The sequence below is a fragment of the Silene latifolia genome, chromosome 1 (assembly GCF_048544455.1).
Source record: "Silene latifolia isolate original U9 population chromosome 1, ASM4854445v1, whole genome shotgun sequence".
NCBI classification, from domain to species: domain Eukaryota; kingdom Viridiplantae; phylum Streptophyta; class Magnoliopsida; order Caryophyllales; family Caryophyllaceae; genus Silene; species Silene latifolia.
The window spans coordinates 778,696-850,784 of record NC_133526.1 but is presented as its reverse complement, the minus strand read 5'-3'; the positions used below and the strand labels follow the sequence as shown (position 1 = coordinate 850,784).

The window sequence follows — 72,089 nt, the reverse complement described above, 5'->3', positions numbered from 1 at the left end:
TTATTAAATTTTCATATTTTTCATATACCTAATCGAATTTCGATATGAGAAAAAAATGAACTATGAACTAATCAAGAGAATTTAGTAAAGTTATAAAATATGTTTAATGATTTTTTTCTTTAACATAAAACTAATGATTACAAATAATAAATTTTCTCAAATTATGTTAATGATTTTTTATTTTTTTGTGATGAAGCTAATTATATCAGTTTAATATTTGTTTTATACAAAATGTGTCAAGTCATTCTCTCATATATAATAATAGATAACAAAAATTTAGAAATTTACAGTTTATAAAATTTTAGTGAATTTAGCTTCTTTAATTAAAATATTATAATTTATATTTTCAAAGAAAATATTATTATTTGATTAAAAGGTTATATTTTGATGAAATGATAATAATTTAAAGAAAGAAGTATTTTTGTTTCTTATTTAGCTTGATACCTTTTTGGACGAAAACTTTGGAGAATTTTATTCTCTTAGTATATAGGAGGATTCATTCCAAATTTTATACCTTCAAATTTTTATATTTCACCTAATTGTATTTTAATATGAGAAAAAAAAAGTAGTATTTCATGATATTTTTTTTAACATAAAGTTAATGATTTTATTTTATAACTTTGCTTAAATTATCTTAATGAGTTTTTTTTCACGTAGCTAATAATATTATTTTATTGTTTTATATAGTTTAAGTAGGCATTAAGTCATTTTCGAAGAAAAATTAACGATTTTGTATTTTATAATTTTATACTCCTTTTATTTTATTTTGATTAAAACATTATATAATTATAATTTAGAATTTAATAAAAAAAAGCCATGTTTTAAGAAAAAGATTATAGTTTAATGGGAAAAATTTATTTCTTTCCTTATATAAGTAGGTGGAGTTTGGAGGGAAAACTTTTGAGAATTTTTATTCTCTTAGTAGTAGGGGGGATTCTCAAAAAAAAAAAAATTCCATGACAAAATTATCAATGAAATAACTCATCTCCATGCATTCTATTATTTTCACCATTTCTAAAAATCTAAAATCATTCTCACCTTTTATTTTACAATGTATAAAATGTAGGGTTAATCTATTTTACCTTAATTCTTACCTTCCTAATTTGTTTATTTATGATTTTCTTATTAGTTATTACCTGATTGAGTATTATAGTCATCATCTGAATTTTGCATGTAGTTTTTCGTATTTCAAATCCCTAACCCTTAAAAAAGAGAGAACTTGCAACACTGTAGCGATGAATAGTGTTAGAGCAAGTTACACCCCAACCGTTGGATTTCCCTTAGAGATCTCCTCCCTCCATTTCACCTTTAACTCACAACCACAAACTTAACCTGCCATTTCTCTTGACCATTTATTCTATCCGTCTGTCGTTTCTCGCATAAATCTGGAACTCCCACAGTAAGCCCTAGGTATTTGCTTTGAATATCACATTATTTAACATATTTGGCTTGCTTTTACTGTTGTAGTTTATTGTTATGTTGTTAATGTGTTGTTGCGTTTGGTATATTGTGATTTCCGTCTTCAGTTTTTGTTTTAGGGTTTACGATTTGTGATTTTATCGTTTCATATGCAGTTAGGAATTGTTAATTCATCATTCCGTGTGCCATCTGCTTGTTGTACTTCCGATTTTACATCCTGTGGGTTTAATTATTGTTGTTATTATTGTGGTTGTTATTAGTTTAGGTGATTCAGATTTAATAAGATTAGAAATTAGGAATTGTGATCTGTTCGTTTCGTGTGCAGTTAGGAATCGTTAATTAATCATTTCGTGTGCGTGCAACGCTTGTTGGAATTCCTGTTCTAGATTACTGTGGGTTTTAACACTGTTGTTGTTATTGTGTTTATTATGATTTAAGCTGCTTCAAAATTTTTATTATAAGTTACGAATTAGGAATTCATCATCTCATGTGTAGTTAGGATCTATGAATTCCCCATTTTATGTGAAATATGTTGTTTGTGTTCCCTGGAACGGCGTATCCCGAATAAATTAGTGCTGTTGTGAATGTGGTTATTAGTAGTTTGTCTGTTGCGACCATTTATTTTTTTTGCCGTCTGCGTTTGTTATTATTACTGCCTTTAATTCTTACGATTGCTGTTGTTAATATATACGTTCAGTTTTCGTTAGATATTAGAACACTGCGTTGTTGACCGGGGGTGGACAACGTTTTTTTCCCTGCTAATTTATGTCTAACTGGTCTGTTTGTTTGGTTGTGTATTCAGTGAAATTGGGATCCGCCTGTAACGTTGCGGTGGCTCAACATTTGATGGTGAGTTTGTCTTTGCCTTATCAGTTTTAAACTTAGTACAGTGCAACTTGGGGTTTAATTATGCGTGATTGCTGAAAAGGTTGTTTGTAACTATTCAGTTGTCGTTGTGGATTACGTGAATATTTCGTTCCGTTATGATTAGGCATAAACTAGGGTGTTCCTTTGTCCTTTTAAGATTCGCTATTCGTGATGCTCTGTTCCCTTTTAGGGATTTTTGGAAAAACTATTTTTAGAAATTGTTTGCTGTTTATAAATGCGTGCGTTGTGTTTGTTACCACGCGCGGGGTTATTAAACTGCAGGTTTTGGGGGGTGCACTGTGAACCGAGGACCACGGTTGTAGTTGCTTAGGCCTACTCTGAAAGGTTAATAGCGGTTGTGCCAACGATTTCGTTGGTATTTGGTAATACATGCTTTGATTTAGGTTTAATCTATGTTTTGTTATTGTTGGCTGCTTTCAGGCTTTCGCCCATTGAACTGGTGGTCCTGATGCTGTCTCTCCTTGGAGGCGCCTTCCTTATTGAATGTTTACCAGGGTTACAAAAGGTATATCTTCTAATGATGTTCCTAATCGCTTTGGCTAAAGCACTAAGTGTAAATTGGGTACTTCTGAGTCTTTTTTTTTTGAAATTGTAGGTTGTTTCAAGGTTCTAGACCTGGGCTTGGTGTTCTCATGATACTCTTCTTTGGAGGTACCTTCTGATTCTTGTTTATGCTCAAGGCTTACGAACAGTTTTTGGTGTGTTTACTCGAAAAAAATGCCTTCTAATATGTTGTAGGATGTTGCACTTCTGAATCGTGAAACGGTTTACCGTTACAGATAACTATCTATATTGGATTGTTCGCTTAATTCATTGTTTACGTGACCTGGTATTATTTCTAATATGTCTAGATTGTGTGTTCTTTTAACTGTGGCCATCCTGCTTTCTGGGGATGATAGTTGCGTCATAGACTACATCCTCTGATAGGTTGACCGTCTGCCGCTGCTTAGCGGTGACTATTACATTTGGTCATTTGGTTGTGTGGTGGAAGATCAGATACTGTTGATTCTTTACTATACGATTTGGGTTCTCACAATAATATTAGCTGAGGTCAGGGCTGTGATCATGGTTTATCGTTTTGTTTTACTTGGTTTTCCGTTTAGAAGTCATTAATAGTCCTGGCAGCGGCACACCACGCCAAACCACCTAATATAAGTGCAAGATAGATTAACTAATGTATACACATCGATACGCTGTGGGACAATGCCGTTATTACTGGATTGAATTACAAGTTGTTCACACCTGCTGGGGCGAATACAAAAAAATGGTTGGATTCTTATAGATTCCCTCCTATTCTTTTGAGTTTACCCCATTTGTTCAAATTCCCCTAACAAATTTTGTAAATTGGGGGAATTTTAAATAATCAGGGAGTATAATTTGTAACTAAAGATTTTTGGATGGCTGAAAAGTTTGTTGCATATTTCAATTGTAAAGGTTATGGTGATTGTCAAACTCAAATGTAAAGTTTGATTTGTTCTTCATGGTTGTCAATTAACATGTCCGAGTTGGTAATTTTTTGACAGATTTTTACTGCCGTTAATCTTGTTTAAGTATAAAAGCCTTAAACTTTCATTGTTAATTTGGGGTGTATGCATTGTTCCAGTTTCTATGTGATGGAAAGGTTGAATTTTTGGTGTGTTTTGTGAATTTGAGTTTTTACAATTGTTTTGGGGAAGATTAGCAATCCTTGTTTTTCCTTTTTGTTACACTGAAGTTTAGAGGAATATGTAGTTGGGTTAGATCATGCTAGCATCAAACTATATGTTTGATTTCACGCTTTCTTTTGTTGTGTTTAGCTGTTTGAGGCTATATATAATTTTTTGTTTGAGTTTTTTCAAATTTACTACTTGTTAATAGAGCTTGGGGGTTTTTCTTAAGGAATTTCTCCTTTGTTTTTCATCGTGTGTCTAGGTTATTCGAAAATCACTGTAAGACTTGTTAAAATGACTTTGTTGGATCAACTTTTGATGCTTTACTACTATGGGATAACTTGAAATGTGAGTTAAACTAATAGCTGTTCCAGGTGACATAATGAGGAGATACAGCCCTGGATACGAGAGACCTTCACGAAGGGGATACGGAGGTTGAGGAAGAAGCCCACCTAGAGGTGGATATAGATCTCCGAGAAGGGGTTATAGTCCTCCCAGGAGAGGATGTGGCGTTGGAGGTGGAGGTGGAGGTGGTGGGGGCGGCGGCGGTGGCGGTGGATATGGCAGACGAAAAGAGCGACATCATGGAAGCTTGTTAGTCCGTAATATTCCTATGGATTGCAGGTAACAGCGTGACTAAACTCTCTGGTTTAAAGATTACATGCCTGTATGCCTGTACTCTTTCATGCCTTTATTGTCAAATCACTACTTGATATCTTTGCGGGCTTATCTCCTTGTTTTATTGCTGCTGTTGATTAATACTTGTATTTATTTCTATAGGACTGAAGGACTCCGCATTCCGTTTGAAAGGTTTGGGCTTGTTCGGGATGTTTACATACCAAAGGACTATTATACAGGGTGAGGTTTTGTTGTTTGTTTTCACTTTGTCATTTTTTACAATGATGAACCTAGGGTCCTGACAGGTGTTACTTTTGACTTATAAATCAAATTATAATTGAAACTTTTTGGCAGTGAATGTAGTCTCCTTAATCGTCATTTTTATGCCTGGCTAAATCCCATCGCTGCTTAATCTATTTTCTTAAACATCCATGTTTTGCAAGGGTTATTTGCTTTTGACTTCGACTGGTGCTCGGGATTTGTTATCATTTACATTTTAATTTGGAGGGCGGTAGAACCTAACTTTACATAGGAAGAGAGTTTGTCTTAATATTCTTTCTTGATTGGGTTTGCTTGCTAGGAAGATATTTAGCTACTACTTAGTTCCAGTAGATGGACTGATATTCTTAAAAATTGCGAGTCTTCTTTCTTTGATTCTCAACGAGATGTTTTTTGAACTGGTTTGTCGGGGGGTATATTGGTTTGAAGTTAACAAGCCCAAACCCCACTTTTGATGAAGACCGACTGTATATCATTGCTTTAGATATTGCCTCCCAAGGCTTAAGGGGTAATGTAATAGAGAAGGTCCGTCCTGTATATGAAGAGAATGTTTGTTAACACTGTCAATAGAAACTTGACGATCAAGGTTGATTTTTGATGGAAAGAAGACAACATAGACAGATATTTAGTTACATACATGGTCGATTACAAGTGTTTCATTTATATACGTGCATGTGAAGATTTTCAAGTTTTGACCTTTTCGAGTTGCTATTTTCACTTTGAATGCGAATGGAAATGTCAGTTCCCAAAGTTATGGACTTGGTATTGTTTTTGTCTAAAGCTGGTCTGGCCTTCTTCATTCTAAGACGGTGCTTTAGTAGGCTGAGAAAGAGATATAATCAATGACATTATGGGTTTGAGTCGCTACTTTATGGATCTTGACCTTCAAGTGTTTTGAAATTATTGTTTTACTTTGCTAATTTTGTTTGCCTGTCTTCAGGGAGCCTCGAGGCTTTGCTTTTGTGCAGTTTGTAGACTCCCATGAAGCTTCAGAGGTCCAATATCACATGAACGGGCATTTTTTTCCTGGAAGGGAAATTACTGTGGTTTCTGCTGCCGAGTCCTGGAAAAAAAAAGATGAAATGCGTTGGAAAACAAGACAAAGGTAGTGGGGCGTATTCTTTTCTCTCTGAGCCTTCTTTTCCGTGTTTTACTATCTCATATACATAGATTTATGGTGTTTAAGGGCTAATCCCTAAGTTTCTACTATTGCTCTTTCCTTCGTCTCAGAAATGGTGGTCCAAGATATGGTGGTGGAAGGAGGTCACCGTACAGTAAGAGTTTACATTCAAGCAACATACTAACTTCTTTGTTGGCAGCCAACCACTTAGCGTGGTCACTTTTCTAATGTAATATATATTTCAGGAAACGCTCGTTCACGTTCAGTTTCCCGCTCGCGGTCACCCTGCTCCCGTTCTGGTTCTAGAGGCGGTTCTAAAGTTGGTCGCCGTTTTAGGTATGTTCTCATATTAAACAACGCAAATTTGTACTGAAGTTAAAGTAAGAGTGTGCATTTAGGTATTTTATATTATGAACCTATTACCTTTGTCAGGTCTTACTCTGGTCCTCTTAGGAGACGGGAGGAGTATTCTTCTACTTCCAGTCGAAAGGAAGGGAGCGGGAAACAAAGGTCAGGTCTTAGATCATCGTGGCCGTTGCATGGAATAAGCGTTCTGGTTCTACTTTGGCATAAACATAAACCCGACCTATTGAGTTAATTGGAAAGGGAGGCGCCTCCAAGTTGAGTCTTCTCTGACCTGAAAATGACTGCATTGGTCGATTCATATGCTTCAATGATCCTATAACTTACCGTAAATAGTTCATTGACTTCTGTTATGCTTGTGATGTTTAGGTATACATGGCCCGTTTCTGCACGCCGCGGAACGCAACCGTGGGACTAAACTGCATCAAAGACTATAAGCTGTGGTTGCTGAAACATTTAAGCGAAGCGAACATTTCCGGTGTGTTGTATTGTGCCTTAACCTTTGCTTATAATAGTACTAGAAAAAACACGCACTCAAAACCAGTACAGACAACTAACCTGATCAGCGATGCACAGCTATCCTCTCTTGGGAGTGTGGGCACGCATTCAATGGCCGTTCTTAGGACGCTGAACACACCCACCTGTGAATCAGACTGTCGCGCACCGGTGAGTACACATACACTACATATGCCTTGATTTGCACTTACCCCATTACCAGTAATTGTGTGCTGAAAGACCACGCGCACTGCATAACGATTTACTGCCCATCCATATGCATATGTAGAGTGCTATCTTAATACAGGCATGCATAACACCTTTTTATAATAAAGGAATCTATAAAAGGCTTAGTAACAACAATTAAACCATCCCAAATATACAAATAACAGGAGCAAAAAAAAAAAGGGGTCTCTTTCTTTCTTCCTGCTTATATTGTAGTTCACAATTTCGCAGTGTATAGGTACGAATGTGTAAGTATATATATGTATATGCATATAGATGTTCGGGTTCTTCACTACGGCGCCGCTGCATCTGTACATTAGAAAGCCTCACGAGCACCACAGCTACAAACTTCGGCCCATTACCAAGTGTACCAAGTTCGCCTGGACTTTAAGATGTGCCCAGTTCGTAGAAGCGCATGTGAAATGACCATGGAAATGACTGCGTTTCCTAAAAAATGCAGGCGACTTAAGGGGTATCAACATGTGTGTCTTAAAATTAGACTGTCCCAAACACGCTACAAAAAAAAAGGGGGTTCAGATTCAACCAAATACGAAATAGAATTAAAAAAAGAAAAAAAACATGGAAAAAAAAAAACGAAAAAACACTGGTAATGGTCAATTCATTGCGGCTAATTGGTTGAACATAACAACTTCGAAATTACTGCGGATTGGTCAAGTAGCATACAAACAAAGGACGGGAAAGCGAATGCGGATTTACCTTGGAAACTGCCCAACACTCGGCCACGGAACACTAAACAGCGGGGCACATTATATAAAAGTGTCACTAAATATTTATGGGACTTTATTAAAAAAAAAACCGACAGCAAAAAAAAAAAAACTGTAACTAAATATTTATGGGACTTTATTAAAAAAAACCGACAGCAAAAAAATGAAGGAAAAAAACGGAAATAAACAGGTATATTATGATAAATTAATGGAGATGCGTTGCAAGTATGACCCCATTTAAGAAACACATTAAATTAAACAAACCACTAAATGGTCCACGCAAAACAAAAAGGCTCATATAATCCTAAAATATACGTAATAAACAAGGGGAAGCATGCAAATCGTCACAAAATCTTGCAACTGAAGAGACAGCACTGTTGAAACTGGTGTTACCTTGCATGATGTCATAAGTTACTTCTTTGACATGATTAGTAATTAATACCCCTGTCCCCTCATCTACTATATATATATATATATATATATATAAGTCTAATCGACATCTCCATAATACTTACTAAAACATATTTCTACAATTTGAAAATTCCTAAACCCACTGATCCTTCCCTAATATGGAGCCTTACACATGCACACGTCCTAACTACCTAGATGAAGGTGACCAAGACCAGTTCATTGCGGGCTATATGGTATGGAAAGAGGAGCAAATCAATTGCAAAGAGATATTTACCAAAACCGTAGTTGAGAAAGCCGTATCGCAGTACGGTGATACACAACATCATACGGCACTTGGTTTAAGGGAGGTTATGGGTAATGTATTTGATAGGCTCGATAAGGATGATAAGCGGAATGTGGCTGAGGTTTGTAAAGCTTGGGCTCGGTTGTTTCTTGTGGGAACCGAGACTTCAAAAGTGTTTGTTGATTATAACAAACAGTTAGTGACTGAAAATGTTGAGGGTTTCATCACCGCTCAACGTGGGCAGAAGGTGGTCCAAATGTATTGCATTTGTAGGGCCTTTCCTAATGAGGTCGAAAAAACTGAGTTCCATCGCCAACTAGAAACTGGGTGGTCAAGTGACGAAGACATGGAGGACGGGGGGGACTACTATGGGTGGGCTGATGACAACTCCGGCAGTGAGGGGTACTATGACTCTGACTGTTAGGTTCTTAGCAATCACCTGCTGTTGATGAATGACTGCTTAAATATGGGTCTTTAAATATAACTATAACTCTGTTTTTAGGTCTACAAGTCCAGGTCTTATTATGGCATATGTAAATTATAGTGTTGGGTTAGCGGCGTGTAGGATTCCTGTGGTACCAGTGTGTATTTTGTCCTCACAACTAGGGTTTCCCGCCTGCTAATATGTAGCTCAATCGTGCTCTGTGAAGCATGGTGTTCTCTATTTTGGCGTTTTAGGTGTTTTATGACGGTTGTAAATATTGGTTTCGTGATAGTTGGCTGTATATTCTGGGTAAACTAAACTCGGAATATTTAAGTCACATATTTTGTATTCCGTCTTCAGCCATTGTGCGCAATCGTGCTATAAATATTATGAACTTTCTAATGTGCATGGCGTGCCTTCCCATTTAGCGGTCTTTACCATTACACTTTCTTACACTGGGTTGCATATTTACTGAATGGTGCAGGGACATGGTACTCCTACTATTTATTGTCCCGTTTTTTTGGGGTACGTGCTTACTACTAAGTACATATACACAGTCCCTGAATTGTCGTGAACGAAATTTAAGGATGGAATTGCATTCCACTTAACAGGTATGCTGAATTAGCCATTTACGCTGCCAAATACTACATTCAGATTCACTACCCCCATTCCTTTTACATACATACCTTTCATCGACTGTGTGCTATTTAGTTATTACACAAAGGATTCTTTATCAGGGTAACATGCAAACCATTTGCTGCCCTGAAATAACCTGGTCAACTACACTATCCACCTGCATAACTGTGTTTGCTGCACATCATAAACAGATGCTGAAGTGAAACAATCTATTTAAATTTAGCACCGGGTTCGAATCACACTGTTTGTACTAAACTATCTTAATGCAGTGGTTTTCAGAACACAGGCATGTGCGCGGGGATCAAACATTCACACTTGACATGCCAATAAACACCTTAGTAATTTTTAGGTGCCTCACAACACCTTCCTCGAAGGAAAAATTTACAACGAGCGAGCACACCTAACATGTTTGTGTCAAAACTAGAAAATTCAGCAAGGAATTCTAGAATGACTGGTTGCGTTACACGTTTATTCCAATTTCCCCTTTTATCCACATATCAAAACACCGACCAAACTACATAGCTGGACAGCTTTGCGTGTTTATTATATATCACATAAGCGGCTTTACAATACCGCGTTAGTGATGTGGCAGCAGTACGCGCTAAAGATACCTGCCCCACAAACCAAACTACGCATGTTGCCTTAGGCGTGGCTACACTACCATTTAAGGTCGATTTTACTTTACTAGCTTATATGCATTAGCAAGCTGCAGTCGTTTAACAATTGACACTGCACGACCGTACCCTTTTTTTACCAACTGACAATCCATAAAAACACCGCTAACATATAGTAACATCCAAGTCATAGAAAAAAAAAAACACAATTCCTTGCCATTTAAAAGTGTGACCATGCTGAGTTTCTATTATTATTGCTATTGTTACAACTACTCATAATTATAGTGTAAATATTTTTATTACTATTAGTCTTCTTCCTCTTCTTATTATTATTATTAGTATGCTTTGTAAATAATATTATTATATTTTTTACTAAAATTTATTATTATTATTATTATTATTAATATTATTATTATTATTATTAATATTATTATTATTACAAAACAAATTACTATTCAGTTACATACATACTCTACATGTAGCTCATAGGTTTGTCGATTTATTATTATTATTATTATTATTATTATTATTATTATTGGTAATAGTTTTAGTATTATAAGAATCATTATTATTCAGTTACACATATACTGTACATGTAAGTCATGGGTTTGTAGACTCCGCAAAACTGACATTTCTTTAACTCCTGCACTACGTTGCCGATGGGTCACCTACATACACCGGCAATACTTTCATCACCGCAACATCTCAAACCTTTGAACGATGATGCGGCTGTTAACGATGCAAACTGATCATTGGCCACTATAATCTCCCTGACCATTGATGAGTATAACCTGCCAATACATAAAAAAAGAAAGGCAAAAAAAGGGTTATCAACAAATAAGCGGGCCCAAATTAAGAAAGAAAAACAAACTACCCATTACATTACAACTGATTACTTAGAACAATATAATAAACAATGTAAGGTGAAAAAGTGCCATCATCATTACAATGCAAACCCATAACACTCAACAGTACACTACAATGACACAATCCCCTGAATTGAGCAAAAAAAAAAGGATTGCAAGCAAGAACTTGACTTACCATTCAGCAAGAGAGCAAGTAATGTAATTGATAAGACATTTTAGCTTATTTTACTTTAAAGCCTAACAACTAATTGTACATCAACTTGCCCATGATTTAAGAAAGCTAAAATGGCTGGGCCTTTACAGTACAAATTTACGTACGCTATTTACAAGGCAAAATGAGGACAATATGCACTACTTGCATCTAAAAGCGAATAGTTTAAACAAATAAATAAACACGTTTCAAGGCCGCTAAAAGCTGAAACGATCTAACAAGTCGCCCTGTATTCAGCGTGGCCCCAGCTTAAATAATTACTTGTGCGCGATTTAAATACGTCCTCAATCGTAAGAAATACTTACTGCCGCGATTACATATATCATTGCATTTTACATATATATACAAATGGAGGTATTAGACCCAAATATTACGTGTTTACGTCTTCTTTGTGAGAAGTTAGATTAAGTGCTGTGGTTTTACATTTATACAAACAATAATATCTAAATTACATTCTAAGCCTTGGATTACAGTGTACTTTTTAAAATGGTAAAATATCAATGTATTTGTGTATAAGTATGGGTGTCTATCCTTTCAATTATTTTGTGTTCTGATCCTCTTCAACAATTAGGTAAAAAATAACAAAATGCAAGGGAGCTTGGATACAATTGATGGGCACACACCCAGCTCTTCTTCTACCTCACCAAAGGTCTGTATGGCTATGTGATTTAATCTTCCTATTTGCGCTGCATAAATCAGTATATATGCATTGACACTTACACCTTGGAGTACTTAAAACAAAACTTTTGAGCCTGCATTAAAAGTAACATTCCATGTGTGCTACTGTTATTTGGTGCGCGTATTATTGTTTCGGTAGAGTGTACAGCGTGCTTCCTTCTATGCTTGTAGATTTTCTGAGAGAGATACATAACAGAAAAAAAAATGTGAAAACTGGAAACACTTGTCTATGTGCTTATGTGTAGCGTGCTTAACGTCTAACTTTAAATGTAATTATCTTCGTAGTTAGGGCTTCATGGAAACAACAATACAAACTAATTTACCTAAACCCTAATGGTTGTGCCATGTAGCTGATAAATAACTTGTAGTTAAAGTTTACAAAAGTGCATAGTGTGTACCCAAACAGGGCAGTTCAGTCTATTGTAGGAACAAACTTAATTTGAGGCTGTATAATGTAGACTGAAATGTGCATATGGGAGCAAATATCAACTTCTCAGGCAGTAGTGACTCATACTCTGCTTTAATGAATAATGTAAACGCATTTTGTTTTTTTAAAAAAAACCTTTATTAGGAAAAATTGCTTTACTGCAGACCCACACCACAAACTGTTTCTACACACAAACCTGTTTGTTAATTTTGTAGCTAGAACTTCACAGTTTCTTACAAGTATCTGCTACAGAAATTTACTATATAGAAAACTAATGAATCACAGGTCATAGGTCCTGCACCCATACAAGTTGTAGTCCCGTTCCAACCCTTGCTAGAACAGATATCAGAATGCCTTCGCTTCTCAAGCCCTGAATACCGTTATGTAGGCACAAGCAGTAACAGTGTCTACGTTTCTGTCCGCCAAGATGGTGAATCAGTTGCCTTCATATACACTGGCGGTGCAGCCCTGACCCCGGAGGAGTCTTGTGAACACGCAGCTATGCAGGCTGTACGCGATCTAATGGTCAAGTACAATGTAACTGTGAAGGACTTTACCCACACCAAGAGGGAATTGTCACACAGGCTGGGTGGCCTCTACAGATTGAAACGTCTAGAGTTAGAAGGCCTTATGAAGGGCCGTACTAAGCTTCCACTAAATGAGGAACTGCAGGTGCCCTTACCGGGTCCAAAGAAGGTGGTCACCATTGACTACGTAAACCTGTTAAGGCATCTGACTCAGAAATTCCCCATTCACTGCACCACATTGGAAAGCCTGCGCCATGACAAGGAACGCTACACTGCATTTATCACTGTAACCCTGCCTGGCGTAATTAGTGGGAAAAAGGAAATCGTGAGTGGCTGTTTCAAATTTCCCGAATCTGCAAAAAATGACGCAGCTCACCAAGCTATTGAATATGTTGCTCCGATACTTAACATTGAGATCATAGATGCAAACTATGATACCCCTGACACTAATCGCGTCGTGCTTGACTCTGCACTAGAGCGAGAAACCTACCTAGCTTCAAAAGCAAGGCTAACAGGCATAGAGGAAGAGTTTGAACCAACATGCCTGCTCCTTGAGGAAGGGGCTACAACTCCACGCGCTCAGGCTTTCCAAATCCCTCCACCTAATGGCCCGCCTCCCCCCCCTAAAAAACTCAAAATGTGTTCAACCTGTGAACACAAATCCCATGTCCGTCCTGCAAAAGCGAAGCCCCCCAAGTACTTTAGAGTTTCTAAACATGTGGAAGAGATGTTCGACCGTTTCAAAAAAGGATAAATGCTTCCTATGTTAGAAATAGTCTGAGTTAACGGAGTGTAGGTCCGCAAAATGTTTGGTTTTGACACTGGCTGCTACTCCGGTAGCTGGTGTAGTTTCCATCTTGTTTGTACTTAACGTAGGCAACGTACCTTACTGCAAAATTATGACACTGTAAGAGTGTGGTCTGGTTTATGTATTTTGGCAGTCAGGAATAGTCAGTATGTTGTATTTTGAACCGAGGTACTTCGCGTGCCTCGGATGTACGACTTATGTTTTTAAAAATAAAGTCTTTTGAAATTGTATTAATGCTTACAAGTTACCCAGAATATTTCTTTCGAACTGCCAATTAGTAGCTCGCCCTTCCCCGAAAAAAAAAGGTCAAACACTTCTTCTTAACCACACTGAACAAACAACATTAGTTAGGAATTTAAACTAACCAATGCAAGTACAATCTTTAAAAAAAAAATACATATAAAAAACCAAGGGAACAAAAAAACATACACTAAAATACCCACCGAAATAAAAAGAAAAAAAAAAAACATTAACAATACAAAGATCTGTTGATACGACCGCAGTCTCTTCATTGCAGAAAAAAAAAAAAGGATAGAAGCAGCCTTAGAATACAAGTATTGTAGCTCGACAAGTTCAGAGATATACGTAAACCATTAAACTTCAATACTGTTGAATGTGATGTTTGTTGTGTATATGTTACATCTACAAAGCTGCAGTTTGCATTCATAGTTCGGGTAGCGGCAGTATTTACAGAACTATTAGTATTTTCCCTAACTCCTAACTAACCAGTATAGCCAACTCAGGCACTGGTCCTCCAAGTCAAATTCTTTAATAACTGCCATTGAATGCTTGTTGTGCCCTTGGAATCGTGCAACTTTTCGTGCATGTATGGCTGTGATACTTGCGACTAGAATTACACCTATACTACCTATAACACACACATCATTTCTATTAAAACATAAACTAACACTGATATCGACCTAGGTACTCTTACCTGCGCACGCCTTGCTGCCGGCTGAAAGCTGCAGACAAGGTGTTATACCACCTGCACCAGTCATGCGCGCTAAGCGTTCACGAGCAACATTTCTACAGGGTGGTAGCCGAGGAACCGGGTACAGCCTAAACTGTACTTTCCTGTTTTTTTAATATTCTTGTTACAAACTAACCACTACTCTCTCTTGCAGGTTAACAACTATTCCCTCTTGCAGCAACAACCCTGAAACGCCGACACAACCGCGACCCAATAAGAGACGGAAAGGCCATGCCAGTCGATTACGTAAGCTCTATTAATGTTCTAAAATAAAGGTATATGTAAATAGTTCTTAGAAGAACCACAAAAGGCTCACCTACTTCAAATGATTTAATTAGCAGGGTTACCCTCTGCACATGTAGACAATCCATTGCCTATTGAACCACTGCAGTTGCCAGGAGCTCGGCCTTGTACTAAATGCCAAGCCCAAAAATTTGCATATGAAACGGCTTTCTCTTGCTGTGCTGACGGGACTATTAAATTACCGACAAATGAATACCCTCCACAACTGGTTCGACTTTATACTTCTCCTGACGAAGACGCGGTCCATTTCCGAACGTTTGCAAGGATGTACAACAACCTCTTTGCATTTAGTTCCATAGGCGGAACCTTTAATGCTACCACCTACAAAGGTATTTATGTTTTTCAACTTCATGGCCAAATATATCATCACATCCCAACTTTGCTCCCGAACAATGGCCGGCCGAAATACCTTCAGCTCTACTTTTATGATGGTCAACATGAAGCCCTCAATAGAGCAGGTTGCTTCCCAGAGGTAAGGCCGGACATAGTTAATATCCTAATGCAAATTACCGAAACAAATCCCTATGCACGCTTTTTCCGCTCATTAAGGGAACTACCCGTAAACAAAGATACCCAGATACTGCTAAACAAAAACACCACGCTAGATCAAAGGGTGTATAATGCTCCCACGTCAGATGAGGTTGCTGTTATTTGGACTGACAACTCATCATCAAGCGAATCTAGCACCCCGTACATAACTGTCACTGCAAAAAATAACCAGGCTCACAGAATTATGCACTATTACGGGTGCTACGACCCTTTGCAGTATCCGCTGCTTTTTCCCTCTGGGGAATGTGGATGGGTACAGGGTTTACGAAAGACCAGCAAAAGTGTTTTAGGGAATGGAGAAACAAACAGCCCGTCTGTAAGAAGTCTCCTACAACTGCCACAGACAGTTGAAGGGCTGTTACAAGATGAAATACACCGTATGTTAGCTTAGTAGTATCTTTTGTCTTCACTGTGAACTGTCCAAATTACAGAATAACATGCTCTGCTTCCGCACTATACTAATTTGTGAAAAAAAACATGTTGAAACAGGCGCTGAACAGAGTTATGGTCCTAAGGATAAGGTTATATCATGCCGCCAATATTACAGCTACAAGTTACAAAACCGCCCTGGAAATATGCTTCTAAGAGGCGGTAGGTGTCTCCAACAATACATTGTCGACATGTATGTAAAGATAGAGAACACAAGGCTAGATTATTTCAGAAACAATCAAGAGACGATAAGAGCTGAATTATATCAAGGAATTATTGACACTGTCGAAAATGGAGAATGCCGTGCAACCAAAGTAGGTAAGAGGGTCATTCTACCACCAACTTTTTTGGGTGGCCCTAGAGACATGAAGAAGAGATATCTTAATTCAATGTCCTTGGTACATAGGTTTGGGAAACCTGATCTCTTTATCACAATGACGTGCAACGCTGGTTGGCCTGAAATTAAAGACCAGCTTGCTCCAGGAGAAGAGGCGCACAATCGTCCAGATTTGGTAGCGAGAGTTTTCAGGGCCAAACTCTTAGCTCTTAAGAAGCAAATTGTTGATAAACACATTTTCGGAGAGGTGGCTGCTTATGTGTACGTCGTTGAATTCCAGAAAAGAGGGCTACCTCATGTTCACTTCCTCATAATACTTAAAGATGGATATAGGCTGAAATGCCCTGCTGATTTTGACAAATTTGTGTGTGCTGAAATCCCAAACACAAACAATCCTTCCCTACGCAGGACTGTGCTTAAACACATGATGCATGGTCCGTGCGGCACCCTAAATCCTAAATGCTCATGCATGAAACATCCAAAAACCCCTGGCAAGTGCAAATATGAGTATCCTAAATCCTTTACGCCTGCCACTACAACCAATATTGCTGGTTACCCAGAGTATAGAAGGCGGGATACGGGTGACAGCACTCTGATTCGGAAACACAAGCTAGATAACAGATGGGTGATCCCTTATAACCCGTACTTACTAGCCTTATTTGACTGCCACCTGAATGTCGAAGTATGTTCAACAATGCACGCAGTCAAGTATTTATACAAGTATATCTATAAAGGGCACGACAAAATTTCTTTTAATGTCATGGATAGTACTGAGCCTCAAACTGTCGACGAAATTTCACAATTTCAGTCAGGAAGATGGGTATCTCCCTGTGAAGCAGCATGGCGAATCTTTGGTTTTGATCTGTTTGAAACACACCCTCCGGTAATGGCTCTCCAAGTGCATCTACCCAACATGCAAACGATACGCCTAAGGCCTACTGATAATTTGGCTACGCTTTTGGCAGACGAAAAGAAAGCGCGTACTCCCCTTACGGAATTCTTCAAGAAAAGTGCGACTAAAGGTTGTCCACGACTTTTGTATGCCGAATTCTCAGAACACTTCCGCTGGGACACTGGAACTCGAACTTGGGAAGAAAGGAAAAACAAGGTTATCGTAATTGGCAGGCTCGTTTTTGTAGCACCCGCCGAAGGTGAGAGATTCTTCCTAAGGCTACTGCTATTGCACGTTCGTGGCCCTATATCATTTGAAGTCTTAAAGACTGTGAAAGGATACACATGTGCAACGTTCCAAGATGCAGCCTTACGACATGGTCTCTTAGAAGAAGAAGACGCTGCTGGGTTGTGTATGGCAGAAGCTTGCGCAGTGCAGATGCCTGCAGCACTGAGACGCCTATTCGCGACCCTGCTCATCTTTTCGCATCCAAAGGATCCATGTTTGTTATGGAACACACATTACGATTCATTATCAGAAGACTTTAGTCACAAATATCCGCATCAACCACAAAGAGTAAGCCAACTAACAGCACGGGAAGTGGAACGGTACCTGGAAGCAATGGGGAAAAATATGGCTGCATTTGGATTAGACCACCTAGATACATGCACCAATGATGAATTAAGGCGCACCAGAGATATAGTTGACGCACTTGACGCACCAGTACCTGAAGACTGTAAATTGTATAAGGCACAACTTAATATCGCCCAAAAAGAAGCATTCACTACAATTATGGAGCATGTTCGGGAGGACAAACCTGGCGCGTTTTTCGTAGATGGTCCAGGTGGTACTGGTAAGACCTTCTTATACAACGCGCTCTACGCTGAAGTACGTCTAATGGGACGTATTGTTTTGCCAACAGCATCGTCCGGCATTGCTGCTGCAAACATTCCTTCAGGAAGGACAACCCATTCACGCTTCAAGATCCCTCTTGAATGTGAAGTGTCACTAGCATGTGACGTTCCTAAACAAAGTAGCCTGGCTGCATTGATTGTCGCTACAAGCTTGATAATATGGGACGAAGCCTCAATGTCGAAGAGACAGAATATAGAATCACTTGACCTTCTTCTTAGGGATTTGTGTGACCCAAGCCAGATCTTTGGGGGCAAAGTGGTTGTCTTTGGGGGGGATTTCCGCCAAACCCTACCAATACTACCCCGGAAGTCTCAAAGAGAAGTTGTTGAAGCCAGTTTGGTGAGCTCCCCTGTTTGGCCGCACCTAATAAAATTCAGATTGACCGAGAACATCCGTGCTCAAACTGACCCTGAATTTGCACAGTTCTTGCTGTCACTTGGCAACGGACAACTGCAAACAAAAGAACATGAATATATTGAACTCCCTGCTGGACTTGTGAAGATATTAAATCCGAGTTGTGGGCACCCTATCAGTGACTTGGTCTCATACACATTTCCAGAACTTGATAGCTGTGCCCCTTTGGATCCAAGCATTTTTACAAACCGGGCGGTACTAACCCCTTTGAACGATGATGTAGATGCCATAAACAGCGTGCTCATTGACAAATTCCCAGGGCAAGCTATAACCTATACAAGTCATGACACAATGTTAGATGACAACTGCGCAGTATATCCAGCAGAGTTCATCAACAAGCTTAACCCCGGTGGAATGAGCCCACATGAGCTTGTTCTCAAAGAAAATTGTCCTGTCATTTTGATCCGGAATCTTCAACCATCATTTGGGTTATGCAATGGCACACGTCTTATCTGCAAACGCTTCCTACCAAACTCAATTGAATGTGTAATAATGACCGGGCAACATACAGGGGATCACGTGTTCATACCCCGTGTGAAACTTCGACCGGGACCGTCAAGTAACTATCCTTTTCAGTTCCAGAGGAATCAATTCCCTTTAAAACTTAGCTTTGCCATGACAATAAACAAATGTCAAGGGCAGACTTTAAGCCAAGTTGCTGTGTACCTACCACGGCCATGCTTTTCTCACGGCCAGCTTTATGTCGCACTATCTAGGGCTAGGAAAGCAAGTCAAGTTACCGTGTTTGCTACTCCAGGCCCAGAGTCGGTTCCACCAACATTTGTAAAAAATGTCGTGTCCTACGATGCACTTTCTCTTGCCGAGATCATGTAGAACAGATATCACTTTTAGGTAAACAGGTTTTACTTTTATTTTCAGCACATTCACGTCTTCCATTTCCATATTCGATAGCTTGTCACACAACCGTAAATGATATGTGGCTGTGTGTTCAACATTTGTAGATCAAAGAAGACCTGGCGGCAAGACTATGCTGTGACATTTTGTAAGCTGCAACATATGTAGTAAACATCCAGTGTGCAGAGAGAAGCTGCCCGCCAAAGGCCTGCTAGGAATAACTTCCCAAGTCCAACTTTTGATAGCGGTAACCAGTCCAATTGCAGAGTAACGCATATACTATGTGCTACTAGCTTTTTAAAAAAAAAGTTTGTTTGTTGTTGCTTTAGATGTTTTGCTGTCTTAACCAAATGTTGTTAAGCTAGCTCACCCATACTATGTTAAATCTGAGGGAGTGTGCTAGCACACCAAACAAACTATTTTTGGCTCTCATGGCATATTTATTAGCCCAACACAAACTTCTCTACCTGTATAAGAAAATAAATGTCGCGGTATCAAACTCTTTAAATAACGGACCCTGAAAGGGAAAAAGAAAAGGCCAACAACAGGGGACAAATATTAGGAAATAGTCATGGTAACTATAATAATATAATAATAGTAATAATAATAATAGTGATACTTATACTAATAATAATAATACTAATAATTTTGTTAATAGTAGTGCAGAAGTAGTAGTAATAATAATAATAATAATAATAATAATAATAATAATAATAATAATAATAATAATGATAAGAAGAAGAAGAAGAAGAAGAAGAAGAAAAATGCTATTAATAATAAGAATAACTGTAATACTAATAAGAAACAGGAATGAAAAAAAGGCGCTTCAATATATTAGACTACATAAAGAATAAATTAACCCCAAAAAATATGGCTATAGCGCGCGCATACAAAATCCAAACCAGGCCAAAAGCGGGAAGGTAGTAATAGAGAAAACTAAACTAAAATACGCCAAATCACTACAACACGTGCCCTAAGAAAGTCAACAAACACCAATTACTTTTAGATTAATTAACGTATAATCTGCAAAACATCATCTATAATATAATCCCTACTATTTAGTATAATCGACCCGTATGGACGATTGCACAAAAAATAACCAATGCAATCGAGTAATGAACTTATTATATATAGAAACGACGTTTGGATAATTATCCCAAAAAAATTATAACAAATAGATGGGTTGGGGGTGATTTGAGACGTCAATCAATAATAAACAATAATATGAAAGTCATTTAAACTGTAAAAAATGGGTAGTTGGGTAAGTATGTGAATAAGCGAAAATGACAGATAAAACATTTAGTCTGAATATAAGAAGGTAATAAAGCATTCACAAACAATAAATTCTATTAACACCACATCCAAAACACACAATAGTCAATAGTATCTTGTCATAAATCTACTTTGTGTACTAACTACAGTACAACCCATACCCTATGTGCCAAAAAAGAAAAAAAAAACAGTACAATTGACCACTTCTCAATTCTTTCGTCCAGAAAAAAAGCTCACACACCTTCTTTTGCAGAGCAGGTTGGAAAGATTTGTAGATACGCTTCGCTCCTATACCTTCTTCCTAAAACAGTTGTGTGTTCTAGGTATGAGCCTCAAACCATTAAACTCTCTTTATGTTATATGTACATTTCTATTCCAGGCAATTTCTGGAAATCTGTCATAGTATACATAGTACCAGAAGTCGATGGCGTTAATGTTCTGATTATTGCTGAGTTACAACTGTGAATAGACATAAATACTTGTATCAAGTAGTATTTTAGCTCTTCGAAGAGTTCTACTCATTTTGCATTTGTTAACTTTTTGAATGCATTAGTAGTGTTACTAATATAGAAATACTTTCCAGCAACAACATCAATGAATGGAAAAACTGAAAGTTTATACATATTTGGGAGGAGAAACCCACAGTAGAGAAGTAGTTCTGCCTGCTTAATTCAATATAATTGTGCCAATAATAGAACATGAAAGTAATGGTTAAAGTTTACGTAGTAAATAGCACAGCTACAGCCGTAATCGTATCTGCAATTCCCTTTAAGGTTTAAGACTGTTCAGTTGGTGATTTCAAAAAAACAAGGAAAACAAAGAGGTATGCAAGGTAAAAACAATAAGGTTATAAAGAACACACTGCTATTATATAATGCATTTTTCGAACACCAAAAGTTTCATAGTTATTTGATATTGTCGTTCCTTTCATATTTCTGTGTTACCTCTTGGACAGGGAATAATCATGTCAGACGGTCGGGTGTATTTAGACTCTCTGAACAGCAACAGCACGAATTATAAGGTGAAAGTCAAGGTCGTTCAGAAAGGGAAACCCCAAAGGTCTGCAAGAGACGTACTCTACCAAACAGTAGTCCTGCAGGATGATAAGGCAAGAACTTTTGAATACTAAGACATGCCTTTTCCCAAATATCAAATGAGTGCACAAGTATTATTAACAACCATTGTTTCTGTTGGTATATAATATTCTAGATGCACCTATATGGCGTGTTTATTTTTGTGAATAGCTTTTATGTCTTAACACAAACTAAAGTGCCATTGCAGTCATCTAATATTTATAGACTGAAATTGTTTGAAATTTACTTCCGTCCCCCTGTGCAGGGAAACAAAATGAGGGGTACATTGTTTGGGGATCAAGTTGCAGGCCACGTAGACGCCCTTGTAGCTAACGGGGTTTACGAGATTGCAAATGCTCCCATAAAGACATTGCCAGATCAGTATAGGAGGGATCCTACTGAATTGCCGTACACAATGGGTTTTGGCCGGCAAACATTCATCCACCCACTGTCTACGCCTGAAGCATGCCTTCCAGAATATCTTTGTGTCTCTCAAGTGCCAAAGACAGCTACCCCATATGACATATTTGGTAAGCTTTTGTTCTGAGCAAACGGCAATACACAGTTAAATGGTAGTACATGTACATTTATTTAAACCCCGCACCTTTAACTCTTTCAGATGTCATTGGAACACTACTATTTGTGGAACCGGTTGCGAGAGAGGTCACTACTAAACAAGGTCGTAAGAACACAGTCAGAGAGATTCTCATCACTGACCATGGGTAATTTTTACAGTTTTTCGTTAATCAGTAGGCCAGTTAACCCACCTGAAACTGACCCAAAAATACATCACACAGGACTGATCAGCCAATTATGGTTTCGGCGTGGAATGAACTATCTGATAACGACTGTGAAAAGCTTGCATCCTTGGTCACCTCATTACCAGTTATAGGGTTCACAGGTTTAAGGGTTTCCCCTTTCAGAGGTATTAGAGGAAAGACATCCAGTTTGAAAACAAACAAACGAATATTGTTCCCAGCCTTTATAATTCCTTGTTACCGTCATCTGCAGGTTTCTCTTTGACAGGCACTATGTCAACACTAATTGATGTGAATCCTGTAGGGCCTAAGGTAGATAACCTGAAAGAATGGTATGGACCCTTTTCAAGAACCCCCCCATTTTTTTTGTATTGCAAATACCATCATTTGTTCTTCCATTTCACAAGACGTGTTTTCCAACTACTACTTTTTAATACAGGAATGGCCGCAACATGGAATTCCTAACCGATCTACAAGCAAGGATCAATAAAGTGAGGGACCCTAACACACCACCTCCTGTTGTAACGCTCAGCTATCTGAAAAACAAAAAGGTATGAACAAAACAAAACGTACCTAATAACACAAAAAACTATATTCAACAACTCATTAGTAGACGTTGATTGTTAGAAATAGGCAAACAAACCCCACACTGCAAGTGTTGCATCAACATGTAATTAGATATAAATATAACTGCTGTCCAAAACACCTACATCAAAAGTGCGTTTGAACAAGGAACTGATGTGTAAGTTAAACAGGCCAAAAGCACACTTCAGGACGAGCGCTACAAGCTAAATGTAACCGTACCTGTTCCAGAATTACAGAAGGTGAACGCATATCTAGGATGTTCCCACTGTGGGAAAAGGACAGAGTATGTAGCTGGACAAAGCTTTAAATGTGATACGTGTACCAAAGACGAAGTAGTGTCTGAGCCAAGGTAAACTTACCCTTTCATTAACAATACACCTGCCACATACGTGCACCCCAGCCAATATTTACCTCTATACCTGACAATGCAGGATCACCTTCAATTGTGAAGTATCTGATGGCACAGGCCAATTAGAGATAACGACATTTACAGCCGATACTGTAGCTCTTTTCCAGATGACTGCACCGGATATATTCCACCTTAAGCACTCGGTATGGACCTCATTTAAGTTTAAACATTCTCTATATTAAATTGCAACTAAATGCAAAGTCCATCTTTATTTTAATCTGTTAGAACACTTAGTAACTCTTAAACACACAAAGTGCCAACTGAACAATATATAGCTCATTTGCTACTACAATATACATACTAATACGCTGGCTCTAACTCTTCTAAAACACGTTCCCACCACGACTCCTTAGCACACCCCTTTTAAGTTTTCCCTTTCTTATTTTTTAAAGGAGGACACCACAACATTTGGGAAAGTTTGCGATTCCCTCAAAAACAAACCTTTCATAATTGAGGTTTCACCAAAGACAGCACTGTCAAGGAACAACACATTGCAGTGGGCTTTACGACAAGTAATTGCTTGCCCTTCCCAAAATGTGCCCGCTGAAAAAATGCCACAGCCAGCGCCCGATAATCTAGAACAAGACGTATCAGTGATACAACCTTCTCCAACAGTAGCAAAAAAATTGGATTTTGGGGAATCAGTGCAGAAGGACTTGGACCTCACACTGATTGACGTACAAGTCAGTTCTGATTATCCATCTTTACGAAAACTTCCTTCATCAATGAAACCAACCAATGAAACAATACCATTGCCGGCTGAAACCACTGAAGATCAATCCACCACTACACAAACTGACGATGCTGCAACAACTATGTCGCCAAAAACGCTCTCCCCCAAAACTGCTCAGACTGAAACTACTCCTGCACTGGCCACACCTAACCTCAAAGCACCTAAAACAGAAAAGAAATCTGCTGTGACACCAGAAACCCCTGCACAGAGCACTCCAAAGCGCACCAATGCTAAGGCAGCTGCTACGCCTCCATCTAAGAAGAATAAGGGCTGTACTAGCTCGGCGGAAAACAATTAGGCCACTCAAGTCGAAGGACCCGCTGTTTGCATACAGCATGTTTGTAAATATTAGCTTTGTGACAGACCTCTACGACGCACCTCCTTGCCACTTCTACTACATGATGTGGCTGTATAAAGGCTATAGGTCGTCTACCATGTTTTGGGAACACGTTCGCACACTAGCTATGTGTTCCATCCAAAAGCACCGTGCTATCGCTTTTGGATTTAGAAAACCAAAAAACTTGTGAACTTTTGGACTTCATAAATAAAATGCTTGCTATTAAAAAAAACAACAAAAACAAAGAAAGTCCCAATACATGGAACAAGCTTTAGATTCTGATTACGCAATGAGGTACTACTAATCATTTCAATAATTTGTTATAACCGCGCGCTTCCCTATGCGGTTAACATCTCTGTTAACTGGTTAGTAGCATATACCTATTTAGATGTCAACCACCTCACATAGGTCGTACGTAATACGCTTATACTATTTCAGGAATATTTGAACGATTGTTCCCTTACCATTTACCCTACAGGGAAGACCTTGCCTACAACTTCACCATAAAACTAATTCAAGAAACCCATTCTACAAGAGCTAATTTACATTTTATTATCAAACAACCGAAAGCTGCATGTACACACGAATACTGAAGGCCGCACTATATGATTTTACGTCATCATCTTTCCAGATCGGTGACATAATCGCCTATCACGCGACTACTTCACTGCTTACACATCTAAAGCAAACCTACATGTAACCAGAATGTTGAAACCTAACTACATATCCCCCCTTTACAACACAATCCCCTAAAATAAGAAAGTTATCTTCAAAGCTCAGCAAGTGCCATTGCTATAATAAATGCTGGGAACACAATTCCCTCAAACAAGCTAAGTTATATACAATACTCAATCACTGACATTGCCCAAAAAAAAACAAATAAACCTGATTAGACTCTATAAGGCATCCCTACCTACATTCCTAGATTGTATGCCCACAAAAGATCTTGGAAATATTAAATTTGTAAAGTAATATTAAGTCTATCCTTTGAAGTGTTTGTCTTAAGCAACAAACACACACACATATATATATATATATATATATATATATATATATATATATCTATATATATATATATATATATATATATATATGGCTTCCATGCCATTATCATTATAACTCTTAAAACAAAAACAAAGAATGTTAAACAAAACAGAAAACCATCAAACAGTAGCACCCTGAACCAGAAAATTGGATTGTCAAATTTATCCAAGGCATGCCACATTTGCTTTGTCATTTGGTGTTAGAGTATAGTAGCAGATCAGCCCGACACGTTTATAGCGTAGTATAACAAAATAATAATGTACTCACAATCCACCAACAACCTACTTTGCGTATCTGTATCATAAGAACAACATAACTGACATATAATTATATAATTGTAACCACCTTTTCGACATTTAACTCACACTTACTTTTAACAACTATTATCCGTAATTGTTTGACTGACACAAACTAATCTATGCAGCTTACCATGAGGCCTAGAAGAAAGCACATCAGGGAAATTTCAGGATCCACCGGTCCCTACACCATTAGAGCAAGAGTCATCGAAAAAACGAATGTCCATTCAGAACCAGATGGCCAAGGTTTAGAGCTCCAAATAATCACATTCAAAGATGAAGAGGTAACTTTAACAATTTTAGTCTTGGACTTAAATATTATACATTGTCTTAAGAACCTAAAATGACAAGATTGAACGCAATCTACTATTCAAGTGTTAACAGCAATACAAAATAGGCCAATCATTTACAAGATTCCTTAATAGCTGGAAAATATTCATTTAGTTATGCCATTGTTAACATAAGTACCAAAAAAAAAAAAAGGTACAGCATGTTTTTAAACAAGGGTGGCATCCCATGTAGATTTGACTTAATTAGTACTGATATGTTCACCTAAATGAATTAGAAGCAAATTTAAATGATGCTCAGAAACACCGCCGGCCACAGCCTACGCAACCGCAGAATTAGAAGTTTTCAGACCTAAGCACGCTAACCTTGACTTTATAATTATGCATAAACTATAGATAAAACGCTCTTGCCGGAAACTGAAATTTTAAATTCTACACGAGTATTGTGTAGTAAATGTTCATCACCGCCAAAACAAAAGCTTAAACAAGCTGCTGAACAAAAAAAAAATACTCGTATTACATATATCTTTTTCGGGTGAACAAATTGTCTACCTTGTTGCAGGGTACTAAGATGCAGACATTCCTACACAATGATGATCTAGAAATATTTGAAGACATGATCCATGACGACATGGAGTACGACATTTCCAATGCAACAATACAGTTAGTCGTTGACACGCCTTCAGAAGGACCCGCTGAACAGATGTACGACCTATATTTCAACATAAATACCATAGTCCAGCCTGTATCTGATGCAAAAGTTCCTGCAACATCTAATTACATTTTAATTGGATCAATCCCCAGAAAGGTTACACTGGAAGATCGCTATGGTAAGACACGCTGGACTAAAGTTGACATTTTCCTTAAAATCCTATAACATATAACCCCCCATCCTTTAAAAAAAAAAACAAAAAAACAATTTGTAATTTACTTAATCTTTTAATTTTAGATGTGCTAGGCGTTGTTATATATATTGACCGCTGCTGCCATACTACTGCCAACGAAGGCCAGACATCAGATGTTTGCGAAGTAATGATTATTGATCAGAGGTGAGGACAATCCCAATTAAATGATAATCTCCAAACTTTAAGGAACTATACCTATGTCAAAAAAATCGTTTTCACTTGCCGTTTGCATGTGCAGCCATGAACAGATTATGATAGTAACAGCCTGGTCAGATATGCCTTTGAAAGAGTGTTGGTCCTTGCAATCCATAGCATACAAATTTCCTGTTGTTGCCTTTACAGCTCTAATGCCAAGCTACCAAAAAGGTAATTTTATTATCAAATTAGATCACTTTAAGATCGGTTATAACTGTTATACATGACCAACGTAACAACGTTGTGAACTTCAGGTTTCTCCCTCTCAACAACGCATTCAACATACGTCGTCTTAGATCCACCAGGCAAAGAGGCCGACACGCTCAGGACTTGGTATGAGATACTGCATAACAAGCTATTACCTAACCGTCTTACAGACAATACTAAATGTTAACAAATACAGGGCAACGCAAAACAAAACCCTACTTCAAGCAAAAAGACAACATGTCTTCGAAGTTCGTCTTCCAGAAATCACACGTGCGATCACAACAATTGAAAGTCTCCTCGATAAAGGGGTAAGTCTAATATACGTCTCACTTTAAAAAACACATGCACAAAAAAGGAAACAATCGTACTGCATTAGAAGGCTTTGAATGAAAATTACATAACATTCATGTTCAGGAATTACTATCCAATAGAAATTGCTAAGTACAATTTAATACCTTCAAAATACAGATAAACAACACCTTACAGGAGGAACACCACTGGCTACATGTGCTACTACATCAGTTTGACCCGAAAGATGTCCACTTATACCTTGGTTGTAGTAATTGCGATGCGGCAACGTGAAGAAATAGGTGTTGCATATATGTGTAATGCTTGCCTACAGGAAGACGTAATCTCCACTCCAAGGTATTAATGTAACAACCAAAAGGCTGGAAACCAAATCTTAAACCCTTGTCTCCATAATGTTTTTGGTGTAAACAGGATGGTAGCAACGTTTGAAGTAGCAGACGAGACTGGAGTGTATACTTTATCTGCATATACTGAAAATATGGAGAGGCTGTTGGAATTGAAGGCTCACATCTTATACTGTATGACTCCACAGGTTTGGGACTTGTAAACTCTGCTATATTCATTTCAAACCCTGAATATTTGCCACCAACAAAGACATTTACAGCACTGTAATAGTCTGAATACATAACCTTCACCAATTTTAAGCTCTTGCCCTTGTTTTATGCCAGCTCGGGAGAATGACTAGCGGTAACACATACTTTTATTCTTTAACTAAACATTCGTACATGTTTCTTAAATGCAGGAAAAACAGGCCTATCTCGAATGCACGGCAACCAGATTAAGGGTAACTAAATTGTACGTTCAGGTCGTACCTACTGCAGCTCTCTCTAGAATTCAAGAGTTGAAGTGGATGCTCACGAAGATATCTCTAATCTAGCCAACAAATATATCATCGAACTTTTGAAGAATTTTGAAGCCGATTTGTTGCAAGTGCACGCTGCCACGTGTAAGCAAGAAACGTTTAAGGTTAGGTGTCTCTGAAACAGTTCTACTTAAATCTGCAAAAGCCGGAATGACACTGTTGAAAACAAATCTCAGCAACAGATTAGAAACATATAACTACTAGAAACCTCTACTTTTGGGTGTGTAATTATTAAGATTTTCAGCAAAAATACGTTGTTCTAAATGTATATATTCCTGCCTCTGGCCAAGTTTAATGGCACCAACATCGTTTAGGCCTGCGTTCATCATGCTTTGACAATGTTTGTACGCGGTTCCACTTACGCTATACTAAAACATTGGCCTTACCAGGATTATATCAAACCGCTAAAGTTCAATCTAGGCACCGTTAAAGGCAAACAACGTAAAAAAAATAACCTACAAATCTAAAGGTACACAAACTACAATGACACCAAAATACACTCAAATTATTGTCAAATGTACGACAAATTGAAGCTCCGCGCCCGGGAGGGCGCGGCGCAGCGACTAGTCCATGATAAAAGTGTAATTTAAGACTACAAATTGATTGAATTTATGTGAAATTTGTCTTCTATTTTTCTGATTTTATTACTTGATTCAAATGTATAGGAGAGATTGAATTTGCTTTCTCCAAATAATTCTTTAATGAGTTTCTATGTTTTTATAGACCGAGTTTTGAAATTAATCCTGAAAATTTGACTTGTGACTCCTAAAAAGGTACAACTCCAACATCATTTTTGCGATAAATTTTAGGCCATTAAAGCATGTTATTTTGTTACTATTTACTAAGAAAAACTAAGGAATGCTAATATTTTCTATAATGAATATATCAGTTACATTGAGTTAAGTGACTAAAGGTTCTTTATCAACTTTGATGCCAACAATATTATGCAGTGGGCAAAATTCTTGTTAGTTAAGTGTATTGTGTCATTATAGGTGGAAAACAGTCTCTCATAATTATTAAGATCATACCAAAGTTGGCTGGTGTGAGTGGTAAGGGCTCTCTCATCTTAAACAAGTGGTCAGGGGTTCGATTCCTGACTCTTGCGAATGAAAAAGCCAAATTTGGGAGGAGTCAACCCATTAAATTGCCTTCAGTACCCTGAAGGAGATTGTCCCAACTGTCGGTAGGGGGAAACTCCTAGTCAACACCAAAAAAAAAAAAAAATTATTAAGACCATGCAATCTTTTCAGCTCCATAAAGTATTCATGACAGTACGTCCATTCGATTATGATGTTGCAAGAGGGGGAAGGAGAGGTATTTCTGTATAATGTCGTTGATTAGGTGATTACGGCTTGTTTCGCTGCATTAGAGACTTAGAGTGATCATCTATGGTTACAGAGGCAAGGTTGCGAGGTTACAAGCGGGTTTTGAATAGACCTAAAGTCGTGTTACGGGGAAATAAAAAAGAACATGCAAAAGACGCAACTAAGCTCAAGCAGCCTGATCTTGAGAAAGTAAATTGAGTTATGGAACATGGTGCATGGAGCTAATCGTATAGGTGTATATTGTGTTAAATTTTGAGTAAATTATAAATAATTCCCTTATATAATCGACTTTTTTGAAATAACTTCATTTTATAATTTTTTATTCAAATAACTCCCTTTTAAAACATGTTTTTATACAAATCAATGCTACTTCACCAGAACGAGACTTATTTTTGAATTTTCCGACCAAAAATTTAATTCTTCCATCATTTTTCACTTACATAAGATGCTAAATTACTATTCTACCAATTTAGTCACTATGATGTTCTTTAAAATAAGACAAAATGACGAATTATGTTGGATTCTTCTACGTTTATAATGCATGATTTGAGTGAATTAACACTAAACTTTATAAGGAATTGATCACATGTTATGAAAACATAGTAGCGATGTAGAGATTACGTTAGAAGGAAGGTTATATTGATCAAATTATAAAAAATAAATCTAGTTCCAGAGAGGAGGCATTGATTTGTTGAAAAAAGAGTTTTATAAGGGAGTTATTTGGATAAAAGAATATAAAAGAGGGTTATTTCAAAAAAAGTCGATTATATAAGGGAGTTATTTATAATTAACTCTTAGTTTTATTATTACCTTGTATGTCATTTGTAAACTAGACGCTGGTATACAACATACTCGTATTTTAGTATGTATATGTATGGTGTCTTCGATGCTGGTAAATGATATGGATTACGTTGTAATTGTCGGCTTGAAGTTATGAAAATGTTTATACTCAATATTTCTTGTCTTTCTTTAATTGTACGATTATGTATATATTTATTTATATTGTAATTTTTTTGAAAAAAATAAGAAGAATAGAGAATTGTTGGCTAAGCCAACCGTTCTCTTTTCCTATGAAAAAGAGAACAGTCATAAGGCAATAGTTTTCTTATCTAAAGGAAAAGAGAACGGTCTTCTAGTACAACCGTTCTCTATGATTGTGAATACAAAACACCAGGTCCAACCGTTTTCTAAGCTTTAGAGAACGCTAACTTAAAGAACGCCTCTAAGGCGTTTTCTAAAGCCAATTATAACAGTTATCTAAGCCTATTATTGTAATAGTGATATACACTTGCAGAGTCGTTAGAGTCTTTTGAAATGTTTGGAAGATCTAATTGTGCGTAAAAAAGAGCGTAAGTTGGTTTCATTAGAGTTCTATGGTGATTTTTAGTTTCCCACAAGTTACTTATGTAATATTCGTAACTTAACTGTTATATATGACGCTTCTTTTAAAATTACTAAATAACCTTTATTTTACACCAAGCATGGTTAATCGGGAATTTGTGCGTGGAATACAAAAGAGTGAAGTTAGAAAGGCGTTAAGGAAGATGGGGTCTAAGAAAGTAGAGGGACCGGATGGTATACCCATAGAAGTTTGGAGATGCTTCGGGAGAAAGGGACCGAATGGGTAATCATGCTCTTCAAGAAGATTTGGAGGAGCAACAATATGCTATCAGCTTGGAGGAGAAGCACTCTTGTCCCTTTGTACAAGAACAAAGGTCATGTTCAAGAGTGTTCCAATTATCGGGGAATTAAACTTATAAGTCATACGATGAAGTTATGGGAGCGCATAATCGAGCAAAGGCTTAAGAGATATGTAGACATCTCGGATAAACAATTTGGATTTATGCCTGGGAGATCGACTATGGACGCGATTTTTATCATGAGGCAGTTGAGGGAACACTATCGGGACAAGAAGAAGGACTTGCATATGGTTTTTATTGACTTGGAAAAGGCATATGATAGGGTACAAAGAGAAGTACTTTAGTGGGCTAGCTTTGGTGAGAAAGAGTGTGTCTCGAAAATATATTGACCTCATAAAGAACATGTATGAGGGGGCTAGTGGAAGTGTTCACACTAATGTTTGTACTTCCTGACCCTGCACGTCTTCCCGTTGTTGACCACTTAGCTTAGTGGGAGCCCGTAGGTGATGTTATTAGACCTGGACCTCAGTACTACTTGATTAATCCCACCATCCTTTTGGACCTACCTGAGCCTACCTCAGTGCCTGAGGGACATCAGGCTCCTCCCCCACCTCGTGAGCGTCGTAGGGCTAGACAGCCTAGGGTGGACTCGGTTGAGACTGAGTCCTCCTACTTTACACCAGACTTCTACCCATAACAGTACTCGCCCTACCCCCAGTGCATGACCCTAGGATGCAGGTGAGTGACTTGACTGAGCGGATCTCCACCACCTTGGTCCTCCGCAACATGCATGAGATGACCCTTAATCAGGGCATAGGGACTGAGCTGGCACAACTTGTTTGGTGGAGAGGATCCGGAGTGGACACGTGAGCCTTCCATAGCTATGAAGTTGATCCCAGCTTTTGGAGGCAACTGAAGGAGACTGAGTTTGGCTGCCTCGCGGGACCATGGGGAGCCAACTACAGCAGCCAGCTAGGCGGTGGAGATTACTAGCAGCAGGTTATCAGGGAGCCAGTACATCAGGAGCTGGAGCATCAGGTGCAGGCGGTGATGAGGAGATGGAGGAGGGTCCTGGCATTTGATTTTCTTGCATTTCTAGACTCGTTTCAGTTGTTACGGATATTTATCGTTCTTGTCGTACTTTTTCATTCGGATGACTGTACTTGCCCTTAAGGTCGTTACTTGTTTCGTATACTATGGTTGAGATTTGGTATCCTTGGACATGCACTTTGGTATGGCAATCGTGATTTGTTGCAGGTTAAGTTGTGGGTGAATTGCGTTTTATTGCTGAAATCGCTATTTGCCCGTGATAACTCGACCGAGTAGAGCCTACTCGGCCGAGTACACTCTACACTCGGCCGAGTATTTGGGTATTGCGTGTTATGGTGATGTGATTCGTTTTAGTTTCTTACGTTTATTTCTTTGGTTCTGTGTGTATCATGTTAACTTGTTATTGTCTTCACATCCAGTATAGAGTACCTTGTTCAGGTGTAGCGGTAACGGTAATATGTTGCGTGATTGTGTTGCGATGGCAGTGGTATCATGACGCTTCATGCTTGTGTAGTTCTCTAAGTAGAATGCATGTCTCTTCTATTCCTTGGTAGTCGTAGGTGAGTTGTGGATCATGAGTGGAGGTGTGTGTGGCCGTGCATCTAGTACATATCTGCTAATAGTGTCTAGCTACGGGTAATCGTTGTCTTTGAGTGTACTGAATTTTGGGGACGAAGTTCCTTTTAGAGGGGTAGATAACATATTGCGATATAAAAGTCCATGTAAACAAAAGTTAAAACAAAGTTCTTGAGTGTTTAGCCTTCTTTTCGTATATGTCTGTCTTCTATGTTCATCTTTCCGACGATGTTGTCATGAGCTAAATGGTGATAACTGACAAGATAATAAGAATTGAATGATATACATATTTGGGTAATATGATCGTGAATTTCGTAATCGTTGTAGTATTATACAATTAGTGTCTTGTGGTAGTACTTGTTGTATTGTCTTGTAGTGGTTCAAGGGGTTAACCTCATCGTTGAGATGTGTGGGCTGAACTTCGGGGACGAATTTACTTTTAAGGGGGGAAGACTGTAATACCCATAATGTTGAAGGACTCTTTTGACCGATCCTTTGACCAGGAAAGACCTTGGGATGTGATAGGTGAGAGGCTAGGTGAGGATGAGTGCCTTACGAGAGTGTTTACTAGACCTAGTAGGGAGTACTTGGTCGAGCAGTGTGAATACTCGACCGAGTAGAGCCCACTCGGCCGAGTATGATAGTACTCGACCAAGTATGGCTGCTGTTGATGCGTCGATATAAAAACGCAAGTTTCATTTCATCTCTCATTTTCAGCAATTCCTCTTTCTCTAACCCTAGCCTAGCTCTCTCTCACCTATCACCCCTACCTCCATACACTCTCATATATGTAGCCAAGACCTCAACAATGGAAAGGACGGGGCTTGCTTAGGAAGGATGCGTGTGTGGTCGTCGTCCGTGTCACTGTCGGACGTCGGTCCGCGTTATTAGGTAATTTGCCATTTTGTTGTCTCTTTCAGGAGATTGTTAGGAGTATAGTTCTATAATAGGATGTGGTCATCGTTGTAGGATGCGTCTCGGAGTCTTGCTTGGCTGTTTGTGGATGTATTTTCATGTTTGGCGATAAGGTAGGGTTTCCTTACTCAGTTTACTGTTAATTGATTTAAGATTGTGATTGGATCGTGTATGATTGTTGTCTGCTGATCATCGGAGTGTTGCTGTGGTGGTGGTTATGACTATGTTGTGATGGTTGTGGTGGAGTCACTTGCGGGAGTGGCTTCACGCCCTAGTTCGTCCTCCGTGGAACCCGTCACGGGAGGAGATGTGCACATTAAAGGACAGGGTTGTCGCTCGTTGATGAGCGGAGGGGTCAAAGAGAGATTTATTCATGACGTTGACTGATTGTGTCATGAAGAGGGTTTCTTCGTGGAATGGCATTTTCCTCTCATCGGCTGGTAGACTTACCCTAATTTCATCGGTTCTATCAAATCTATCAAATTACTTTCTATCGTTTTTTAAGATTCCGGTAAGTGTGACTAACAAGATTAATTCTTTGTTGTCGCATTTTTGGTGTGCGGGATGTAAGTCGGGTCAGGGTACTCACTGGTGTACTAGGAATTTTCTGAGTTTGCCTAAAAGTGCTGGAGGGCTTAGCTTGCGGAATATTGAATGTTTGAATCAAGCCTTGCTAGCTAAACAGGCTTGGAGAATTGTGTCGGGTCAGGAGTCCTTGTTTTGTAAGGTGTTTAGAGCAAAATTGTTTGGGAGGCAAGGGATGAATACTGACTTGGACTACAAAAGGTCAGGTAATGTGTCATGGGGAATGAGAAGTCTGCGATATGGCTTGGATTTGTTAGTCCACAATGTTGCTTGGAAACCAGGGATACGTTCTAGTCTTAATGTTTGGACTACTCGTTGGGTTATGGTGAGATACCGGAACCGAGTGCCGAGGCTCTACGAATAGAAAATGTTGGTTTAAAGGACTTGAGGGTTCGCGATATTCATCATGAGAATGGAAGTTGGGATGAGCAACGAATCATGTATCTTTTCTATGAGGGGGTTGTGGATCACATCTTAGCAATTCCGGTCTGTGTTTCCCAGGTTCATGATTGCATTTATTGGAAGCATACGACTAATGGTGAATATTCGGTGAAAAGTGGCTATGGGGTTGCTTTTAGTCACTTCATGGAGAAGCATGCAAGTAATAAAGACAAGACACGGATGAGTGATAATAGTATCAGGTTTTGTCAGAAGGTTTTGTGGAAGCTTCCAGTTCCACAAAAGTGGAAAGTGTTTTTATGGCGGCTCATTTCCGATTCTCTTCCCATGGGGTCTAGCCTTGCTCAACGAGGTTTCCAAGCTGACCCATCCTGTAAAGTCTGTGCGACTGAGGCTGGGTTCATGGAAACAAGAGCTCATCTTTTTAGGGACTGTAGTGTTGCTAAGCGTATTTGGGCATGTGTATCCGAGTTAACTGCGCTCCCTCAATGGATGTAGGACATTGGATTATCAACTGGATCTCATATCTGGGTAAGTCTGAGGGAGCCGATACTAGATTGATTAAGTTTTTGGGTACGTACGTTGTGGTGTTTATAGGTGGTCCGGAATAGGGTGGTTTTTCAGAAAGCTACTTTTCATCCTCAGCTGTTTTACGGTATTTGGAGAAGCACGGTGGATATTGTGGTGAAGGCATGGGAGGAGGGGGAAAAAGTAAGGGGTGCGGATAGGGTTGTTGGGGGTGATTTGAACTGTTCGCCCATTGAGCCGCGGGATGGACACCCCTTTTATGTGGTAGGTGCGGCCTTTTCGTGTGCTTCTGTCAAGGTTATGGTAGATGCGGGGTGGAAGTCGGTTAAGGAAGCTGCTATTGGATGGGTTGCGACTGCGGATGATGGAACTATTCTCTTCAGTAGAAGCATCAAAATCAAGGCACAATCGGCGTTGCAAGCAGAAGCATTAGGTTTGAAGGATGTGTTGATTTGGGCACGGGACCAAGGGATTCGACATTTAGACGTTTCTACGGATTGTCTCAAGCTGTTGCTCCAAATAACCGGGAGGGAGATGGTACACCATCTTACAAGAGGGATTCTAGATGATATGGGTGTGTTATTTCCGATGTTCCATTGCCTAAGTTTTACTTTTGTTCTTAGGTGTTTTAATAAGACCGCTCATGACCTTGTTAAGAAGGCCATGAGAGGGTCGTAGCTTGTAAATCTTTTTGTATCGCTGCCAAAAAAAAAAAAAAACAATGAGGGAGGAAGATGAAGTGTTACCGGTTGTGTTACCTGTGTTAACAGGTTTAAAAGGACTCCGGTATATTATTAGAATAGGGGGTCAATAGTGTGGTTTATTGTGAGTTAAACTAAAGTTCAGAGTATTATGAGAATACCACTAATAGGTTGGAGTATTCATGTTAAATAATTCTACAATAAATGAGTGTTTTTAAACAGAAAGATCAACTATTTAATGAGTTATGAATTATGACCGTGTCTTACGGTTTAATACATTTTATTTTATTAAAATAAACTTGTGTTTTTCACACTGAGAAACCAACAACACAAAATCTCATTGAAGACGGGCGATATTCGTCACAAGCTTGTGACGGGTATCGTTTTCTCTCACAAAATGCTCATTGAGAGGTGAGTGGGAAGCACATGGGAGGTGCCCCACCTTGTCCCCTCTCCTTTTTTGTGAGAGGTCACAAGCTTGTGACGGGATTAGCCCGTCACAAGCAAGACTAGTTGAACCAACAATAAAAAGTAAGACAGACAAAAAATAATAAAGAAATCAAATAAATGCAACTTATTCGTCCTCAACTTTCAATTTGTTTCACTGCTTTCACTTTTGCAGGATGTCCCGATTTGTTTGACTGCTTTCACTTTTGCAAGATGTCCCGATCGATCTAGTACGAGAGAATTAGATACTACTACACCGGACAGAAGAGCATCCTAATTCTCAATCACCAATTTGGAATCCTTCTTTATTTTATCCTATCTTTTCATGTGAGATGTCACTATAATTATATGCATATGAGTTTAAGGTGAATTGGTGATGTTTGTTAAGTCTCGTCACCGGCCAGGTGATTAATTGAAATAATAATCGATTTTACAATAATAGGATTATTAATTCCTTTTGAGTTGAAGATATTTATTTAATCAACTAATAATTTCAAATTAAGATTTACTATGGTTAATTATACTCGTATTAATATTATTGACATAATTGTAGATATTAAGTTACTTTAATAAATATTTGGTTGTAAAAATTATATAAAATTAATTTTTTAATTGTTTTTGCAATGTAAAGTGCAAAAAGTAATTATTAAAAACTGTTTACTGTAATTTAAAGTATCCGCGACCTCCAGAGTCCAAATACAAGATCCAGCAAAATTATGCTTAGCTAAAAGCCTCATTAACCTCTAATTGCATAATTATCATTATTCTTCAAAAATCTAGAGTCGGAGCGAGCAGGGAGATTGCAAGGATGTTATCGCTTGTTGTGTAAAATTGTTTCAGTTCCGTTTATTGGTTGTTCCTTAGTAGAAAATCTGGTAGTGTTGCTCATGAATTGGCACATCTTTGTATCACTGGATTTCAATTTTGACAATACTACGTAACATTTAGGTGAATCGAACTCTAAAATTTAGAATTATAAGTTGATAACGATATTGAAACAAACGTGCGAAAGTAAAAATGTAAAATAAGCTCATAATGTAATTGATAATCGTCGATGACAATCTTTTTTCAGCAAAGTGATTGTTTTACTACTTATTTTAAAATCACATTTTACACGAAACTACGAATTTGATTATTAAGAACTCATATAATAACGTTCTAAGATTAAGCATGTATTTTTGTAGTGGAGGAAGTGATGCTCAAGATACTCTTCATACTTGAAACTCTTATATTTAGGAGGATTTGTTGTTGTAATAAGTTCTCTTGCTGGTCCTACAACATAGTCACCAGCCGGCTCTGATACTCGAGAGATAGTTATCCGAGCCCTGTCGGAATTAACTGTCTCTCTGTGTATCGGGGCTTTGAATGCCCCGTTGCTTATTACCTACCAATAATCAAAAATGAAATATTATTATTATTATATATGCAATAATACCGCGGAAAATTACGAAAAGTTGAAATTTTACCTGTAGTTGATGACCCACGGTAACAAGTAAACTGTTCATGTCTGGCACCACTCGGAACCATTCCCCGTTTTCATAAATTTGCGTACCGGGGACATCCCCTAGTAATGATATGGTAAGAACACCAGGGTCACAATGCATTGGCATTCCCATTGCCCATGTCGGTTCCGGGCACTTTGGATACGAGTTTACGATAATATGGGGAGCCTGACATAATCCTCCGTCAAAATAGTTTTCATGGAGGCCAAGACCTTCACTTATTATACGTAGTAGTCTTTTTTCAAGTAATTCGACACTCGTAGCGAATTCCAAAACATTAGGCCTGAAATCAATTACCGGAAAATCATTCCTTGTATATTAACTTATTAAGTAACTTTCTAGATTAAACATTTGGTTTGAGACTTACTGGAAGCTATGTGGCATAGTAGGCCAACCATCTGCTATTATTTCGGTGTTCAAGTTAAGTTGAAGAGCGTCTCTCCAGTAAAGAGGAGGTTCGGCCATACCAAGAGCATGAGCGTAACTGCTCGTATAAAGCATGCACTTTGAATTTAGTATTTCTTGAAGACAAGAAAAACTTAGTACTTACAAAAAAAAATTATTTATATAAATTGTACGACAAAAAAACTTGAATAATTTTCAGTAGCTCGGGTTTAAGAGAAGTGTTAGAAATTAGGAAAAACGATTTAAGGAAATTAACCTGAAACATGCCCTGAGTTTGACATGCTTCCATAACTTGGTTAACAAGGATTCGGCGAGCAGAAGGACTCTCGTCTGGTGCAGCTAAATTAAAAATCGGTGCAAACAATTCAGCCATTGATGTTTAGATAGGAAGGAAGGTTAGCTGGATTTGAAGTATATATGAGTTGAGTTGAAAGATGTTTGGTTATGAAAATTTTGAACAATCTGTGGGAGTATTTATACACTTTTAATAGGCATCTAACTACAACCCCACGTGATCATCTAACTATCTCCACGTGATCCTCATCTAACAATCTAAAATCAATGTATATAGATAGGAATAGATGGGGTAGCTTGATTATACCAAGTATTAGTTCTAAAATAATAAAGGACAAGAATAGTCCATTTCACCCACATAATTTAGTAGACGATAATTATTACATTAACCCGTATTATTAAGTAATTTCCTATTAAACATTTTTAAAAAGGCAAAAGGGATGGTTTTCAAATAACCTGAAATCGACACGTCGGTTTTAGTTTTACGGATTGCGCAATGTACGCTTTTATAATGTCAACTTTAATTGTAAGAAGACATCAAATCATAATTATTCATAACACTAAACATTCTCATAAAAGTCAATTAATTTTAATCATGAAATGTATTACTCGAATGTCGTCGACATTTAACACAAGTGTTTTAAAAATATTGATATAATGGTCACATGTTTTTTTTAGAGAAAAGAACAATTCATTAGTAGAACGCATACGACACTTACAAAGAATAATTATAATCGAAAACAAATCTAATGGAAACCAAAGAAAAATAATTTTCTTATAAACCAGAGATCTCAAAACAAAGATTGATTGGCTTGTCCTATTATCGCTATCTTCATGTAGCTTTTGAGGGGATCCTTCGTTTGATTTATGAGATAAAATTTACCTCTGACTGGTTCTAAAGATCGTTGACAAATTACTTTCACCCTTTGAAAGAACACACCGCAAACCATTAACGAACTACTATTGACTATATTACTGATGAAACTAACCCCATGAATAAATTGGAAAAACTCCGAAATAAGGGACGGAAAAATGATTCTCACCAAAAGGGAGACTTTTATTGAATAGAAAATAGATATGCATACTATTGATTGAAATTGGAAATAATTTTAGGGCTTATCATCGATCGATTGACAATCGATGGGAGCCTCTTGTATAATATGATGGAGGCTAGGGTTTTTTTAGACAGAGTTTTTTTAATGATCACATGTTTGATTAATAATAATTGATAATGTGGTTTAAAGTTAAGCTCATATTCTTAAATAAGACTTGGTCATTTCATTTTTATGCACATGACACTAAAGAAACTAGAGTACTAGACCTCGTAAAACAAACCTGAATAAAAGAAATTGAATAAACATATATGAACTGATAATCGGTGGCTAATATGCCTTGACATGCCACTTTAAAAGAATGGCTCGTAGAATAAGTTAGAAAAAGAATTGTTCACAAAAATATGAATTGGAACAATGAATTTCGTCCTTTCTTTACAAGAATAGTCCTCGTTGAAGTTAAAAAGAATCTCTATATACCTGTTAAACGTCTTGGACGGGTTCGATCATTTTGAATTCGGATTGTGGAATTGGGTTTTCGATTGGGTTACAGTTAATTTTTAACAAAGGTGTAACTTTATGACTCGTAATTAATCTAATACTGTATGTACTTAGAACTCGTATGGAGTATATTTTTGCTCACCCCAAGCACCAACCAATCTATATAGCATCAAATTTGGTGGGAATATATCTAAAGGGTATCCTGTTTTTTTATCACTAAAAATAGAATGATCAATAAATGTTTTCATATTATCAAATAGAAAAAGAAATACATTTTGAAAAATGTTTAGGAAAAATCTCTAAAATAAATGGAGATTTTAAACAAAAAGATCAACTATTTAATCAGTTATGAATTATGATTGTCTTACCCTATAAAACGTTTTATTTTATTACAGTGAACTTGTGTTTCCACCCAAAGAAACCAACAATACGGAGTATAAAGCAAGAGAGACAAAAAATAATAAAGAAATCAAACAAAAGCAACTTATGTAAGATATAGGTGAAAGATTAAATCTTATTTCATGAATAATACAATGATACAAAGGTTGTTTATATACTAGTTACAAAGCTTGGGGAAGAGGAAACCTAATACAATATTTCCTAATACATAAGACGTAATATGGAAAACTAAATATTAACAATTTACCTAATTATAAGAACTAAATAATTCTAAGATTAATTACCTAATTACACGATATTCCTAACACGGTCCCGCAAGATGGACGACCCAAAGGCGAGACCAATCTTGGAAACCAAAAACGTGAAACGAGGAGACGGAAGAGCTTTAGTAAGCAAGTCCGCAAGCTGATCATCACCAGAGATATGAGTAACACGAAGAAGACCTTGTTGTACACGTTCACGAACAAAATGAAAGGACATAGCCAAATGCTTCATGCGAGAGTGAAACACGGGATTTTGAGAGTAATGAGTAGCACTCAGGTTGTCACAATAAATGACAGGGGTAGGAAAGGTGGGAGCACGAAGTTCAGTAAGAAGGGATTGAAGCCACATGAGCTCAGTGGTAGTTGATAAGACGTAATATGGAAAACTAAATATTAACAATTTACCTAATTATAAGAACTAAATAATTCTAAGATTAATTACCTAATTACACGATATTCCTAACAACTTATTCGTCCTCCTCTAACTATTTGACACGTAGATTTGACCTATGAATGTATTTGGTTTCTTTATTTTGTTGTCATCTTGTTTCCTTTTTCAATTTGTTTCACTACTTTCACTTTTGCAAGATGTCTAGATCGATCTAGTACGAGAGAATTAGATACTACACTGGACTAAAGAGCATCCTAATTCTCAATCACTAATTTGGAATCCTCCTTTATTTTGTCTTATCTTTTCATGTAAGATGTCATTAAAATTATAAGCATATGAGTTTATGGTGAATTGGCGATGTTTGTTAAGTCTTTTCACGGTTTTATTATGATAAACTTAACTAGTTTAATACCCGTGCAGAATGCACGGGCATATATAATTTCATGCTCAAGATTCTTGCTAGAAGTAATATTGAAAGAGTGTATGTAAATAATTTGACGTAAAATATTTGCATGGCGATTTTAGCCTAATTAGAATTTTGAAAAGCTACAATTTTAATGCGTCCAAGGCCATATTCATTACCAAGATAAAGCCACTATAAAGGGGTTGAAATGTTAGATAAACAATTTTTTTTCAAGGATTAAAAACTTAGATTGACATATAAATAAGCAATACGGATGTCGTTCGGGCATAGTGAGTGCGGGTGAAGGTACCCGTACATGTATCAACCAACTAAAACGCATGCCCGCATCCTCCCCACCACTCGTAGATTGCATGAGATACTTCAGTTACTCAACCTAACGAAACCGTAGTAACCAATTAAAGTACCGGTAAAAATACAAATCAATTTCCGGAAAAAGTAACCAAAAGTTATACGTTACAATGAAATATTTTAGTAACCAATGCGTGCGTAAAAACATAGACCACGTTTGGCAATTGGCATAAGTGTCTATCGTCATTCATTTGACAATTAACTTGTTCTCAAAGACTTCTAGGATTCCTTACACTGCTTCTTATAGCATGAGCATAGAGCTAGTCATCTTGTTCTTGGTTGCTGTTTCTTGACTCACATGCCACCTGGTCTTGGAGAGTTATGTTCTCTTCATAAGCTACCCTACTTAATAGAGAATGGTAATTTACCTCAAAGAATTTTGTGCAATTGCGCCCTGCCCAGTTACTTTATAGTGAATGGTACTTTATAATGAGTGGAATACATGGAAATAAGTCTAAATTGGTATTCAGTCATCACTACCACCATACACAGCAGCATTTTTTGCAGCGACATTTTTTCCATCAGTCCAAGAACTTGAACTGGTAGGTATGGGTAATCTGAAAGGATGGTAGAAAGTAATAGAAGCAACAGATTGCACGGATAAAAACATTTTGCATCAGTCATGTCAAATTGAGCCTCTATCACAGATTCACAGTCATTATCTGCTCTAGGAAAATTATGAAAAGGAAGTTTGTCCGAATCTTGCATCCTTTCCTCTTTCCATTACCGTCGAGGAATTAGTCCTAAGAAATGTCTATTAGGATATTAGGCCCATTAGGGTTTAGTAGTGACGGCTACGTCACGATGGCTGTCTCTAGGGTTTTAGTAGTGCCTATGGTTTCTTGTAAGGTATTATAAATACCGATCATTCTACTTATATCAATAACACAACAACTATTATCAATATAATTCCTTTATGCAATCTCCCCTCTATAATCTTATCATGGTATCAGAGCCTCTTTCCTGAGGACTCTACAAAAATCGCTTCCGCTACCTCGCCGGTAGGTTATTAATGTCGTGAGAAACCTACCGGCGGGATTTCGTTATTTACTGTCAAATTTATCTTTAGTTTTGAAAAAAAAAAATTAATTAAAAAATCGTTACCCTTATTTGAGTATGTCGTTCGTACGTTCGTATTTGTACGAGTAAAGAAAAAAAGGTAAATGTTGTGGTGTCTCTGTGAGGGACTACGGTTGATGAATACCAAATCATGGCTGCAACTTCTTGCGGTCATTGTGAGTACGTACGTAATTCAAGTGGGATTATTGTATGTAATTCCAATATCTTATAAGCAAAAGGAGTATAAGCTACCGATTTGTAGCACGTTTCGGTTCTTCCCGTGTCGTAAGACGGGGCGTATTGATTATTTTATGTCGTGAGACATGAGTATTTACTTATATGAGCGGGTAGGTTGTTACCCCTCGTAGTGTCCTATATACTGGCGAGTTACGCACGTATTGACTAGCGAGTCGGTTACGCACAAAAGTACTGGCGAGTTACGCACCTATCATGGACGGCGGGTCGTTTACGCACTGATGAAGAAGAAGACTATGAAGACGAAGAGGAGTCGACATTTTTTTCTTCTTATTATTTATTGTTTTGTAATCTTCAAACTCATGATAAGTCGGTGACTTACCATAAGTTTGAGGGAGGGTATTAGGAAGGAATAAGATATTAGGAAGGAATAAGAGATATGGTATATTAGAATATACCATATATCTTATCGTATAAATTATATGAGTATTATATTACTGTCTTGCAGAATAAGTTAGTATTCTAGATCTAGGGTTAAGGTTTGAGCTAGTATTATAAATACAGTCTTATGTATTCATATCATATAACAAAAATTATCAATAAGAAAGTACGTTTATGAAATACTCTCCCCTCTATAATCTTATCATGGTATCAGAGCCTCTCGCTCTTGAGGCCTAAATCAAAATTCCGCTGCCCTGCCGGTGGGCTAATAATTTACATCGCTCACCGGCAGGATTCATGACCTTTTAGTTACTTAAAAAAAAAATGACCTTTTAGTTTTTTTAAAAAAAAAATAAAAAAAAAATAGAAAGAAGTTTACCATGGCCGATCAATAGATTGTGCGTGGGTAATGGGTATATTGCAAATTTGTAACCATGTGAGGCAAGGTTTCATGACCTTCGTACCTCTGTTCATGGGAGTCAATACTCTGTTAGCCATCTACATATGTTGACTATATTACATTATACTCATTACAAGAGAAAGATCTGCTTAATTCCTCTATTTTGAATCTTGATTAATGATTTCTTTTCCGTTCAAGGTGGTGCTTAAATTGACTGGCGAGTAGTTACGCAATTAAATTTGGAGTCCGAAAAACTTAACGTTCTCCAGATCTTGAAATTTTGACGGATAATTTTCCGTTTTATTGATATTTGTCAGGTTTGATTAGGGTTCCTACAAATTAACTCATACTTTCGACAAGTCCGAAAAAATTAACGTTCTTGTTCGAAGAAATTTTCTAGCGAGTTTATACTCGTTTACCAGCCTTGCGGAAATGGAGATCTTTAATGAAGATGAAGAACAGATGACGATTTCTCTTTATATTTTTTTCTTTGTATTTCTCCAATCGTAAAGTTCGTATTATGTACTGCCTTTACGATTGCGGGAGGGTATTAGGATATTAGGCCCATTAGGGTTTAGTAGTGACGGCTACGTCACGATGGCTGTCTCTAGGGTTTTAGTAGTGCCTATGGTTTCTTGTAAGGTATTATAAATACCGATCATTCTACTTATATCAATAACACAACAACTATTATCAATATAATTCCTTTATGCAATCTCCCCTCTATAATCTTATCAATGTCAACAAAGACCTCACTATGTTGAAGAAATTGTCAAGCTCCACAATAATTGGTGATGTTGGGTCGTCATTATTGCCCATATCTGGGTGTTTGTAGTTCGAGGTTGAAGATCTTGAGCATGGATGACGACACAATAGAAAAGAGACATCAAGTCGATCAATCAGTATAGAGCATCAATTAAACTTCAATAAAAGTTCATGCAGAGATAGTGGTACTTGTTCCGTTTGAATGTTTATTTGTCTTAAAATACTTCAAAGTTTCTTGTTTACGCTTCTATAATTTAAGATGTCCCATATCAGTTAATCCTAGAAAGATATTGAATAGTAGTAGTAGTAGTAGATAGTGCCTAGAACATCACAATTGCAGCACAATTGAGATGCACTAACAGGCCGTTTGTTTTAGCTTGTAGAGCTACCGATTGATGAGTACAGAACATTGGTACAAATTGATATTCCATATTACAAATGGAAGTTATAAAGTTTAGGTTAGTTAAAATACCATTTTACTTATGATTTCATATGCAAAACAACAATGACACAAATGTCATATAATACTGTCGGTCATATTTCCTTCCCGAAAACGTAAATCGGTGGCGTAGCCTAAATCTGTTTAAGAATTTGATTGAATTTAAAAACTTAATAAAAAGATAAACAATCACATAATCTTTCTAAAAGATTTGATAAGATAAGATGTAACCAAAATGACCCAAGAAACTTTTTGTTTAATTGAAAATACTCACCAAACTCCCCATCTTTGACAGCTTAGTTCATCTCCGCTAGTAGCTCCCTATAATGGTCCTATAAAGTATAAACATATGTCAAAAAAAATATTGGAAACAAACATTAAATACCTAAAAATTACATAGGAGACATTAATTGAAAAAAGAAACTAATATTATGTGCTATAAAGGATGAAAGGCAACATAAGATTCAAAAAAAGTTGTCTAGCCTGCCAAGGAATAATTTCCAGTAGTTTTCAATGACATTTTTACAAATCAATATGACTTACATATTACACAACACCAACGATTGATGAGGATCATAGAGAACAACCTACTTTAAGCAACATATTCATGATAAAATCCCCATAATTTTTGAATTACTTCTCCAAAACTATCAAAAATAAGGAACTTCTTTTTTTTTAATTGGTGATATTTAGGCGGCAGTATAGGGTTTGAAATAATTAATGAAAAAATTAATGGAGTTGGAATTACAGGGATGAAGGAGATGAATAATATATATGTAGAAAAAAATGTAGGGTTGAGGGGGATATGTAGGTGAGAAAAGATGGCCTGTTTTTGTGCTAAATTTGTTATGTGCAGTGAGGGGAAAAAAAATATGTATATGGTTTCTGTTTTATTATTTAGTATAGATAGATAGATTTAAAATAATCGCATTTTATTTACCTTGATAAAACACATTAAGTAATTGATAACTGCCTTTGTAGAGGTGATTAATTGAATTATTGAAATAACAATCGATTTTACAATAATAGGATTATTAATTTCTTTTGAGTTGGAGATATTTATTTAATCAAGAGAAAATTGTTGATTACAGCCTTATAAAAATCACTTTTTGAAAATTACATCCTTATATAATTTTTTTTGAAAATTACAACCATAATATTACTTCTGATCATAAATTACAATCAAAACATTAACTCTGGCGGAAAATTAATGCCAATTTGAATTTTTGTGACTTAAGTTCATATTTTAAGACCAAGATACCCTTATCTTCAACCTTATAACCATCTTGTTCATCCCAAAATTAGATTTCACAGCTCATCTTCTCTTTAATTCTCCATTTCTTCAACAATATCAATAATCTAATTCACCCCCTTTATTCAAATTCTACCCTGGTCAATTTAATTTAATTGAATTCTAATTTTATTATTTCATTTGTATCTTAAATTAATTAGTATTCTTCATCATCAATTTTTCCCAAATTGAAAATAATTAGGGTTCATCATCAACTTTCCCCAAACTAATTTTAGACATAAACCCTAAAATTCAATTCAATCAATTGAAAAGAACAAATTGGGTGTACGAATAGTTACTCTTCGAAATAGAACTGTCAGACGATGGCACAACTTTGCCACTCATGATCTGGAGTCGTTATGTGATAATGGGGATTAATTACACTAGAAATTAGAGAAAGATTTAGGGAAATTTGTAGAGAATATGAGTGAGGAAGATGAGAGGGTTTGGAGTGAAATGAAAGAGGTAAATGAAAGGTAAAGTGAAAAAAATCTGGCTAAGTAAGCAAACAAATAAGCAAGGATATATCGATCATTTTTTGACAAAATTCACCGGAAACGTCATCGTGGTGCAATTTTCAAAGCAAAGTGGTATTATGGCTGTAATTTTCAAAAAAAATTACATAAAGCTGTAATTTTCAAAAAATGGTTTTTATAAGGCTGTAATCAACAATTTTCTCTTTAATCAACTAATAATTTCAAATTAAGATTTACTATGGTTCGGGTTGTTCGTGTTTACAAAAATTCAGGCTTGGTAGGGTCATTTTGGGTTCGAGTATTTTCGGGTGGGTTGATTTCAAGTTATTTGAGGAGAACAATCAGTTTCTGATGAGAATTATTTATGTCGGTTTGAACAATTTCGGGCCAATTTGGATTTCAGGTCAATAAAAATCTACGCTATCTAAAGTATTGATGCTAGACAGAGAAGGTACCTACTACCTAGTATCAAATATCAATTGACAACCAATCCTTTTTCTAAAAAGTGGGATGCTTTGATTATACGAACTACCAAATTAACATTCAAGTATAGACATTTAACAAAGGATGTTATTTATACAACGACCATATGTTTGATGAATAATACGGAGTAATAATTAACAATTGCAGTAACAATTAATAATGTTGTATTAAAGGTAGCTCATATTCTTTTTTTGAGGGGAAGTAAGCTCATATTCTTGAGTAAGACTTGGTAATTCCATTTTATACAAAATAAACTAACACCGACTATCTAGACCGGGTAAAACAAACCTGAATAAAAAAAAACTGAACAAAATATCTAAACTAGTAGCCGAACGAATACGGAATACCTGATATGAGTAATCAGAATTATGTCCGAAACCTAACTCCCTTCGAGATTGTAAGGTGCGTGTAAAATGGGGCAAGAAAGATACCCATGCCAACTTCTCATTCAATAGCCTGTAAGGTGCGTGTAAAATGGGGCAAGAAAGATACCCATGCCAACTTCTCATTCAATAGCCTGTAAGGTGCGTGTAAAATGGGGCAAGAAAGATGCCCATGCCAACTTCTCATTCAATAGCCAACTTCTCATTCAATAGCCCAACAATTGTAATTACTTTATTCTGATTCTAACAACGATATTCTCATAATGTACCTTCTTCCTAGTTACAAATAATAGACTTGGCAAAGCTGATCGATTTGAATGACGACTCGATAAGGCTGCCCTAAGATCCAAAAATGACCCGAAATGCATCACTCGAAAGTGACCTAACAGACCCGGAATGACCGACCCGACCCAAAGTGACCCGAATTAAATGACCCAAAATGACACGAAATAAATGACCTTATCCGAAGTGACCCGACCCAAAACACGGGCCGACCCAAAAGTGACCCGATAAGTGGAATTGACTTGAAAATAACCAAACCCAATATGACCCGACCTAAACCCGATCCAAATGACCCATTTACCAGTCTGGTCACAAATACCCTAACTACCAATATAAAGCAAGACAGACAATAAATAATAAAGAAACCACATAAAAGCAACTCCAAACATTATTCTCCTGCACAAATGCTCCTGAATTATAAAAGAAGCGTGAAAGAGAGAAAGAGCATAAAAAATAAAAAAAACGTGAAAGAGAGAAAGAGAGAAAGAGCATAAAAAAAAAGTAATGACAAACAAAAACCAAAAAAGGAAAATAATATGGCGACACCGGGTGTTACTCAATTTGAGTAACACCCGGGACATATTTGTAAATTACTTAGGGGGTGTTTGGTTGGAGCTTTTGGAATGGATTGGAATGGATTCAAGCCATTCCAATGTTTGGTTGGAGCATTTTGGAATGGTGTTGGATATCTGATGGATTCTAACTCCATTCCAACCTCTTGGAATCCCATACCCATCTTTCTCCCCAAGGTTCCAACTCCATTCCATCCAACACATCATTATTCTCATTCCCGGATTGAACCAAACAACTTTAAACAGGTATGAGTTTCTAACTCCATACCTCCTTGGACTTAGAATCCATTCCATTCCATACCTAATGTTTGAACCAAACGCCCCCTTAAAGTATTTTAATTTCCCTCCCTTAACTCTTGAAATTCAACTTAATTAATAAGAAGGAAAGCGATATGGCGACACCGGGTGTTACCGAAATTCGGTAACACCCTAATAAAAAATTGCTAAAATTAAAAAGTAAAACATCTCTTTTCACATTTGCGCCAAAAATTCAGAGGGTAGAAGTGTAATTTGACACTAACTAAATTTGAGGTAAATCTAACAAAACAGAAACAAATCGCTGAATCATGATTATTTTGCAGCATAAAAATTGTGAACAAGAAAGAAAATGATGGATGCTACTTGTATAACAAAACCAAATTGACCGCATAATGTTTTTATTGCTATGTGGAGTATCATTCGTGAGGATAATTCACAATCGCTTAGTTCAATTTTGCGCATAATAAATTTAGGTTAAAATATTTAGCAATCGAATTTGATCTTCGCTAATTCATCCGCTTCTCTGAAGTCAAATTGATTGTCCTTTATGATTTAAAGGTGAATAAGTTTTAATAACTACTCCGTATAATTAATTTACTTAGTCTGGAGCAATTTTGACTATTACTATGATCAACATGTAGTGTAATTTGTTAATGATACTTTCATATAAATCAAAGATTTGAATAAAGTATGCCTTTAAATCAAGACTTGAAAAAAGTTGGAAGAATTCATGCTGGAAACCATGGCCATGAGTTGAAGATCTTCACCCTATTAAAATGGCGTTGATAAGTAATTGAATATCTATTTGATTATTGTAATCAATTAAAACATGAAGTTCCTAACTTACCCTTTCTTAATAGGAAAATGATATGGCGACACCGGGTGTTACTCAATTTGAGTAACACCCGGGACATATTTGTAAATTACTTAAAGGAATTTCGGTAACACCCGGTGTCGCCATATCGCTTTCCAAAGCAAAAATAAAGAATAAAGAAATCAAATTAAAGCAACTGACATTCGACAACAATAGATAGACTCTCTACGTCTCTACTAGCCGTGGTAATATGTCAGTGCCGACCCGGCCAATCCCCCGGATTTATTTTTACCTGCCCGTGTGTCCCCATGACTACCCCGACTTAGACCGCAAAAAATAGGGTCATGCCCGGGTCCGAACAACTCCAACCCGGCCCAGCCCTCAGGTCGATTTTTACCCACGTCGTCTGACTTGTGACTAGTCCGGCCCGGTCCGTCAAAAATAGGGCCAGGCATGTGGCGAACAAATTGAACCCAACCTGATTGTGGACTCGCTTCGACCCGCCTCCTACTGCTTGAACCCAAATGAGAATATTTGAGCATACTTGAAATATGTCATCAGATCTTGCTGCTTCATAGACGGAGTCAAGGGCTATTGATGGCCGAGGATTCGGACTCCACTTCAAACACACCAGGTCAGCTACTCGTAAATCGTGGATATGTTCCTCATATAAAGGAATAGGTAATTCATGGTCGAGCAATCTATAATCTCATGATGGGAATTGGTTCCCTTCACTTAGGAATTCCGCTAATAGATTGCTCGTGAAGGGAACCAATTCCGATAAAGGAATAGGTAATTCATGCATTAACTATTAGCGGAATTCCTAAGTGAAGGGAACCAATTCCCATCATCAGATTATAGATTGCTCGACGATGAATTACCTATGCCTTTATATGAGGAACCAATCAACGATTTACGAGTAGCTGACCTGGCGTGTTTGAGGTGGAGTTCGAATCCTCGGCCATCAATAGTCCTTGACTCCGTCTATGAAGCAACACGATCTGATGGCATATTTCAAGTATGCTCAAATATTCCCATTTCCCTTCAGGATGGGTTCAAGCAGTAATTTGATTGATATCAAATTAGAGGCGGGTCGAAGCGAGTCCACAACCAAGATGGGTTCAATTTGGGCCATTGATGTTTAGATAGGAAGGAAGGTTAGCTGGATTTGAAGTATATATGAGTTGAGTTGGAAGATGTTTGGTTATGAAAATTTTGAACAATCTGTGGGAGTATATTTATACACTTTTAATAGGCATCTAACTACAACCCCACATGATCACCTAACTATCTCCACGTGATCCTCATCTAACAATCTAAAATCAATCTATATAGATAGGAATAGGATGGGGCTAGCTAGATTATACCAAGTATTAGTTCTAAAATAATAAAGGACAATGTTGTGCGGAAGCATGAATATCTCGTGTTGGACTTCTGCTGCATCGATGTCCACTGTCCATAATAGTACGATATTGTCCGCTTTGAGCCAAGCCCTCACGGATTTACTCTTGGACTCCTTATCGGTGTCCACTGTCCATAATAGTTGATTAGCTTTCATCTTTATTCTACCGATGTGGGACAAGGGTTTGCACCCTAACAGACAAGAATAGTCTATTTCACCCACATAATTTAGTAGACGATAATTATTAGATTAACCCGTATATTATTAAGTAATTTCCTATTAAACAGTTTAAAAAAGGCAAAAGGGATGATTTTCAAATAACCTGAACTCGACACGTCGGTTTTAGTTTACGGATTGCGCAATGTATGCTTTTGTAATGTCAACTTTAATTGCAAGAAGACATCAAATCATAATTATTCATAGCACTAAACATTCTCATAAAAGTCAATTAATTTTAATCATGAAATGTATTACTCGAATGTCGTAGACATTTAACACAAGTGTTTTAAAAATATTGATATAATGATCACATGTTTGATTAATAATAATTAATAATGTGGTTTAAAGTTAAGCTCATGTTCTTAAATAAGACTTAGCTTGGTCATTTCATTTTTATGCACATGAAACTAAAGAAACTAGACCTCATAAAACAAACCTAAATAAAAGAAATTGAATAAACATATATGAACTGATAATCGGTGGCTAGTATGCCTTGACATGCCACTTTAAAAGAATGGCTCGTAGAATAAGTTAGAAAAAGAATTGTTCACAAGAATATGATTTGGTACAATGAATTTCGTCCTTTCTTTAAAAGAATAGTCCTCGTTTGAAGTTAAAAAGAATCTCGATATACCTGTTAAACGTCTTGGACGGGTTCGATTTTGAATTCAGATTGTGGAATCGGGTTTTCGATTGGATTACAGTTAATTTTAATAAAGCTGTAACTTTATGACTCGTAATTAATCTAATACTGTATGTACTTATTAGAACTTGTAATACAAACTACAAACTTTTGATTATAAATTGTTGTTGTTGTTGTTGTTGCTAATTTGTTATTGTTATTGTTTCGATGGCATTCTCCCCCATTTTATTAGTTGTTTAGCTATATACTTTAGTCAGCACCCTCATTATTGATTTGAGTGTTAAGACGAACTAATACTCGTTCCTTTATCTCCATTTGGATTCGATCCTAAGACGCGACATATATGTGAGAAATTCATGCAATAGCGTTATGCGGTACCAATATTGTAACAGAACCTTGTAGGAGATTTTTCTATCCAAAAATCTATTTAGCATCGAGCCAGTCGGGTCAAAGTGCAGGCATTTCAGAAATAAACTAATTAGATAAACTTCAATATGTAAACAATTGAAAGATAAATAAATTAGGGAAGGAATTATACCAATTATAAGACAAAGTTGCAATCTTGGATTAAATAGAAGAGAAAATCTTTTCTACGAGAAAAATAGAGAAAAAAAAAGAATTATTCTTCAATCCGACTTCAAGCATCAATTGGAGTCATCTTTGAAGAGAAACAAATCCAAATTGTCAACGGAGTACCAAGTTATGCATTCAAAGTGCAAAAATCGAATCAGTAGAATAACTAATAAATTGCACCTTGTTTGTGTTTTATCTCTTATTTTCACAAATTTGTTGAATTAAACATGCTTAGCTTTGTTATGAAAAACTGAATATAATTTTTTTATAAAAAAAATAATGTATAACTGAAAAAAAATATAGTTAAAGTGTCACTGCAAATATAAAAAAAAAAATTATTACGGGTGAAATTTATAAGAACATAACAATGACGTAAGACGTACACATCACGAACAAATCTCCTAATTGGTTGGGGTTATTTTCGTTAAATTTACTTATTAACTAATATGGAGCTATGGGGCATCGTCTACATGAGGATTATTAAAAGAGTATATATATAGGGTTTTTCTAATGTGTGGCCTTAGATCACATGTTAATAATCCAAGGTTGTTGAGAATATTTCAGTAATTATGGTAAATGTGAATTGTGTCAATCATTAGTGATATATTCTCAACAATCTCTTTTTTTTTGCATTATTAACATATGCCCTAAAACACACGGTAGAAAAAACCCCAAGTATATATATTTTTGTCACACATATTGCGAACAATCCATCTGAGATCCGTTGTCGTCCAGCGGTTAGGATATCTGGCTTTCACCCAGGAGACCCGGGTTCGATTCCCGGCAACGGAATTTTTTTAACCAAAGCTTGAAGAAGACATTCATTCATTCAGCATTCGATCCGTTGTTGTTGTTATTAAGATTGGTTAGTCTCTTAATTTGTTTGATTTTTTGTTAATTTTTCAGGGTTTTTGCTCAAGTTTGTAACTTTTTATGTATTGTTTGGTTGTTTAATGTGCTAATTGAGTTTGAAAATGATTAAAGTTTTCAGGGTTTTGCTAAAAGTTTTCAACTTTTTAAGGATTGATTTATTAGTTAATTCCTGTAGCGGTATGTCTTGATGATACGGAAATAATGCAGAAAATGGTCAAAATCAACTGGGTAAAATTTGTATTAATTGGGTGACACCGTCAACAACTCAACAGTGTGGTTTCCTGGCGCAAAATTCATTGATTTTGTTTTTTAAGTCAATTTTCTTCAATATCTTATTTATTACTCAATGGCTTCATCATGTTGGAATTACTGAGTGTCAATTTTCTTCAATATCTTATTATTATATTCTAGAGAAGATGCCGAGAAACCTTATTTCCTTTTGTGCTATTGTCATTCAGTGGTGAACATGAATATATTCTTGTACTATAAAAGATCATGCATCAACAATTCACCACCACCAAAATTCAAAGTACACAAGCATAAAGTAATTATGAGCATCATTTTATAAAGCACAAATTCTTATTTTAGACGGACCACTTTCGTCTTTCTAAAATGACGGGATTTTGTGCATATTTTATGATCAGATACTCAAATGTACATCATAGATGGTAACTTGTTTTTCAAAAGTGATTACATTTGATTGTATAAGGATCTCAAAATCTCATCTTTTTGAAAAAGATCAAAATAGCACATCTTAAAGATGACCAACTGTTCATATAGTACTGCTGTATGTATACCCTAAAATTTATTCACCTCCATTTATTTGGGAATTGGGAACCATCCCTTTTGGCTTTGCCACCATAACGATCAAGAATATGAGTGCAATTCCTACAATGGACATGTCGATTTCTAGACTAATTCTAGATTCATTTTATACTGTTAGATGACTAGCTAATTACTTCAAGTTTTTGTACTTTAAACGTAAATAAGTAGAACAAAAAAAATTCATGAAATTTAAACATTTACACTTACTATCAAGATTTTTTTTACGAAAGGCCTACACAGGCAAAGGCCCTGTTATTTTGGTCTTAATTTCAGTTAAATTAAGTTAAGTTTCATTCAATTTAATTCAGTTTCACTTATATTTTTACAAATTAACTCTTAATTGTCTTTTTGTTTCCTTGAAGGATATATTGAAACGAGTTGGATTTATTATGACAAGATCAAAAAATCTTGAGGTAGAAGATCAAGAACAAGAGAGACAGTACGATGGACTTGTATGCTGATGGATAACAAAGAAAAGAAGATGCTTTTGCTTTTATTATTCTTCTTTTTTATAAGCATCTAATGTTGATAAAATGATGATGATGTTGGAGAATTGATGATGATGACAACGTTGGATGCTCCGATGAATGATAAAGAAGATTGATGACTGTTGATTCAGGTTATTTCGAGTATGTTGTTTGGGTCATGATTTTTCCCTATTTAAGTCATTATGGGTCATTTTGGGGCAATCGGGCCGGGTTAAGTCAGTTTAAAGTAAACAATAAACAATGTATAAATTTATTTATGATTGTATAATCGCCATGGCTATTATGGATACGTCGTGGAAAAACACCTAATCAGAAATTATCTCAAGATTAATACCACCAACCAAATACTACCCGATTTAGACCAAAGTCAAAGTTGTCGATCTTTGTTGAACTAATGTTGATTCAACTGAATACTAACATCATCAACATGGAGTACTTTGTAATTCTGGTGTTCCTAAACTCTTTGACATGATTCAACTATTGTTTAAGTCAATCAGGTGAATTATAGGTCGTAGCAACAAGCAGCTTAATTACATTTGCGAACATCACATAATAAGATTGGAAATTAATATTATCCACAACACAGGCTTTTTTCTCGTATTCAAGTGACAGACTCATAGGGACAAAGGGAGACCAAATACAAAAGTTGTCGTTAACACACGGCCTTGACGAACGAATGAATTGAGAAGGAAGGACTCTAAACCCAAAATACATTTTATCTCCGTAATTACATTTGGGAACATCACATAATAAGATTGGAAATTAACATTATCCACAACACAGGCTTTCTCGTATTCAAGTGACAGACTCATAGGGACAAAGGGAGACCAAATACAAAAGTTGTTGTAACACATGGCCTTGACGAACGAATGAATTGAGAAGGAAGGACCCTGAACCCAAAATACATTTTATCTCCGTGAGTAAAAATGTGGTAGAATGGAAGTTGGGTTCCTATTGTTAAGGAGATGCCTTCCAATAAACTCGCCGAACGGGACACCATCTATGTAACGACTTTCCCTTGAAATGTTGGGCGCTTGTGTCACTTCACATCCAGGCGTCGGAAATGCGAAAAATGACAGACTTGTCTGAGCAGATTGGGAATTTACCACTACCTGATGCCCGGGCGCTTCTATTGTAGTCACGATCTCCAATTGACGCCCCACTGTAACCAGTAGAGCGTTACTAGAAGGCACCACGTATTTAAATTCCCCGTCTTTCCAAATTTGGAGCCCATTGGCGGGTATTGAGATTGTGATGAGGCTTGGGTCCCCATGGGGAGCCATTCCAATTGCCCAGGTCGGATCAGGGCATCGCGGATATCTGTTTACCACAATCGAGCACAAACCATTATAATTTCTGCTCCCAAAATAGTTTCGTCCCAGGCCAAGACCTTCACTCATAAGGTCTAGTAGCCTCTCTTGAAGTAATCTAACCTCTGAAGCAAATTCCCAAACAGCACGTCTGAAATTGGGAGGCTGAGAGGGCCAAGCTGGTGCTGGTTGTGGACCGTCGCAGTTAAGAGTAAGGGCATCCCTCCAAAAGTGATTACTTTCAAGTCCAACATGATTCTTCATGTTGCTGGTATACAAATAGTGGTGAGGTTTATTTTTAACCAGTGCCATATACGCATTGATTTGTTCTTCTGGTAACTCGAAGAACCTTGTCGATTCTGTCATGGCGTTCCTCATGACATCCGCGGATATAGAATGGTTTGTAACCTTACATTCACGACAATTTGTAAGTTAAAACGTTTATCCTCGTTCAGTTTAGTGCGCAATAATCGATTACTCAAATTTATTTCAAACAGTCCCAAATTTAGTCTCGTTCAGTTTAGTAAAAAAAGGTCTTAAAAATAAATTGAAAATTTCTCGTGATGGAAATGAACAGGTTCATGTCGAAACACTTAGAAGGAAAACAACCTTATTACTGATAAGTGATATCAGACCTGGAAGTCTCCCATGAAGAGACAGGTTCAATACCAAGTCTTAACATTTTTTACCCATTTTTCTTCTCACGTTTTTTTTAGGTTTGAAATTTGAACTGTCTTTTGATTTTCACCATATAAAATACGCATTTCATTTTAATTTTTATTACCTACTTCCTCGTCTTAATTTATTTCAAAAATATCGTCTTCTTTCTAAATGTGTAGTTTAAGTTATTCGTTAAGCAAGCAGTATATAGGAAAAATCAATAAAACAAACCTCGAACATTCCGTATTCCTCAGCAGCTCGTAGGATGTCTCGAGCAACCTGGCCACGACAATGCTCGTCGGTGAAACGAGATGGATGGAGGCTTACCGATGGAATTGTCGCTCTAGGTCCATCTAATCGAAAGGGGCCTTCTTCTGCTAGAAGTCGGTGGGATTCAGGGAAATAATTGGGATCGGAGTTGTTCAATAAGTGGTGGGTTAAGAGGTCTCTCATACGAACCATATTAACAGAAGAGATTTGAAATAAAAAAATTAAGAGGTTATTAGAGAGTTTGGATATGTAGAAGAGATGATGAAGTGTTGGATTTACAATGAATTTATACTCAGGAAGGTATTCCATAATTGAGAATTTTAGATAATGATGATGATTTTTTTTTTCTTTCTTGCTGATGAACGATGATGATGAGAGATGATGAAGTGTTGGTTTCATAAGAGCAATTATGAATTTGTGATCAAACACAATTCTAAAAGTAGTAGCGCGTTGCGATACTTATATATAAGTTATAAGAATATTTAGTCTTGTGTAAAGCGGTATTACACTAATATAGTTCTAAAACGGCTCTAAATATTACCCTATCTTACAATAATGGTTTCATAAGAGCAATTATGAATTTGTGATCAAACACAATTCTAAAAGTAGTAGCGCGTTGCGATACTTATATATAAGTTATAAGAATATTTAGTCTTGTGTAAAGCGGTATTACAATAATATAGTTCTAAAACGGCTCTAAATATTACCCTACTAGATTTAATGTCCGTGCGATGCACGGGCCGCCTTGTAAAATCTATTGTAATAATTTAGTTTTTTTTACAATGCAATTGAATATTTCAGCCTCAAGATCAAATGTTTATGCTTATCTAATAAAAATATAGAAAATATATATTTACATTCAAATTTTAAAGTCAATAAGGCGGAGATACACTTCTTGTCTATTTTTTTCTCTACGTTATCATTTTCTTTTTCTAATTCATAATTTAAATAAGAGTAATCGGATTACTCATATCACTTGAACTTTAAACGAAACTGCTCGAAGATCAATATCAATTTGCAATTGTTAGATTATTTGTAATCGCTCGAAATAATTCTTCATCGTATAAATAGTATGCGATGCACTGGCCTAATAGAATTATGTCTCTCCTCAAACCAATAAAAATAGAATTATGATAATTGCAAAAGCCATTGTTTGGTTGCCTACAAATACACAAATAATACTTGGAAATTGTAGTTTCTTAGAATTTTACATAATCACAGTAACAAACTCTGCAACGGGCACAACCGCGAAAACATCTTTAAGCAACTTAAATTTTCATCTTCATTGATAGATTTTTAACTAAATACTCTATCCGCCTCGGTTTTGTTTACCTATTATATTTATGGGTGTCTCAGTCATTTGTTTAATTTTCTATTTGTGAAATTTTATAAAAGTTGTTTGTTCATTTGTGTAACCTATTGTCCACTTGTCACTTAATAATAACCACCCCAAATAATCCCATTCCCTTTCTTTGGTCTTTATATGTCAAAGATAAAGGTAAACAAATGACCGAAATGTAGGAAATAGATGATACAATAGACTTTATTTAAATTCCTTATACTCGGTAGGCAGTAGGTATACAACAAACACTACAAAACATTTATCTATATTACATTGTTGATCAAACTATGCTATTTAGGTTGGTTTTTTGAAATTACATATTAAAATTTTATGTTTGACCAAATCCAAGTTATTTATATTTTGTTTCTTAAAACGATTGTAGTAGGAAACAGATTGATAACATTTGATGATATGGACATTTTACGTTATTTGTGTTTAGTGTTGCAAGTACTAACCTCCAATTCCCACTAATTAAGTCACAAACATTACGTAAAGGGCCCCCTTTCTTTTCCTTGGTCTTTGTGCCAAAACCAAAAGATAACAAATGATCGGGACGGAAGAAGTATGCAATAATTCTTAATACAAAATGTAACTTATATAGTAGAGTAATATCATAATTATGAGTATTAAGATGAACAAATACTACGAATTCACGCTAAAACACTCGATGTATACTAATTTTAAACTCTTAAGATTAGTTTTTCTTTTGTCGTATCCTCCGTAGTTATAAAGATATTATGCAAACTGAGTTCCGAACTCGAATATCATGTCTATTTATTTGTCATTTACTATGAATAGTTTTTAAGGACAATATCACAGCTTTTTGAGTTTTTGAATACGTAAATATATGTAAATTATGCTAATCTTGCCAATCTTTATGGAGTATTGAAAACGTCTTTGACTAATTCACTAAGACCAAAGTGCTAAAATTCTAAACTCCTATGTTATACTATATATTTGTTGTGAGAGCAATTTTGAATCTATGTAGTGCGTGGATTTTGATCTAAGACTTAAGTCATGCGGATTATGATATTTTATGATTCATATTAAGATAGAACAAAAGTTCCATATTACGGAAATAATTAGTCTTGCTGAAAACGGGTCGGAGCAAGTGACGGATAATGTCACTCACAAAACAAATAGGAGGGACAAGGTGGGGGGCAGCCCCATGTGCTTCACTCTCTCCTCTATTTGGGTCATTTGTGAGGGAAAATGGTACCCGTCGCTCCAAAGTAACGATACGTGCCGTCACAAATGAGATTTTGTGTTACGGAGAAATTGTATACTCTTATAGGACAAGCCCTTTAATAGGCTAATTGGGGCGGATTTTCCGGGGTATTTGGGGTTCAAGTTATTTTCAACAATTTTATAGGGTTATTTTTAAGCGGGTTTCGCTCCATTTTTCAAGTTAAGTCATCTTTTGACAAATTTTTTTGGATGGAATTAATGTGGTCGCTCTGAAGCTCCTAGTAAAACATGACACGTGTATCAATGTACGCTCTCGTAAAGTATTGATGCTAGATGGTACAAAGTATCAATTGACAACCAATCTCTTTTCTAAAAAGTGGGATGCTTAGATGTGTACAAAGTATCCATCTGAGATCCGTTGTCGTCCAGCGGTTAGGATATCTGGCTTTCACCCAGGAGACCCGGGTTCGATTCCCGGCAACGGAAGTTTTTTAACCAAAGCTGGAAGAGTACATAGTACTCCATAAGTCTATATCAACGAGGACCATTCTTTTAAAGAAAGGACGAAATTCATTGTTCCAAATCATATTCTTTTTCTAACTTTTAAAGTGGCATGTGACTAAAAGTGTTTGATTACATTACTTTAATGTTTTTGTTCTCTCCCTAGTATCCAATTCTCATCGAATGTCGTCGGCAACGGAAGTTTTTTAACCAAAGCTGGAAGAGTACATAGTACTCCATAAGTCTATATCAACGAGGACCATTCTTTTAAAGAAAGGACGAAATTCATTGTTCCAAATCATATTCTTTTTCTAACTTTTAAAGTGGCATGTGACTAAAAGTGTTTGATTACATTACTTTAATGTTTTTGTTCTCTCCCTAGTATCCAATTCTCATCGAATGTCGTCGTCATCCAAAATCTTTTCCAAAACCCCGAAATAAAAATAAACAAGGCCCGTCAAAAATCAAAATGGAATCACAGGCCCGTCAAAAATCAAAATGGAATCAGCAGTCATTATCAATCTTCTTTATCATCTTATCAACCTCCAACGTTGTTATCGTCTTCATCAATCCATCATCCTCATTTTCTCAACCTTAGATTCCGATAAAAAGAAGAATAATAAAAGCAAAAGCATGTTCGTTTCTTCGTTATTGTCGATCACTCGATCAGCATTATCGAATTCATGTTAGATATGGTTTATTTGAATTAGTCTTTACTGTCTTTCAAGGTTTGTTAACTAAGTCCTATTTTTCAGGTGTAGTTCTATTTAATAGACTAAAAATGAGAGAAGAGAGTGAACTATACGGAGAAAGTTCTCGTAAACTGACTCAATTATTAAACAAATATAGCAGATGGTTGGCCTACTCTGCCACAAAGCTTCCGGTAAGTCTCAGGACAAATGTTTTACTATCTAGAAAGTTACTTGATATACACGAAATGATTTTCCGGTAATTAATTTCAGGCCTAATGTTTTGGAATTCGCTACAAGTGTCGAATTAGTTGAAAGAAGACTATTAAGTATAATAAGTGAAGGTCTTGGCCTCCATGAAACCTATTTTGATTTTTGACGGAGGATTATGTCAGGCTCCCCATATTATCGTAAACTCGTATCCAAAGTGCCCGGATCCGACAATGGCAATGGGAATGCCAATGCATTGTGACCCTGGTTTTCTTACCATATCATTACTAGGGAATGTCCCCGGTACACAAATTTATCAAAACGGGGAATGGTTACCCGTGGTGCCAGACACGTTGCTTGTTACCGTGGGTCATCAACTGCAGGTAAATTTTGGTAGTTTAATAAGCGTAAATTCAAATCTACACTGCCTTTATATTTCATTTTTGATTATTGGTAGGTAATAAGCAACGGGGCATTCAAAGCCCCCATACACAGGGAGACAGTTAATTCCGACAGGGTTCGGACAACTATCTCTCGAGTATCAGAGCCGGCTGGTGAGTGGTGACTATGTTGTTGGACCAGCAAGAGAACTTACAACAACAAATCCTCCTAAATATAAGAGTTTCAAGTATGAAGAGTATCTTGAGCATCACGTCCTCCACTACAAAAATACCTCCTCAATCTTAGAACGTTATTATATGAGCTCTTAATAATCAAATTCGTAGTTTCGTACTCCCTCCTATTCACCATTTTCTTCCCCTTTCCTTTTTGCACAAGAAATAAGAAATTGAATTTGGACCACATAAAACACACTACCCCACATGCTATTGAATTTGGACCGCACAAATCAACCCAAAAAAGGAAATGGGGAAGAAAACGTGAATAATCCGTAAAAGGAAATAGGGAAGAAAATGGTGAATAGGAGGGAGTATAAAATATGATTTTAAAATAAGTAGTAAAACAATCACTTTGCTGAAAAAAGATTGTCATCGATGATTATCGATTCCATTATGAGCTGATACGGAAATAATGCCGAAGTGATCAAAATGAACATTTCGAGTGACTCTTCAATAGAACGTCTAGAAGAAGCACTGGTTCACGCTTTACTTCCAAGGAAGTGGTGTCGAGATTTCTTGCCTAAAAGAAATCATATCCTAGTAAATTAGTCTTATTATTCAGAATATTATTGCCAAATAATTAGTTTAATATTTTATTTCTTAATTACGGAATAAGCTAGTTTATTTTACTTTCTATTTACAAAATAAGGCAATATTGTCATAGTCGGTTTTAGGTAAGTTTTAGATTGTGTTTTAGGTTAGCTAGGTCGGTTTCAAACTCCACAAATAGCACCCAAGGTATAAGAATCCGAGCTTATATATATTCTTTCTGAGTTAATTCAAAATTCATGTTTTTAATATGTAAATGGATGAACTCAATACTTTCTAATAAAACTCATATTCTTTAACATAAAGCTCAGATAGTTTATCACAAAGCTCAGGTTGTACATTGTACAACATATACAACTGGTTGTATAGTCCATGAATTGTTTCAAACTCCTATATAAGGAGGTCTAATGTATAGTATTGTTTATCACACATCGATTGAGAATTAATAAAAATTGAAGCAGAAGCTTTTTTTCGTGTTTGCAAGTTTTGTAAACATAGGATCGACGCGTTTTCGTTCTGAAACTGTTATTGTTTGACGCGTTTTAAACTCTAACCCGATTGATAGCAATAGGTCTTGCGATTCAATCACCATTGTTCGATCTATAGGTCTAGATCGCGCAAATATCCCATTGTTTCGATTTCTAGACAGATTTCGAAGCAAATATCCTTATTTCATTATTGTTCTTTATTCTATTAAACCGCTTCCGCGCAATTTTCGTATCATGAGCTTATTTTACTTTCGCACATTTGTTTCAATATCGTTATGAATTTATAATTCTAAATTTTAGAGTTCGATTCATCTATCCGGCTTACCATTGTCCTGTCTTGATAGACGGTTGGCCTACTCAGCCATCCAATCATAGACATTTTGCATTTCTACGGAGTACTACCTAGTCAATTCGTAACTTCTGCTTTATACGGAGTACTCCATACTTGTATAATGTCATAAACAAAGATCGATGGAGTAGTATCATATTGAAACGGGCCAAATTCAATATAAACTAACTAAACCCTATAATCGAAGGAAGAATTCATGTCGATATGGGTTAGTGAGATCTTATATACTCGACGTATTATTTTGTACTCAAATACTCGGAAAAGAAAAAAACCATGCCAGCCATTTAACGAGTGGCGGAGCTAGAGGAGGGCCAACATAGACGCTTACCTCGGCCAAATAATTTAAATATCGAAATTAGTTAAAATTTTCAAAGCTTTTTCAACTTTAAGTTATAACTTAACTAGTTCACTCCTCTGCTGAAATTTCCACCCTCCCAAAAAAAATCAAATCCCGACTCTCTCACCGCATTCAAGAATACATTTGCCCCGAGCGAAACATTTTGGACTTTGGGTCACAAAAGTATGTGTTAAGTGTTATTTTGGCAAACTTACTTTGGGCCTCAAAATTAAAAGCCTTGAAAACGGGAGACTCTGAGGGACGTCTTAATAAAGTGGAGGTCCTGTTTTGATATTTAAAACAAGCCCTTTAATAATAAGTTTATTAAATAAATATACTATCGGTTATTATAAATCAAAAATTGAATATTAAAACTAGTTTACTGGAATTCTCAATATTTTAATTACACTATCATTCTCTTGAATAGATCTATCAAAAATTGACCCGACCTGGGTTTATAGGGTCAAGGAGCTGTAAATCATGAAATGACTTGTTATTTTACGGTCAAAGATAAATCAAGAACATTATTAAAATATTAATATTTTTATTTTATAATCAAAATAATAACTAAAAATAATAACTAAAAAGTAATTATTTTAGTATTTAAAATTAAAAAATCAACTTAAAAATCAATATTATACAACTTTTATATCATTAAATAATAAATAATGACTAAATTTATTTTATTTTTATAAATGTGTTAATATAAGTACGATAAGTAATGAATATAATTATATTATTAATATTAAATATGATTTAATTTTAAAAAGTTTATTTTTTGACTGAAAAAATGATAATAAACAGAAAATTTTCATGGTACTCTCGAATGTTGACAGATTACACATGGTACCCTTCATTTTAAGTTTCTACATATGTTACTCATGTGTTTACCCTTTTTTTTAAAATGTAAAAAGTCAATTTTGATCAAAACCGTCACCATACAACAGGCTGGTATGGATCTTTTTGGATAGACCCACTATCATAACCCGTGGACTTGAAGCTTAACATCAAACCAGCCCAATCAATTTAAATCAAACCGGCCCAATCTTATCTATATTAATACAAAAGACAATACTCAATCCTCAGCGCGCCACGTCATTATTGCAATTTTTTTTTTGGAAATTCATGTTATGGTGGGAGCCGTGAGTGTGCAATGTATTTATTTCTTCAGATTTCCGTTTTTTCAAACATGCGATAAATTTCGTCTTACAACAAATTCTATGAAATAATATTATGAAAAAATTCTATGAATTAATATTATGAAATAATTTTATACATACCGTGTAAATAAAATTAATAACATATACGCAGAATGAATTACAAATGCGAGTAAATGAAATTGAATTACATAATTTTTAAAACAAAATTACATAATAATAAAATTACATAATTTCAAGAAGGAATAACATTTATATACGGGATCGAATATAAAACGCAAATGAATTTTCATACATAATTTTTTAAAACTACATGGTACAATATGTTTTGTTTAAAAAATAAATCTTGACGGAGTATTTACTTGGAGTATAAAATATTCGTGTATTTTGGTTAATATTATTGTACCATGCAGCAACAACATCACAACATAATTTTTTAAAATTACATGGTACAAATTTTTTTGTTTAAAAAATCAATTATCACGGAGTATTTACTTGGAATATAAAACTCGGCAACTTAATTATTAGCCGCGGACACCGAAAATGGTAGGTGACAATGATAGGCAACCGAGTTAATTTAGTCTTCAACTAGAATTTAAAGCAAATTTTAATTTTTTTTACTGTAAAAAAACAAATAAATTTTAATTTAATTTACAAGTGATTAAAATTTTTTAATTAATTTTTTTTAATAGATACTTCCTCCATTCAATTCCACTCTACCACCTTTCCATAATAATCCATTCAACTCCACTCTACCACTTACTATAAAAAGAAAGTAAAATGACCATATTGTCCTTATCACACCATCCTATTTATAAGAAATGCCACTAGATGACCCACCTCCTTTCCATAATGCTTAATCAAAACTCCTATGACCCACACATTATGCATTAATAAAGTAATTTGCACAATTCCATTTGTACTTCTTTCATTTCTTTATTAAGTTCTTAATACTTGTGCAAAATCAAACATGGTAGAGTGGAGTTGAATGGAGGAAGTAATTCACAATTGTTGTAATAAATATTTTTTTAATAATAACACCACGATAAGTTAACAGTCGAAAAATTTAAAATATGTTCTTTTTAGAAAAAATAATCCTCTCAAATCTGTATAGAAAGCCGTTCATCACCGAGGATTTATGTACTTGGAGCAAAAATTCTGGCAACTTTACTATCAGTCTCGCATTCCGAATTCGGAAGATGATAATGATAGGCTACCGAGTATCATTTAGCCCAACTAGAAATGCAAAAACAAATATACATCCAAAAACATTAATACTGGCCCAAATACATACCCGTGTAATTTTGCACGGGTTTAAAACTAGTCAATTATTATTAATATAAAAATGCATTAATGTTCGGAACTACAAATCTTGAAAGAAAATGTACGGAAATGGTTAGGGATTCTTTATTTATTTCTGTATACAAAGATCAAATTGTACAAAAAAAACTTTTATTACATTTCAATGTATATTATTATTAGAGTTTTTCTAATGTGTACCCTAAGGGCACACGTTAGAAAAACCCTATTATTCAAGTGATGGAGCAAAGGGTCTCACCCCTATTGAATGATAAAAATTTCCATGTTTTCGGATTAATTTTTCACTCTTTTTTCAAGTTTACTACCTATACATCTACTCAATTGCCCTCGTTAAAATTTCCTATCCTACAGAAAGACAACTTTAAATATGAGTTTTAGGCTCCTCATCATCTTCATCGTCACTGATTTCCTTCTTGGCGGTTTTCTCAGTCCAGAGGTAGATAGGGTAGCTGATGAACTCCGAGTGCTTCTTCACAAGGTCGTAGAGAATTCTCTCCTCCAAATACGTAGCTGCATAGGTTAACATGCAACATTCACCAAATCTGCACACACCCACACATTAACATGCAACATTCACCAAATCTGCATAAGAACAGTCTATTTTTCGCCTCAAACAGATTATCTACTGTCATACAACACCAAAACACATACTCGCTCCATCTCAATCATTTGTTGAATTCATTATCTTAACTAAATCAGCGAGTAGAAATTTTGCATTTGTGTGTTGAACAAACTCCCGTTTTGTTGCTGCAGTCCAGGCACCTCATTACCAGCTTGATTAACCTGAGCAGAGAACTGCCCTGACAAGTGCGTCTGAACATTCATTTTTCAGCAAGTCGTTTACTCAACATCAGTTTCATACTTTCAACAGACGGAACTTCAATTCATAATTCATCCAGATATCTTCTACTTGTCACAAATAAGCTTCCTCTGAACCACTCACTAAACACACTGCAAGTCTGCAACAGAATAATAGAATAAGATTTTGGGTTATTTAATGACAATAATCCAAGCTAAGCCTCATCTTCCTCATTTAATCCAACCTATTAATTATCCCATATTAATCTGATCTTTACTATCATTTAACTTATTTTGATACATCCGGATGGCAACCGGTTAAGCAGGTTACCCCTTTGTGATAAACACCTTATCTTTTTCTTCAATTTTACACAATCACCAAGATCAAATGCTTTGTTTTCTATCATCATCATTCAGCTGCTTTCTTCAACTGCTTTGTTTTGATGCTTCGTATATCTCTTCACAACATTAATTATTTCCCCAAATTTATCAATTCAATCACAAACCCATTAATTATTTCCCCAAATTTCTGAATTCAACTGATCTTGTGTATGTATATGTATACATCATTACGAATATAATATTGTAATAATTGCAAATTCGAAGAAAGGAGATGGAAATGAAGCCATGAATGTATACTTTTGTTAGCTTCAGAGGATGTACACATTAAATCTGAAAAATATCTGATATGCTTTTGTTCATTTCAGAGGACGACTAGCTTCAGAGGATGTGTAGAGGATGTAAACAAACCCATTCTCTGATCTCTATTTTTCGCTCAAGCCCAATGAGCTGAACCCAGCATACACACCAACCAGAACAAATAAAAGAAAAAGATAGAAAAAGAATGTAGAAATGAAGAAGGAAGAACCTCTGAAGAATGACAATGAAGAAATGAGGAAGGAAACAAAAAAAAAAAGAAAAGAACTGGACCCACTTTATGACCTGTTGGGAAACCGGTTCTAGCAAGTCAAATATGGGACGAGATCAATACAAGTTAAATGATAGAAAAGATCAGATTAATATGAGATAATCGATAGGTTGGATTAAATGGGGAAGGAGAGGCTTAGTTTGGATTATTGTCATTAAATAACCCTAAGATTTTTGGAGGTTAATAAGCAAACTTAACTCTTTCTTCATAGAATAAAAGCTAGCTATACCAAAACAGTTTGAACTATGGTAGAGAATTACATAAAAAATGGTGCTATTATTAAGCAAGTTTTAACATCGTACGCATGAAATAGAATATTACACCGATATCAGCCATAAATATAAATATATACACAGTAACCATAAAAACGAAAGAAAATCTTGTTACTTTGGCTTAGCAGTATAATTTCACATATTGGAAAAGTGAAGGGGTAAGATTTCACAATTGATCAAAGTAAGTGGGTTTAATCACCACTTCCCCCGAATAATAAATATATGATGTTACCAAACAAGGGTAGCATAACTTTTAAGATGTTGCAGAAAAAGATATAGCCAATTTTTAAAGATATTTAAGGGTTTTAGCGTGTTTGACCAATGAATATCTTAATTTTAGTGTTTAGAACAAAGATGTTGAAACAACATATTTGAAAAATAATATCTTTATTTTACAATATCGCTTACTCCAAAGATATTGGTTAACATATCAGAAAATAAATTTTTCTCTATTTTCCAAAGAAAAGTAACGATCTACTAATCGTAATCTGCCAATTACCAAACACTCAAATTAATTCTGCTAATTATAATATGCTAGTCAAACCTTCTGATAAAATCTGTCATTTATAATCTGCTTTTGCAATCTGCTTATGCTAAAACTAATCCGTTGTTTACCAAACATGGCTCCTCTGAAAATTTTCTTCCCCTTTACGTATACTTTTTTTCATTAAAGAATTTAAGAAAAATCAATAAAACAAACCTCTAATATTCCGTAATTCTTAGCAGCTTTTACGATCTCTTTAGCAACCTCTAGATGTGAAGAAACCCAAAGTTCCACATGTGAGGGTTGTCCCACATTGATAAAAGAGGGGAAGAATTACCACTTTATAAGGCAAGAGGCTACTCCCTCTATTGCCAATTGGTTTTAGAGTGGAACCCTCTTGGGCCTACGTTGTGGACTCTTTCTCCTCCGTTTGGGTGCGGCCCAGGCCCGTTGTTGAATTTAACATGGTATCAGAGCCCATGGCTAAAGACCTGGGTTTCATGGGCCAAAGTTTGCAGTCGGACGAGCAAAGTTGCTCAGTTGAATTTGTCCGGTCTGAGTTAATACTGGGCCAAGTTTACAGCTGGACGAGCAAGGTTGCTCAGTTGAAAATTGTCCAGTCTGTGTGAAAAAGTGGGCCTCACATGTGCGGGGGAGTGTGAAGAAACCCAAAGTTCCACATGTGAGGGTTGTCCCACATTGATAAAAGAGGGGAAGAATTACCACTTTATAAGGCAAGAGGCTACTCCCTCTATTGCCAATTGGTTTTAGAGTGGAACCCTCTTGGGCCTACGTTGTGGACTCTTTCTCCTCCGTTTGGGTGCGGCCCAGGCCCGTTGTTGAATTTAACACTAGACGAGTATCTCTGTTGGTGAAGCGAGATGGAACGAGGCTTGGGGATGAATTTGTGGCTCTATGTTCATTTAATTAAAAGAGGCCTTCATGTGTTAATAGTCTTCAGATTTAGGGGAAATAGTTGGGGTTGGCATATTATTTCGAGAACAAGAGAGTTGAAATTAATGAAGAGGTTGGTTATTGGAGTTTTCATGAGTGTGAGACATTAAGTTATGGATTACGCAATCCTTGAATGAAAAACCTCTTAATTTATTTTTCCATTCAAGAATTGCGTAATCCATAACTTAAATCTCTCACAACCTCTTAATTTATTTCAGCCCTCTCTTTCTGGTAATAACATAGTTCACCTCTTAACCCACATCTTATTGAACGCCAACCCCAATTATTTCCCTGAAAACCTAGAGACTACTACACATGGAGGCCCCTCTAATTCATGTATGAAGAACAAATAATTTCTTTGAAATTCTTATAATCAGAATTTATGTATGAAGAACAAATAATTGAGTGTGGGAGAAAGAGAGAGAGAGAGGCGGAAGGGGAGTGACAGAGATTGGAGTATATATGTTGAGTTGTGAAATTATTCAACAATCAAGCAGGGCTATTTATAAGGCAATTCAGCATCTGGAACATTAAATATGATCCTTTCTTTATTAGAGTTTAGAATTAGGAGCCCAATTTCTCTCCATTTCCTAAAAAGAAATGGAGAGGCAAGTTTCTATTAATGGTCCGGATCGCATTTTGGCAACATCTAACGGTTCTCAATTTACGCATAAAAGTAAAGGAAAAATAGGAGTGTAAGGAATAATTATTATTAAAATAGATTGTGAGAGGAAATGGAGAGAAAGGAAATGGAGAGGATCCAAATCCTAGAATTAGATGCTTGGGAAAGTGCGGGTCTGGTGTATTTTGGTGTTCCGGATCAAATTACGAATTGGAATAATAAACCTGTCAAATGGGTTTATCGGGTTGAGTGCGGGTTAAGTCAGTTTGGGTCAGCTAAGTTTTCGGTCAGATTGGGTCGGAACGTTTCAAGTTCGGACTTAGAATCTGTTATTATCACGTTATTTAAGAAAAATTGTCTGTGTGGATCAATAAACATTTGAATCGGTCATATTAATCGGGTCAAACTCAGGCCTTCAAGTTTCAATCTTGGCATCGAGTCAATAATTAGGATTGAGATAAAATAACGTCAGCTTGCACATCTAAGCTCTATTCATTGCATCATCCATTTATTTAAGTAAATAACTAAAAACATGTTTAAACGCCTCAATTTCCCTATAATCACGAGTACTGTAGGATCTTACGTTACGTATAATTAAAAGCATCGTACTCGGAATCTTTGGGTAAGTAAAGCATTCTAGTACGTTTGTTAAACTTGTCAGATGGACGGGTTACCACTTATGAGTCCAGTTATTTCTTGTTTGGGTAGCGTGGATGGGTGTAATTCTGGGTTTCGAAATTCAGATCGAGTTAAGGTAAAGATATGGTAAGATTATTTTCAGTTAAGCTTAATATCTCTTAGCTAACTATTAATAATTTCAATTAATTTGATGACAAAAACAGCCCATATGTATGGGTTGGGCCAAATGTGTAGGCCTATTTAGCGAGCACAAACCTCATCGTGGTGGGCTAACAGGCTTTTAGGCATAAATGGGCCTTTCGGGTCCTATATAATACGACTTACCAAGAGATATACAAACAACAACTCTCCTATAGGACCGTTTTATAGCATACGACTAACCCAAATGGAGAAAAACCCAAAGTTAACATGTAATTACATTCATATTTCAGTTTTCTTTTGATTATTCGATATCTTATAATGAATACCGACATATTTAAATATGCAAGTTATCAAGATAAAGTATTATGTTACAAGAATAAACAATTTTTTTTACAGATTTATCAACCTACTTAGTTGGGCATTGGGCCATTAGACTAGTCGTTTGCTAAAAATGGTCCTATAGAACAATTTGTGATATATAAATAACTCTATAATTATACAAAATAGAGTAAATAACATATGAATTATTCTCAAAAAATATACTTCTTTCATTTCAATCATTTCTATATAATTATTCAATATATGTGAGTTATATTTTTACAAAATGATTGAAACGGGGAAATAATAAAGACAACCATTGACACATTAGAAATTTAATATATGATTTATATTATGTTAACATCGCTTTTAAATTTATAGATAAGTTTGTAAAAAGTTATTTCATAAATTTAACACTATGTTTACAAAGTTTAAAAAAAACATTCTTTTTTTTGAATAATGGGAATCGATTTACGAAATATTCAATTAAGGGAATCGATTATGAAATAGTCAAAGAATCATTTTTGGCCTGGAACTCAACATCAATAGCAATCAACCTTGTAAAAAACATGGCTTATGATCGATTGCCATATTGTATTACAATATGTAAATTTTGCCATTTGTTAATGATTGTAAAAAATGGCAAAATTTACATATTATTATTATTATTATTTTTTAATAATGGGCAAAATGCACAAGTGTTGAAGCTTTATGGCGT

The 72,089-nt window shown here is 36.2% G+C and overlaps 3 protein-coding genes and 2 non-coding genes across 5 annotated transcripts; 3 read left to right on the top strand and 2 right to left on the bottom strand.

Moving 5' to 3' along the window:
- The first annotated feature begins 32,514 nt into the window (after window positions 1–32,514).
- Window positions 32,515–36,298, top strand: LOC141595809 (uncharacterized). Its single transcript, XM_074416130.1, has 6 exons — window positions 32,515–32,641; window positions 32,742–32,824; window positions 34,509–34,619; window positions 35,195–35,548; window positions 35,591–35,623; window positions 35,690–36,298. The coding sequence occupies exons 1-6, from the start codon at window positions 32,515–32,517 to the stop codon at window positions 36,296–36,298; spliced, it is 1,317 nt and encodes a 438-aa protein (XP_074272231.1).
- A 1,513-nt stretch (window positions 36,299–37,811) lies between these two features.
- Window positions 37,812–39,113, bottom strand: LOC141641681 (flavanone 3-dioxygenase 2-like). Its single transcript, XM_074450347.1, has 3 exons — window positions 38,638–39,113; window positions 38,235–38,553; window positions 37,812–38,152 (listed from the first exon to the last, which is right to left on the bottom strand). The coding sequence occupies exons 1-3, from the start codon at window positions 38,769–38,771 to the stop codon at window positions 37,904–37,906; spliced, it is 702 nt and encodes a 233-aa protein (XP_074306448.1). The 5' UTR covers window positions 38,772–39,113; the 3' UTR covers window positions 37,812–37,903.
- Window positions 39,114–53,762: 14,649 nt separating this feature from the next.
- On the top strand, window positions 53,763–53,834 carry TRNAE-UUC (transfer RNA glutamic acid (anticodon UUC)). The gene has a single exon. It is a non-coding gene; the product is annotated as a tRNA-Glu (tRNA).
- A 1,959-nt stretch (window positions 53,835–55,793) lies between these two features.
- On the bottom strand, window positions 55,794–58,004 carry LOC141591723 (2'-deoxymugineic-acid 2'-dioxygenase-like). Its single transcript, XM_074412158.1, has 2 exons — window positions 57,430–58,004; window positions 55,794–56,946 (listed from the first exon to the last, which is right to left on the bottom strand). Exons 1-2 carry the CDS (start codon window positions 57,865–57,867, stop codon window positions 56,137–56,139), a joined length of 1,248 nt encoding a protein of 415 aa, XP_074268259.1. The 5' UTR covers window positions 57,868–58,004; the 3' UTR covers window positions 55,794–56,136.
- A 2,408-nt stretch (window positions 58,005–60,412) lies between these two features.
- On the top strand, window positions 60,413–60,484 carry TRNAE-UUC (transfer RNA glutamic acid (anticodon UUC)). The gene has a single exon. It is a non-coding gene; the product is annotated as a tRNA-Glu (tRNA).
- The last annotated feature ends 11,605 nt before the right edge of the window (window positions 60,485–72,089 follow it).

Bases quoted from the DNA above. Each gene is read 5' to 3' on its own strand.
- LOC141591723 (XM_074412158.1), bottom strand. From the start codon at position 57,867: ATGAAACCAACACTTCATCATCTCTCATCATCATCGTTCATCAGCAAG. The intron at 56,947-57,429 runs GTTTGTTTTATT...CGTGAATGTAAG, and splicing joins AGGAATACGGAATGTTCGAG to GTTACAAACCATTCTATATC.
- LOC141595809 (XM_074416130.1), top strand. From the start codon at position 32,515: ATGGGGAGCCAACTACAGCAGCCAGCTAGGCGGTGGAGATTACTAGCA. The intron at 35,549-35,590 runs GCATGTGTATCC...CAATGGATGTAG, and splicing joins GTGTTGCTAAGCGTATTTGG to GACATTGGATTATCAACTGG. The intron at 35,624-35,689 runs GTAAGTCTGAGG...TGGTGTTTATAG, and splicing joins CAACTGGATCTCATATCTGG to GTGGTCCGGAATAGGGTGGT.
- LOC141641681 (XM_074450347.1), bottom strand. From the start codon at position 38,771: ATGCTTTATACGAGCAGTTACGCTCATGCTCTTGGTATGGCCGAACCT. The intron at 38,554-38,637 runs GTAAGTCTCAAA...AATTGATTTCAG, and splicing joins ACTATGCCACATAGCTTCCA to GCCTAATGTTTTGGAATTCG. The intron at 38,153-38,234 runs GTAAAATTTCAA...GATTATTGGTAG, and splicing joins CCGTGGGTCATCAACTACAG to GTAATAAGCAACGGGGCATT.